The sequence below is a fragment of the Callorhinus ursinus genome, unplaced genomic scaffold (assembly GCF_003265705.2).
Source record: "Callorhinus ursinus isolate GAN/ISIS: 27379988/994484 unplaced genomic scaffold, GSC_fseal_2.0 scaffold52, whole genome shotgun sequence".
In the NCBI taxonomy this organism is placed as follows: Eukaryota; Metazoa; Chordata; class Mammalia; order Carnivora; family Otariidae; genus Callorhinus; species Callorhinus ursinus.
Window position 1 is genome coordinate 7,141,738 of NW_027397114.1, and position 66,920 is coordinate 7,208,657.

Below are 66,920 nucleotides of genomic sequence, written 5' to 3' on the forward strand. Positions count from 1 at the left end.
TTTCCCGGCAGACCTCAGAGACTCAGATCTCACCCCCTACCACTCCCCCAGGAGAGCCGGGGGCCACTGTTTCCTGGATTATCCTAAAAGCTTCCGAGAGGCCGTGAGGACTTGGCAACAGCCCTGCCCGCGACTCTCACCTCCCCCCTCTGGCTCTGGCTGTCGCCTCCTTTATAAAGCCTAGCTCTCCCATCACCCGCACTTGCCCCTCACTGCCGCTGCCAGCTCTGGGCTCCATGGACTGGTAAGAGGGGCCATTCCCTGTCCAGTTCAGGGGGCAAGAGGATCAAGTCTCCACTCTAGAGGGAACATTGAAAAGGGTTTGGAAGGCTTGATTCTCTCTGTATCTGGGAGGAAGAGATAAGAGGGAGATCCTGGGGGGCTCTATATGGAGAACCAAGGAGGATTCCTTTGGAGGTCTTTGGACTGGGCCAGGCTGAGATCTGGGGGAGAAGGGGAGTGGTCATTAATTGACGGCCAGGGGCTTCACTCTGAGAGAAAAGATGGGCAGATATTAATAGACGCACAGGGCACACACTGGCCACATGGAAGTTCATGCATGATAGAACACCTGCAGAAGTGGTAAAGGAGAAACCTCTGTGCATATCTCATGGGGAACTCCCTTTATGATGGAGGAGAGGGGACAGACACCCACCTCCAAGCCTCTGGTACACACAGGCATGATGGGTACACATATGAAAGTGTGAAACACACACACACACACACACACGCACACACACCCCAGCATACAGATGCACTATCCTCAGCTGGCTTCATCTTTTAGACTGAAAACAGATGTGGACACTAGTGATATTTGGATAATATTGAATTTGGATAATAGAATTAGTGTCCAGTGTAGTGCCCGGCCCTAGGTAAACCCTCAGTAAGTGTTGGCTGAATGAATACAGATGCACGAAAGAAAACCATTTTGGCCCCAGCTCTGGATTCTGTCCAGTTTCCTAGAACATGGGAGGGCAGTGTGGGAAGAGGGAAGGAAAAGAGGAATGTGTTGGTGTCCACGATCATTAGTTTGCAGGTTTCCAAGTGCAGCCTGAAGGTGGGGGTGGGAAGTGGAGAAGAAGAGTGAACAACCAGGAATTAGGAGACTGGGGTTCTGGGCCCTGCTCTGCTTCTAACTTTCCGATGACTTTGAGCTACTTGCCTCCCTGTTCTGGGGTTTGGTTTTCCTACCAGTAAAGTGAGGACTTGCACTAGACCATTTTTATAGGCAGACCAGCTTTGATATTTTCCTAGTGCAGTCTCCATAGAAGGACAACTGAGGTTTAGAAAGGGCCACAGATAGAGCTGTGACTTGTCCCAGCAATCCAAGATGGGACCAGTTTGTCCTATTAAAGGCAGGATCATGGATGGCTTTGATCTGGACATCACCTGAAGAATGCTATCCTCTTTACCTTCAGCATTTAGGGGAGCCGGACTCCCGGGGCCCAGCACTGCTGCCCTAGTGAGGCCAGATGGAGTGGCAGACAGAACAGGGCTTTGGAGCCTGACAGATCTGGACTTAGTTTCCTTCTCTGTCTCATTTAATAGCTCTGTAATCTTGAGCAGGTCATTGATCTTCTTTGATCCTTGGCAGAATTCCTCATCTGTACAATGGGAATAATGATAACAACTTTGCTGCATGCCCATGAGAATTCGAGATATATTTTTTTAAGATTTGTTTTAAAGATTTTATTTATTTATTTGACAGAGAGAGAGAGAGAGAGAGATAGAGAGAGCAGGAACACAAGCAGGGGGAGTGGGAGAGGGAGAAGTAGGCTTCCTGCCGAGCTGGCAGCCCGATGTGGGACTCGATCCCAGGACCCTGGGATCACGACCTGAGCCGAAGGCAGACGCTTAATGACTGAGCCACCCAGGCACGTTTAAGATTTTATTTGACAGAGAGAGACAGTAAGAGAGAGAACACAAGCAGGGGGAGTGGGAGAGGGAGAAGCAGGCTTCCTGCTGAGCAGGGAGCCCGATGTGGGGCTCGATCCCGGCACCCTGGGATCATGACCCAAGCCGAAGGCAGATGTCCAAAGACTGAGCCAGCCAGGCGCCCCCAAAACAGGTATCATTTTTAGAGATTTTATTTATTTATTTCAGACAGAGAGAGAGAGAGAGAGAGAGAGAGAGCACAAGCAGGGGGAGAGGCATAGGGAAAGGGAGAAGCAGGCTCCTGGCTGAGCAGAGAGCCTGATGCAGACTCGATCCCAGGACCCTGGGATCATGACCTGAGCCAAAGGCAGATGCCTAATGACTGAGCCACTCAGGTGCCCCTCAAGATATTTGTGTAGAGTGCCTGGAACATAGTAGATGCTCAGTAAATAAATGGTGGTCATGAGTAGGAGACTAACCTGCTCCAGGTGCAGAATGATTGCTGAGTATAAATGAGGTGTGAGAAGAGGGGTGGCGGGATTGGACACTTGTGGCAAAATCTATTTACCCCTTTGGGGAAATGAGGGAGAAAGACCAGAAATGGTCCAAGTCCTGGGCAAAATCTCAGTTTGTGTGGGAGATGAGGTGGGCAGCATTGCTCAATTTTGAGAAGACATAAGAATACTGGGCAGTGGTGATATTGGCAGTCGAGTCAACATCAGACCAGGGGCACTGTTTAGTAGGAAACCATCTGGCAAGTGGGAAATTGGAAAGGACTGGAATCAGAAGAAGGCAAGTAGAGGGGGACCTGGAAGAAAGACAGTACCCTGAGTCAGAGGCAGAATGCTAGGCACGACAGGAAAGCAGGATGGCTGAGTTTTCTGAGACAACTGTATTAGGAACCACAGGCAGATGGAGGGTCTTTGCTCCTGGGAACCCTAGGTGGCTGCCAGTCAGGGCGGGGTGGGGTTAAAGGGGGCCTAGGATGAAAGCAGGGTGGGAAGTCTACCATCCGGGGGCTGGACCCCTTTCCCTGTTGCTTTCCAGGGAAAGACAGAAGGAGCCAGGAAGATAAGATAATCTGGTGCCTAGGGGAAAAAATGGGAGGGGGGACTCAGATCCCTGCTTAGATCCCTTAAAAGCAGTAGCTTCAGGAATAGCCAGAGGCCAGTGGGCTGCAGGGAGGAAGGAGGCAGAGAATGCCTACGGGTCAAATCAGACTTAACACAGGGGCCTGAGTCACAGGCTCTATTCTGGACGTGGCTGTGAACAGAGATAAAACCATGTTGATAGAGAGCTGTCAGTGTGGCAGTGGCCACAAAGATCCAGAGCAGTGCTTGAGAACCTACATCGCCGGGGTCTGAGTGTTCGGAAGAAGGAAATGCCACTGATCAGAAAGTACAGTCCTGGACATTGCCACAGCTCCTCCAGGCTTCCCAAGTGCCTTTTACCCTGCAGGGCAACTGCTCTAACTGGTTTCTAACCCAGGGGGAAACTGAGGCTCAGGGCAACCTGACCCACCAGATCAGCTTAGCAAGTCCAGGGTCGGGGCGAGAATTTAGGTCCACCAACTTCCAGTCCAAAGATCTTGCGAATATACCCTAATCCAATAAACATTTGCTGGGAACCCCACTTATTTAATAATTATAACAACATCTTCCCTTTACTGTGAGCTTACCGGGGGACCCGGGGGCTAAGTATTTTAGGTACAGCAATTACTTTAAGCCCCGGGAATGTCTCCTAACTTGAACTCTGGTGGACCAGATGAAGAAATTGAGTCTTAGAAAAGAGGGAGATGAACCGACGAATCAGACATTGACTCTGGATATAAGACCGTGTGTGTTTGGTGGTGGTGGGGGGCGGGGGAACCATGCAGGCAAAGGCTGCTTTTCAAGGGGCTTGTGGATTCAGTTTAGTCGTTTTGTAGTGGCACTTAGAGTACGTCCCCAACGGAAATTCGAGCCGTGTAAAGCAATGGTGGTGGAAATCGCGGTGTAGAGGTGAGATTGAATCATCCTAAATTCTGGTCCTGCTGTGCGTGATAGACTGTCAAGACAAAAAACGAAATTTAAAAAGCCGATGGCAGAGCGCGTAGGGAAAGCCAAACAGCGCAAAGAAAAAAAAATATGGAAATCGATCAGAATTCCCTTGCAAGAAAGGAGTCACTTCGGGAGGTCGGCGAGGCGGGGAGGAGGCACCGATCCGGAAGGGAGCATCGGACTCCCCAGGCGCACAGGCCAGGCGGGCGAGGAGGAGGAGGAGCTCCTCTCGCCACGCGCGCTTGATATGTCCACCAACTGGGACCTGGAGAGAAGTTTTTCGGTGGGCGCCGTGAGCGCCCTGAAATTTTGCCAGAATGGTGCATTGTGTATGTGCATTTGTTTTCCTTAAAGGAATCCCAGATTCTTCCCCAAACTTAAGAACCTTGGGTTTAGACATTCAGGTGAGAATCGTGGCCAGTAGGTCGATCAATTCTTTCCAGAAGTGTCCCTTCCCAGGGCCATTCAGGCGCCTGCCCCGACTTTCAGAGCCGGGTGCGCAGGAGGGGGCAAAGGTGGAGGGCGTACGGAGGCTGAGCAGCTCCCGGACCCAGGGGGTAGCGTATTTGAGAGATGGACTTAGGACGCGCTGGGGTTGCTGCCCAAGGGCAGATGGGGACTGAGACCTGAGGGGGGCCTGGGAGACGAACAGGGGCAGGCAGGGGGAAACAGGGCAAGTGGAGGAGCAGGGGAGTGGGCAGAGGAGAAGAGGTCACCCGAAAAAGGCGAGTGACCGGAGAGGAAGAGGCAGAAAGCCGGGGCGAAAAGGCCGAGGGGAGGATGGTGGTGGCGGAGAGAAGCGGCGCGGGGGGAATGGTGAAAGAGGGCGGCAGCCCAAAGTTCTCACGGCCTAGGCCTGCGGTAGACCGGACACATCCTTGGTGCTCAGTCCTGTTTCCTTTTCCTCTCGGTACCGGGGGCAGCGCCGCGCGGCCGGGCGGGTGGGTCGAGCGCGGAGGAAGCAATCGGCGCCCAAGGGACGCTCCTAATCGCCCCGAGGACCCGCCCCCTTCTCCAGGGCCCCAGGGTCTGAGTCCCGCGTCCCCCGCCAGACCCAGCCGGCTCCCGGGCAGTTTTGCACCCGAGGGGCGGGTCTCGGAGCCTGGGAAACGCTCCGCCCCGGACCCCCGCCTGAGGAGCTGAGGGGCCGGGGGGGAGAGGGAGGGGAGGGAGGCGACCTAGTTAGCGAGCCCGCCCCCTCTCCGCCGGCCCGGCTGCGCGGGCCTCCCGTCCCGCCGAGCCCGCAAGGGTTAAAGGCGGCGGCAGGTGAGGTGGGCGGGGCCGCGGACTCGGGGGGAAAAAGGAGCGCAGGGCAGAGGATGAAGGCAGAGAGCGCGGGTGAGTCACGGGCGGAGCTGGCCTCGCTCGCTCACTCCCTCGCTCCCTCGCTCCCTCGCTCCCTCGCTCGCTCCTTGGCTCCCGCCCGCCCTCCGCCCTCCCGCCGGCCCTCCGCCCCTCCTCCGCCGCCCGCCGCCCGCTGCCGGGTCTGGTCGCGGCCCCCGCTCGTCTTCGGCTCCTGCCCCTCGCCCCTGGAGAGCCTGCCGGCGCGCAGGGCCCATGAGCGCCCGTCGGTAGCGTGCCAGCCTGCCGTGCCCGGAGCCCGAGCGCAGCCTCGAGGTAGGAGCCAGGGTCGGGGCGGCGAGGGGTGCGCGCTCCGGGGATCCTCTCGGAAAGACGCGCCCGGAACTCGCCGCAGCCTCCGGTGGCCTTGGGGGAGGTGGTCCTAAAGAATCCGAGGGGCTTAGAGTCCCGGCCGAGCGACAACTGGGCGGACGGGCGAGACGAGGGACCGAGGAGGCTGAAAACCGGGGAAACTGGAGCGACTGGGACAACCGGAGGACTGGAACCTTGAGGACTGGGAGTACGGAAGTCCTGACCACCTGAGCGCCGGTGATCGGGAGAGGGAGACGGCGGAAAGGGGTTAGAAGGGTGTCTCTACCCGGCTTCCTGCGTTGGGAGCGGGCAGCCGAGAGTGTGCGCCCGGCTGTCTCCCTTCCCGAAACCTTGCAGGCAGGCCATTGCATCCCCCTGGCTCTGCATCGGGAGAGGCCACTCTAGAGCCTGGGTCGTTGGCCTCCCCAACCCCTAGTCCCTGGGGCAGTTCCCAGACACTAAAAGCTATTAGGGTCCCAGGCCTCACTGCTCCCGCCCAGCCCCTTCTGGGCCGCCCCGCCTGGGCCTGAGGCTCCGTTCCTGCTGCTTCACCCTGTTCCTTTCTTGTGGTAAGGCAGCCGGAGCCTGAGTAGGCGCCCCAGTTCCCCTCTCCCCGCCCCCCCCAATCTACCAGGGCCAAAGGTGGTAGGGTCAGCCCTGCTGTGGGAAGTCCCTGACCTAAACCACTGCACCTCCTCCCCCACCATCAGAGAAGGCCAGGCACACAAACTCCGCACCCGAAGCACCAGGGCAGAGAAAGATAATGTGGTTAAGAACGGGGTGGATGTCTTTAGGTTGCTGACAGTTTAGGGAAAGGGTAACAGACAGGGAGTCCAGAGACCTGGTTCACAGAGGTACATACAGTACATATCGGTTGATTGAACAAGTAAATGAATGTTTGTTCAAGTCACTTCTCCAAATACTGCCTCAGTTTCCTCTTTTTTAACATAAGAGGGTTGGCCTGAAGCAGTGGTTCTCAACACTTGGCTGCATATGGGAACCATCCGCAGAACTCCTAAAAATGACCCGTGCCTAGAATGCACCCCCTTCTATAATCTCTTGGGGTAATTCGTAGTTTCTGTGATTCTGGTTTTTCTTGTTGCCCTTCGCTGTCCCCACTTTGACTCTGTATCCTTTAACGGAGTGACAATTTTACCTTCCTGAGCTGGTTAGTAAGCTCTTCTCTGGCTGGCCCCCTTCTCGGGGGAAGCTGACCCCCTCTCAGCTTCACATCTGAGTCTCCCCTAGATTGGAGGAGGGCATGGGTAGCAGCCAGACAGCCGGCTGGCGCCTGTGTGGGTCAGGACAGGAGAAGAGGCTTAACTTTCTCTGGGAACTGGCACTGTGGCTGCCCCCCAGGGAGGTGAAGTCCCTGCCTGAGGGGAAGGAGTGGGGGCCAGGCATGGGTTTGGTGGGGCCCTGGCAAGCCTGGCAGGCAGAGAGCTGAGGCGAATGGTACAGAACAGTGAAATGCTCTTCCTTACTGAACATGCCTCAGGGACGGAATGAGGTCTCTTTCTCCAATATCTCAGAACTTGCTTTGGGCTTTGGAAAGTCAAGTCACCTCAAGCTTTGAGTTCCAGAAACAGACCACCACCCTCTCCTCATGTGTGTCCTGGGTTAAACTAGGGAAGCAGAGATGGGTCTAGGCCCTCCATTGGGGTTGGTGGCCCAGTCTGCAGGGGGTAAATGCCACCGCTCTTTGCACTGGCCTGGGCACCCAGGGTGGGGATCGTTCTAGCACTGTACTGTAGGTGTATGTGACCCACCAGCCTGGGACCAGCCCAGCTCTCGGGATGAGCTGGGTCCCGTAGGAGGGATCAGCTAGGAGAAGGTCGACTTCCCCCCTTGGCTGAGACCCTCACACTCTCAACCCTTCCTAGCACTCCCAAATTCTGTTTATTGGTCTTTAGTCTCCACTCAGAGGTGTGTTCCTCTTTTGCACCAGCTGGCCAGCCGGAGAGGAGCACTTCGAGGGGATCTGGGTCAGGACTAAAAGTGAGTTGGTTACTTTACTCATTTCACCTCTTCTTTGCCTCCTTTAGGTCCCACCTGAGGTGCCCCTGACCATCCCTGATCCCCACCCCACCCCGGATCCCGGCAATGCTAACCGCTGTCTGCGGCTCTCTGGGCAGCCAGCACACGGACGCGCCTCACGCCTCCCCGCCGCGCCTCGACCTGCAGCCTCTCCAAACATACCAGGGCCACACGAGCCCGGAGGCCGGGGACTACCCCTCCCCGCTGCAGCCTGGAGAGCTGCAGAGCCTCCCGCTGGGCCCTGAGGTGGACTTCTCACAGGGCTATGAGCTGCCGGGGGCCTCCTCTCGGGTAACCTGCGAGGACCTGGAAAGCGACAGTCCCTTGGCCCCGGGACCCTTTTCCAAGCTCCTGCAGCCGGACATGTCACACCATTACGAATCGTGGTTCCGGCCAACTCACCCAGGCACTGAGGATGGCTCGTGGTGGGACCTTCATCCGGGCGCCAGCTGGATGGACCTCCCCCACACTCAGGGCGCGTTGACCTCACCCGGCCACCCCGGGGCGCTTCAGGCTGGCTTGGGGGGCTACGTCGGAGACCACCAGCTTTGTGCCCCGCCGCCCCACCCACACCCGCACCACCTCCTCCCGGCCGCGGGAGGGCAGCACCTCCTGGGGCCTCCCGACGGGGCTAAGGCCTTGGAAGCGGCCGCCCCGGAGTCCCAGGGGCTGGATTCCAGTCTGGACGGGGCAGCCCGGCCCAAAGGCTCCCGGCGGTCAGTGCCCCGCAGCTCTGGCCAGACCGTCTGCCGCTGCCCCAATTGCCTGGAGGCGGAGCGACTGGGGGCTCCGTGCGGGCCCGACGGGGGCAAGAAGAAGCATTTGCACAATTGCCACATCCCGGGCTGCGGGAAAGCCTACGCCAAGACGTCGCACCTGAAGGCGCACCTGCGCTGGCACAGCGGCGACCGCCCCTTCGTGTGCAACTGGCTCTTCTGCGGCAAGCGCTTCACGCGCTCCGACGAGCTGCAGCGCCACCTCCAGACCCACACGGGCACCAAGAAGTTCCCCTGTGCAGTCTGCAGCCGCGTCTTCATGCGCAGCGACCACCTGGCCAAACACATGAAAACCCACGAGGGCGCCAAAGAGGAGGCTGCCGGGGCGGCCCCAGGCGAGGGCAAGGCCGGCGGAGCGGTGGAGCCCCCCGGGGGCAAAGGCAAGAGGGAGGCCGAGGGCGGCGCGGCTCCCTCCAACTGAGCTGCTCGGGTACCGCCCCCCACGCTGGTCTCCCCTGGGGGCATCAGAAGAGATTTCCCCGCCCCCCCCCCCCCGGCCTGACGTCCTTGGGAGGCGACTTGAGTCAGAGGAGAAGGTGGTTATTTATTGAGGGGGAGGAAAAGTGGTGCGGGGTCAGGGGGACCGGGCGCTAGGGTTTTCTGTAATCTCTGAGGCTGAACAAGACGTGTTTGGCTGGGCTGGGAGGAGCTGCGCATGCCCCTCCGTCCTCCCCTTCCTCACTATTTCGCTCCTGTGTCCGGGCTGGGGGGGGTTGGGGTGGGGTACCCTTACCGCGGCTGGAGGGCGGAGGGGACCTGCTGGAAGAGACGGCGCGTCCCCGGAGCAGAGAGGAGTGGGGCCGCCGCGGGCGCTGGGGGTAGCTGTCCGGACACGTCCTTAGCGCCTGGGAACCGGGACATAAAAGCGCCTACGGACCCGCCCTGCGGCCCAGGTCCCTTTCATCCCCCTTATAGTGCTTCTATCCTTATGGTTTCCCGAGGGAGAGCTGAGGTGGGGTAGGGGAGACAGGGGTCCCCCTTAGGGAGGGGTATCTATCTGTTTGGGAGGGTTGTTGCTGTAGAAATAACTCCTTTGATGTGCCTCCTGATTAACCCTTCCAAACCCACTCTGATGGAGCCATGAAGGGAGAGGGGAAGAGACCAGGATCGCGAGCAGTGGGGTGGAGGAGGGAGCTAGACTGGGACGGGGAGGGCAGAAAGTCCCCTTCTAAAATGAGAGAAAGGGATTTGGTGGGGCAGTGGAAGGAACCAACCCCTTACCTGTCTAACTCGGATTCAGTCCTTAACCCATGGTTTTTATGGGAAAAAAAGTTCAGTATAGTTCACATTCCCCATCTGTTACCTGATCTAGGTTTTCAAGGCAACCGGAAGCCCCAGCCCCCACCCTAGAATTGATGTAGTTCCTCATCCTGGGTTCCCCCCCCCATCATTTGCCTTCCCCTTAGGGATGGAAGGAAAAGGGTTACCTGGGTTGCCTGGGGAGTAGGCGGGGTGTCCCAACAGAGGGACCTCCAGTGGTCCGCACTCAGAGTAGAGGACTCTGCCCCTGCCCAGCCATCTTCTACTCACTGAGCTTAGGTCCACTCTTTCTTTTCTCTCCCCTCCTCTTTCTCTGCTGCCTGCAAGCCTTGCCCCTCCTGTAGAGTGTGTGTTAGGAGGCTCCTTTCTCCTCATCTCAATTCTGGGCAGGGGGACTCCCCTGCCATATGAAGGAGGTGTTCTCCCATTGGAAGGGGTCTGCCCTCTGAGGTGATGTCCAGGAAGCTGTCCTTGTCCCCTTCTTTAGATGCTAGAGATACATCCTGACTTTGATCTTGGAGTGGGGACTGGGGAGGGGAGAGCCTCGCAGGGGTGGAGCCAGGCAAAGGGAAGGAAGCTGATAGGGGTAAGGATCTGGAACTAGTACCCCTTCCAAAGCTAGAGGCAGAGGCCCTAAGATTCCCTCTGATCTCCTTTGACCCCTTGCCCCTCTTTCTCCACCCAGAGCCCTATGCAAGGATTAGTTGTGTATTGATTTTTAAGTTATAAGCAAAAGGTATTTTATTTAATATTAGGGCATGTGTGTATATGCATGTTGTTTGTACCTGTGTGTGTATGTGTGTGTGTTTCTCTACTGAGCCTGGGGTCTCCAGCTAGAGAGACCCCACCTTATTCACCCCGTCCAAAGTCCTAGGGCTTAGGCCCACAGCATCTCTCCCTCCCTTGGGGATGCTGGAGCCCAGTCCCAGGACTGGGAGCTAAATGGGAAGTGGGTCTGGGGTCTGGTTAGGAATATGCATTTGCATAGAAGGGAGCCCTTCTTAGAAGGGACAGGGTGACTCTCCCTGAGAGACTCATGGGCCTGGGGTAGTTTAAGAAGTAATGTTCTTTCTTTTTGCTCCCTCTTTTCCCTGCCTCTTGCTACCCCAACCAGAGGTGCCTTTCCTTGTCGAGAGGGTTGGGGGCAGGAGAGAGTTGGCAGTACCTGCAGGTTGCCTGGCCAGGTGGAGACAGGGGGAGAGAGGGAGGGCCCTGTGGGTGTGGGATGCCTTTCTCCTCCACCCATCGAAACCAGCCACCCCCTCCCTGTGCCACCAGGACAGCCTTCCCCAGTGACCATTGTAAGGGGGAACTCCCGAATGGGTGTTGGGGTGGCAGGGGGGACACTGATGTTCCCCCTATGGAGGCCTTGAGCTCTAAGGGTGCGGGTGAGGGCTTTGGATGGGTTTTCTTCTGCTCCCCTCCTTTATAGATCTAGGTTGCTTGGCTGTCTACCCCCTTGTAGGCAGCCCCCTAGAGGAGAAATGTAGGATTTTTTTTCCTTTAACTGCTGTGAACCCACTTTGGGGGGGGGAGGAGGAGGAAGAAACAGCCTGTGTTTTTTATGCCATAATAAAGTCATCAACCACATCATTGCTTCATTTGTCTTCCAGCTCTGTTTTCATTTTGGACTCAGTGTCCCTCAGGAGTGAGGACCAGGCGGGCCGCAGGGCGGGGTGGACACTTCCTTTGATCCAGCACCCCTGCTGCAGCCTCTCCTCCCTTTGTTTGGGGCAGAGCCGAGCTGATGGAAGGGTCAGATCCTTCCCCAGGAGGTGGCTGGTGCCGGAGGAGGGAGGAGCTCCCTCGGGGTTGATAGCTGGCCTAACTGTCCCTCCCTGGGGATGAGAAGGTTCTAGATATTTCCTGCCTCCTCCACATATAAGCCCCCTCTTTCCCCTCCCCTTCCAAGAACGCCGGTTCCCTGCCTTGCCAGAGAGAACCAGCCTCCTGGCTCGGTCACCCCGCCCCCATGGGGGTGTGATCGGTCCCTCTGGCTGTGAGCGAGGCGGGGGTGACTGACAGCGATTTCTTCACCCAGGATGATCCCTATCAGGGACAAGGCGATGAAAGGCAGCCAAGATATCTGATGGGCTCCCGCCCAGCTGGAAAGTATGAGGGAAGGATCCTACTGCAACTCCCAGCTAGAGGGCCCGCCACAGTTACACAAACACAGTGCGCACGAGCGCACCCTCACTGGACCCACCGGGCGGCCTGGGATGTGCAGAAACAGCCCATCTGTAGGTACTCTCCCGGGCTGCCCAATGCCTGCTATGCAGGTGCCTAATTCAGGTGAAATGAGTAAAAAAATCTCATGAGTCCAGAGGCCAAAGCTAGGAAGGTTGACCGCAGAGCAGTTTCGGGCTCCAAAGGGGCAGGCTAGAGTATTGTGTTCTTTCACCTTCCCAGCCTACATTTTGGCCACAGTTGTCTTCCCTAGTGGGATTCCTGTTTCCCCCACTCCACCCCTACCCAATCTCCTGGAGCCAAATCTGGTACCCACACTGGCTCTTCGCATCACCTGTTTGGGAGAATCTGGGGTCACAAAGTTTAAGGCCACTTTGGGATGGGAGGGTATCAGCATGATTTAGGGGTTACAGATGGAAGCAGACTGGTTTTGGGGGAGTAGCTTTTTGCTTTCTCTTGCTCCTGGATTTAGAAGCCCCAGAGGAGGTGGGGCAGGCCTATGTTCCCGTGACCTCTTGCTGGCCCCACTCTGTGGGGCGCCTCTTTTGTCTTCTTGGTTCTGCGGAACTTAGACCCCAGGAACCTGGGGGAGCCCCTTCCTCCTGTAGCCCATCGCTGCCCCCAGGGACAGGAGGGCAGCTGTGGCGCTGGCTGGGCCTGTCTGGGCAGGGCTGGGGCCACCCCTCCTCCTCTTGCAGCTCCTCCTGCTGACCTGCATTCTTAGCGGGGGCCTTTGGTGGGGCTCTGATGTTTGCTCACTGGCCCGCATTGGCAGCAATGCTGCTCGGCTGGCCTGACCCCCCCCACCTCCAGGGAGCCCAAGGCCACCACTGACCCCTCAGATCTGGCGCCCCCAGGCTGAGACGACCCTGGAGGGGCCAGGGAGGAATTAGGGAAATCAGGCCACGTGGGCTCACCCTTTGGACAACCTCTCTGAGCGGCCACCTCCTCTCTCGGGAGGTGGGAGTACGGCCCTCGAGGGTTGGTGAGTGAAATCAGGAATGGGAAAGTGACGGAGGAGCAGGCTGCCTGGGAACTGCAGCCTGGGGCGGCGCTGTGGCCCGCAGACACACGCTGCTCCTCCGGCTGGTCCCGGCCCCATCTCGGGGGGCCGGTGATGTGCAGGAGGGGGGCCGGCCGGGCTGCCCGCTGCTCTGGGTGCTCACATTCATCAGCACACAGCCTTGACGTTTGCTTCTGGAATGACCTCCGATGGCAACCTCACGACACCTCCCCGTCGACAGCACATCTGAAGCAGCCTTCACTTTCCTTTAACTCTGGAGAGTTCGACAGCTCCACGTCCTAGCAGTGCGGGTTTGAAAAGCAGCTCAGGAACCAAACAGTCTGGCTGTCTTCACCCTGTAGAGGGCGTATTCGAGTCACCCATGGAGTTTCTCAAGACACTGATTAACTCTCCAGCACCCCAACAAGTAATGTCCATGGGGGCGTATTAGAGCAGCGCTTTTCAAACTTTACACGGGGGGGTGTTGTTAACATGCAGCTTCTGATTCACTAGGTCTGAGGTGGGGCCCAAGATTCTGCATCTTTTTAAAAAGATTTATTTATTTATTTGGGGGGGGCAGAGGGAGAGAGAGAGAGAAGCAGACTCCCCGCTGAGCTCGGAGCTCAACGAGGGGCTCAATCTTAGGACCTGCGCGGAAATCCAGAGTCAACCTCTTAACCAACTGAGCCACCCAGGCACCCCAGATTCTGCATTTTTAACAAGCTTCCAGGTGATGCTGATGCTGGCAGTCCACGGACAGAGTATGAAAGTATTCTGTTGTGCAGTGAGAGTTGTGTGGTTCAAAACTAATCTCTCTCCTCCACTCCCCACCTGTGCTTGAGAATCACAGAACTAGTTCAGTGTGGTCATTTTGCCACTGGGGAAACTGAGGCCCTCAAAGGAAAAGTGACCTGCCCAAAGACACACTCCAGATCCATTGCAGAAGTAAGATGAGATGCCAGTGTTCTGAGTTTCAGGTGATGCTCTTCCCTGCCTCCAGCCCAGCTTCTAGATAATTCTTCTCTGCAAGTGGCAGTGCCTCTTCTGAAAGTGAAGACCATCTCCTTGGGGGAGAGCTTCCTCTTCAGAATCAGCCTTGGATACCTATAGGCAATTAGGAAATATCTCAGATTTCAGATCCCCCAACAGCCTTATCTGGTGCACCTGCCCATAGCCTGCCTCGAAACCTTGGCCTCATTCCCATCCCAGGAGTGACCCCAGGCTGGGATGCTGTGGCCAGAGCTCTGAGAAGTAGCCCTGACTGGTTGGCAGCATGGATGTGGGAGAAGTGGATAATCTGCAATATCTCTCCTGTCCCCATTCCTGGAGGGCTCCACAGAGCAAAAGGAGTGAGATGCATTTGCTTAAATGCTGGTTACGGAGAGGGTTGATAGAGGAAAATGACCCGGAAAGCAGAACATTTGGGATCAGAGTCCACCCACACATCAATATGTGCCCCCTTGGCCAAGACTTCTTTGCTGTTTCAGTTTCACTATAGGTAAAGGCACCAAATCTTTGGACTAGAAATTTTCAAATTTCCTTTCAAAGCTATCTTCGTAGGAGTTTGAGCACTGTGGGGCAGAATCCATCTTTTGTGGGTTGGGTGGGTTTTGAGCATATGTGCATTTAAAAAAAATGCATTAACTTAAGTTGACCCTACACCTCCTGCCCTGTGACAATCTGACAGATCTTACGCCCTGGTGGGGGCTGGGGGTAGGTCGCACCTTTGGGTAATTCAAACCAGGACACAAGTAGCTGAGTTTTTTCCTCCAGATGCCCCAGCAATCCGCGCTCTCTAACAGATCTGTCCGGTTTTTCTTTCCTCTCTTTTCACTTGGGCTTCTTTCCACCCCCAGCTCCCGCTCCCCACATTGACCGCATTCGAAGTGCCCCCCGCTTCGTCTCAGCCTTTATCCGGACTGAAAGCGGCGCGGGCCAGAACAGGCAGCCTAGCACGGTTTCCGAGGCCGCTCCGCTCCAAGAAGCAGTGCTGGCGCGCGCCCTGGTGGAAAACGGAAGAACTGCAAGCGCTTCGTTCTGGCTCCGCCCCCCGGGCCAAAGCCTTCCAGGTCACCTGGGAGCCTCCGCCCAATGACCCGAAGCGGAGGCGGTGGCGCTCGGGACTAAGCCGGGGATCTCGGAGGGAGAGAGGGTGAGGGGCACACCGTATCGGGGGAAGGGGGGAAGAGAGGAAGGGAGGACAGAAGAGGGGTGTGAGACTCTTGGAGGGGTTGGGTGGCGAGGGAGGGGGGTCCCGCGACTGCACCCGAGGGCCGGGCTCCCGGTAGGGCCCTGGGAGCGTGCGCTCTGCGCCCTCCTGCTGAGCCCCGAGCCTGGAGCCCGGAGCCCGTGACCGAGAGCCGGTGCCTCTGCCGCGCATGGAGTGTGTGCGGTGCTGAGCATCCCGAATCCAACGGCAGTGTCCTCCGAGTGTCTGTTGACACGTGTTGGGAGAGGGGCTCCCAGGGGCTGAGGCCTGGTCAGGATGGAGGAGAGGTGGCTCGAGGGGGACGCACTCATCTCCACCTCTCCCCAGATGGCTTCGTGGAACCCCGACACCCCGTGTTCCTGCGATTGCTTTGTCTCGGTACCCCCGGCCTCGGCCATCCCCGCGGTGATCTTTGCCAAGAACTCTGACCGGCCCCGGGACGAAGTGCAAGAGGTGGTGTTTGTACCGGCAAGCACCCACGCCCCTGGGAGCCGGCTCCAGGTGGGTTAGGCCTTATGGACGTGTCAGGAGCTGTGGCAGATCTAGGCATCCGTCTAAGACCTTCCTCCTCTGTTCCTCAGGCCCGGAAAGTCGCCACAGGTGCTGGAAAGAGCATGACCTTCTTGTCTACCAACCTGGCCCTAGCCTCTTTTTAGCCTCCTCGTCTGCAAAATGGGAATACCAAAACCCTTTCTGAGCGGACTCTCCCTTTCTCCCCCCTTACCTGCAGTGCACCTACATTGAGGTGGAACAGGTGTCAAAGACTCACGCTGTGATCCTGAGCCGCCCTTCTTGGCTGTGGGGGGCTGAGATGGGTGCCAATGAGCATGGCGTCTGTATTGGCAATGAGGCAGTGTGGACCAAGGAGCCAGTTGACGAGGGGGAAGCTCTGCTGGGCATGGATCTGCTCAGGTAGAGACCCTGCCCTCCCTCATCGCTATGCACTGGAAGTCTGAGAGCTGAGTACTGACCCAGGCCATCCCCCACCCCCCCCCCCCCCCGCTGGGTCACAGGGCCCTCCATCTTTGTGTCCCCCTCGCCATCCCCAGAGAGGCTGTCCCTGCTCCTCCTCTCTCCCGGGGCCCCATCTCTCCAGTCTGGTAAGGAGCTCCCAAGTGTGGCCACTTCTGGGCCTCTCCTGGCCCAGAAACAGGGCAGTGGTTTCACATTTCTTTTTTCAACAGAAGTGCCTTTTTCTTTTTCTTTCCCAAATGGAATCTCATACGGAGCCCCAATGTATAAAGCCAGTAAAAGTAGAGCAGCTCTGGTTGAAGGGAGGCTGGGGGACTTAGTGCGCTTCTCTCTCTCAGACCATGTTTTGGGCCTCTTCATGGGACCCTCAGAGCAGAACAGGAAACCCCTGGCCTCACTGCACTTCATACAACCGCTGTCTGCAGACTGTGTGGCAGGGCCCTCTCTGGGCTGCGTCTGTCCGCTGGGGCTTCCGTCACCCGCCACCAGTACCTCACTGCCCTTCTGGTCCCTGCCCCTCTCTTCGTGGCCAGGCTGGCTTTAGAACGGAGCCGCTCTGCCCTGGAGGCCTTGCACGTGATCACGGGCTTGCTGGAGCGCTACGGGCAAGGGGGCAGCTGCCGGGAGGACCCCGCACCATTCTGCTACCACAACACTTTCCTGCTGGCCGACCGGACTGAGGCATGGGTACTGGAGACAGCGGGGAGGCTGTGGGCCGCACAGAGGATTCAGGGTGAGGGCCTGGCACCGGGGCTTGCCTCCCGGGGGTGTCCCGTTTTGCCAGCCTTGGGAGGGGGTGGGATGGGGGCAGGGCAGGGCAGGACCCTTGCTTCCCCCTTCACTTGCTTAGGTCCTCTTGTGCTCTAGCCTGCCACTTCCTCTGGGGAGCCTTCCTGGACTCCCAGGCAGTCAGGTTCCCCCCTTATATGCAAGCAGGTGCCTCTTCACTGCACTCACCACAGCTGCAAGTTCACATTTATTTCTGTGATCCTTTTGTCTGTCTCCCTCCCCACGAGGGCAGGACTGTTCTCTTCACCATCATGTTCTCGGCACCTGGCACAGAGCAGGTGCTTCATGATAAACGAGCCACCCCCTCCCCCCCACCCCCCGCCTCCTCCACAGAGGGGGCCCGCAACATCTCCAACCAGTTGAGCATTGGCACGGACATCTCGGCCGAACACTCGGAGCTGCGGACCCACGCCCTGGCCCAGGGCTGGTGGGGTGGGCAGGGCACTTTTGACTTCGCTCAGGTCTTCTCCCTGACCCAGCAGCCTGTGCGCATGGAGGCTGCCAAAGCCCGCTTCCAGGCTGGGCAGGAGCTGCTGCAGCAGCAAAGAGGTCAGTGAGCGGATGGTGGTGGGCTGAGGGCCGGAGAGCCTCGGCAGTGCCAGCCCTTCTCCTCTCCCACGGCTTTGACCCAAGGCCAGAGGTCCCTCTTCTGCCCTGGGGGCCCCCTCAGCCTGTCCTCCTTCGCAGGGGGCATCACGGCAGAGGTGATGATGGGCATCCTCAGGAATAAGGAGAGTGGCATCTGCATGGACTCAGGAGGCTTTCGCACCACGGCCAGCATGGTGTCCATCCTGCCCCAGGACCCCACACAGCCCTGTGTCCACTTCCTCACCGCCACGCCAGACCCATCCAGGTGAGGGGAATGAGGGTGGGGAAGGCAGGGGAGAGCAAGCCAGGTGGGGGCGGGGATGGGGGTTGTAATAACCTTTGCTCCTTCCATCTCTGTCCCATTAGGTCAGTGTTCAAACCTTTCATCTTCGGGGCAGGGGCGGCCCAGGCCCCCCAGGTGCTGTCCCCCACTTTTGGAGCACAGGACCCTGTTCGGACCCAGCCCCGATTCCAGACTCAGGTGGATCGGCGGCACACCCTCTACCGCGGACACCAGGTGGCTCTGGGGCTGATGGAGCGTGAGCAGGTACCCCCAGGGACTAGGGGCTACTCTGGTGGCATGACTCACTTCACCTCCCCCCCCCCAATCGGGATTCTGGAAATACGAGGGGGACTGGGAGTGGAGGAGAGACTCTAGAGTTGGGGAGAGGAGTCTCTGCCTTCAAAGCTAGCTGCCCAGGAAAATGTCGGGGACCCTGTCCTTTCTCCTGCTGTGTGGGACATGGCAGGGATCTCCCCTGGATCCAGAGGGAAGCCTGTCCTGGGGGCCTCTCATCTCCACCTTTCCTGGGCAGGATCGGGGGCAGCAGCTCCGGCAGAAGCAGCGGGATCTGGAGCAGGAAGGCCTGGAGGCTGCACGGGGACTGCTGGCCGGGGAGTGGGCCCCACCGCCGCAGGAGCTGGCCACCCTCTTCCAGGCCTTCGTGGAGAGGGAGGGCCAGGTGTACGCCTGAACGCCGCGGTGCCTCCTGGCCTGGGGTGGGCACAGGGCCCCTGGGGCAGCAGGATCGCGGCACAAGCCCTTCACTGCCCTCGGCCTTGTTCTGCACGGCCAGCTCGGCCTTTGGCTTAATAATGTTACTTCGCTGTTCAGTGAACGTGATCCCTGGTCTAGTGGGGATGCGAGAGCCAAGTGAGGGCAAAGCGCAGCCCTGAGCTGACTGCAGGGCCTCCGGTCGTCTTGCTGGGCAGCACAGTCTTCTCACTCGGGGGATGGGAACTAGATGGAGAACGTTGTGGCAGGGGCGTGTGAGGAGAGGTGGTCTCCCCAGGTGTGTGAGCAGGTGTGAACAAGAGAACACGCCTGGCACAATGTGGGGCTACCATTTAGGGGAGAATTAGAACCACGGGTTTTTGGTCCTTGGCTCGAACCTTGGGAGGGCACTCCCTAAGGGCGGCAGTGAAGATGTGCCCTGGAGGACGGCATCTTCCTCAGGGCGAGGCCCGCTCAGGGCCCAGGCAGCCAGGTGGAGGACCTGAGGTGGGCCAGTCCTTTGGGTAGTTCCCGAAAGGTCCAGAAACGTGTTCTTTAGAGTTGGGATCTGTATTTCTGTGACTCCTTCCCACTGTCTTGACTGCTTGCTTCCCCTCAGATGCCCCCCAACGACATGAAAGACATACTTAGGGGCGCCTGGGTGGCTCAATCGTTAAGTGTCTGCCTTCGGCCCAGGTCATGGTCCCAGGGTCCTGGGATCAAGCCCCGCGTCGGGCTCCCTGCTCAGCGGGAAGCCTGCTTCTCCCTCTCCCACTCCCCCTGCCTGTGTTTCCTCTTTCGCTATGTCTCTTTCTGTCAAATAAATAAATAAAAAATCTTAAAAAAAAAATGAAAGACATACTCAGGGCTGGGAGACATTTTACTGGGGTAGGCTCCTGCCACAGGGGAGGGGTCTGAGAAGGAGGGGAGGCCCCACCCCATGCCCTGTTCTTCCCCAATCCTTGTTCCTGGGGTATTGCTGGTAGGGACGGGCTGCACTTCACTTCTTGATTCTTTTGGTCACAGTTTTGGTTGTGCTAGAGGCCCCAGCCACAGAGGCCTTGGGGGCTGTGGTCCCCTTCTTTGCCGGGACAGTGATTTGCTGGCTGGAAACCAGAGGGCAGGGTTTCTTGCTGGCAGAGGTAGCTTGTGGCAAGGAGGCGGGCTTGGAGGATGTCTCCTTCCCTTGCCCGGGAGTGAGAGAGGGACTGCTGTCCCTAGCCATGGGCCCCCCAGGCAGCAGGGGGAGGCCAGTGAGGGCGGGCTTTGTCTCCATCCTCAGAATGTGCTCAGTCAGGGCTGCCTGTTGTCTGCACTCCTTGTGTCTGCCCATCTCCTGTTCCAGCTCCTGGAGGAAGCCTAGGAGGGACAAGATGGGAGGTGGTAGATGGAGCCCCAAGCTTGGCAGGAAGGCCCTTGGTGGGAGGTCTCTGGCTGACCCCCTGAGCAAACAAACCCACTGCCATCCCCAGTGGGGAGGGGCCTGGGGCTGGGGTCGGGAGGACGTGTCACCTGCATGCCAGGCTGACACCTGGCCCCAGTGGCACTGTCCGTCTCTGACCCAGACGCTGCTCTGGGCTTGGGGCTGCCTCCCTAGCCACCACTGCCATCTTAGCTTCCCCCATGCCCCACGGGGCAGAGGGGAGTTCTAGGAAGAAGGGTGCAAGCTTGGAAAGCAGGGCCACCTCGCTCTGTGCAGAACGGGCCACTCAGCTCCGGGAACTCCTCCTCCTCATCGCCCGAGGCTTTCTCCTCCTCATCCGAGGTCCAGCGCTCCAACACAGGCTGCTTGTCCAGGTCCAGGAGCAGCGGCAGGGCTTCTGTCACCAGCTCTCTGCAGGGTGGGAAGAGCAGAGGCCCCCCAGGAGAGCACCCATGAGTGGGGAGCCTGGGGGAGCCAGACACAAGCTGCAGCAACCACACTGGGAGGGGTGGGGGTTCGCAGGCAGGGAGATGGGCCTGTGGTCAGCCCCAAAGAGCTAAGGGCTGGCTCCGTGTGGACCTCAGGGTGGGAGAGAAAAGGCGTCCCACTTGAGCTGGGGTGGCAGAGAAGGTGCCATGGATGGTGACCCCGGGTCTGCAGGCTGAGAGGGAGCGCATGTGGAGGTAGGAGGAGGAGCTTGGCCATGCCCCATTTCTTCCCGCCCTCAGGTCCTCCTCACCTGTACCTGTCCTGGTTGGTGCAGCTATTTCCAGTCAGGTTGAGGATGAGAAGGCTCTGGGGGAACTCATCTGCACACACCAGGGAGAGGGGAAGGAGGGTGTCATAGCCATCTTCTGGCCCAAAGCCACTGCCTCTTTGTACAGCCTCCCCAGAACCCCCAGAGGCTGTGCTGCTAATGCAAGCGTAGGGAGATGGTGGCAGAGAGGAGGGAGGCCCCCCAACACGAGGTTTATCCCATGAGCTGGGGCCAGGCCCTTCCTACCCAGCTTCAGGGTTTCTATCAGGTTCTCAGAAAGGTCCAGAAACTGGAGATGTGGGAGGTCACGGAGGTTTTCCACCTGCTTGATTTGGTTTCCTGCCAGAGACAGGAAGCTGCGGGGGGAAGGGAGGGGTACAGAGACAGAGCTGAATCACAGAACCACTGGAGGAAGGGAGGAGGGCACCAGGCCCCCGGCGCCCCTGGCTAAGCAGCCCGATGATGAGTGGGGACCCATGGCCCCCTGGGGTGGGGGAAGCAGAGCAGGGCTTGCTGGGTCCTCAGCAGACAAGACATTAGGCTTGGAGAGGTCTGCACCAGTTCTCTGGGGCGTGACCAGGTCTCCCTCTCTCCCCCCTCCCCCGGGCCTGAGCCTTGACACCACGTACCGCAAGGAGGGGATGCAGGCCAGGTTCTCAATCCGCTGGATCTTATTCTGCAGAAAGCAAACGAGTTGGGGAAACTGGGTAGACCACGTCTCCTGGCCCAGCCAGAGAGCTGGCACTTTGGGAATGACAGCCCCGCCCCCCCCCCCCCCCCCCCCCCCCCCCCCCCCCCCCCGCCGGGCTCCCTGAACTGGTTCTCAGTACCTGGGGATGATTTGCTTTCTCTGGGTGGATGGTGAAGGGTGTCAACTTGGGGGCTGACTACGCTTCATTAAAGTATACCCTGCTCACCCCACAACCAAAGAGGGGCCTGGAAATAAGAAGGAAACCAAGGGGCCATGGGGAAATAGCAAAAGCCTTGGTGGTGGCTTAGGTACACACAGGGAGTAATGAATATACATTACTTTGATTTGTAAAGTTTCTATGGGGAAAGATTAAAGGAGCTGGGTATATTCAAACTGGAGGAGACTGAATCACCACCACCACCACCACCACCAAATAGCCTTCAAGGTTCTGAAGGATGCAGAGGAATCTTTTGGTTCCCTCTTCTACTTCTTCAAAACAGGAAATGGGCTCGAGGTATATATAACATGAGAGATTTAGGGTAGACACCAAAAAGAACTTTGAGACCAAGAGAAGTGTCTGACAAAAAAACAGTGATTCAAGAGCATGTTCCGGATCTCTTTTGGGAGGATTGGTCTTTCAATTGAACAGAATTCCTGATTCATCTAGGAATAGTTTCTTTCTTTCCTTCTTTCTTTCTTTTCTCTTTCTTTCTTTCTTTCTTTCCTTCCTTCCTTCCCTTCTTTCTCTCTTTCTCTTTTTCTTTTTCTTTCTTTCTTTCTTCCTTCCTTCCTTTCTTTTCCTTCCTTCCTTCCTTCCTTCCTTCCTTCCTTCCTTCCTTTCTTTCTTTCCTCTTTCCTTCCTTCGTTCCTTTCTGATTTTACTTTTAAGTAATCTCTACACCTAATGTGGGGCTTGAACTTAGAACCCTGAGATCTAGAGGTGCCTGCTCCACAGATAAGCCAGCCAGGCACCCCATCTGGGAACAGTTTCAGTGAAGGTCTGCCTACCTGAATGCCAGGGAATGGGCAAGATGACCTGATCGGTTGCTTTTGGATTAAACAGACTCGGTCCACAGAGGGTGAAGAAGGGTGAAGGAGGGGGAGGAAGGGCAGGAGGCATGAAGTTACCGCTTGCAGATAAAGGCTGTGAATGTTCTGGAGGCCCTCAAGGTTCCTGATAGTGGTAATCCCCTCCCGGTCCAGGCGGACAGTCTGCAGTTCAGCCAGAGTGTGAAACCTGGAAGAACGGTCAGCAGGTGTTGTAAGGGAGCGGTGTCTGCTGCGGTGTCTCAGCAGGGAAGATGGGAGTGGGGAGGAAAGGTGTTTCAAGCAAAGCGCCTTTGATGAGAGGTCGAACAACTTCTTGACTCATGAGCTGGTGTCCAGATCATGAAACCTGGTTGGCTGGGAGCCCTGGATCTTGGTCAGTAGCACTGGGAAGGATCAGAGGGTGAGAGGAGTAGAGGGCCCTTGGACTGGGAAATGGGTGATAGCAGCTTATGGTTCCTGGAGAGACTCTGAGCAAGAGAACACAAGGGAAGCCTTCCTTGGGCCAGCGTGGATGGTGGAAGCAGGGGCCAGGGCAGAGATGAGACAATCTCTGCAGGAGGATCCTTCCTCACTTCCCTTTTCAGTGGTCCATGGAAGGAAAAGCACTTGTTCCATTCACTCATTCATCCCACGGCATTTACTGCCCACTAGAGACAAATGAGAGTCCCTGCCCATCACTATTAGGGAAGCAGGCCAAACGTCTACGACAAGTGGATCACAGACACGAGTACAGGGGACTAAAGGAGTGCCTGAACTGTGCACTCAGTCCTGAATCGGGGGACAGGGAATGCTTCTTGGAGGAGGTGACATACAAGTAGAAGTTGGCTGGGAAGGTGAGAAGGTGATGAGGAGAAGGCATGTCAAAAAGAAGGAACAGTATGTGCTAATCCAGGCTTTCTCCAACTTTAATACGCCCAGAAGTCCCTTGGGGGTTCTTGTAAAAATGCAGATTTCAGTTAAGTAAGTCTGGGGTGGGCCTGAGTGTCTTCATTACTAACAACCTCCCAGGTGATGCTGCTCAGCACCAATCTAAGAGGTAAGGTGCTAAGGTGTGAAAACGTGGGGTCTTAGAGGAATTGTGAACAGCAAGAAATAAGGCTGAAAAGGCATCAGAGGTCAACTCACACTAAGGCATTTGGATTTTATTCTGGAAGTACGAGAGAGCCAAGGAAGGTTCTATCAGGGTGTGCCTGATCAGATTTATCATTTAAAAGGATCACTTTGGCAACGGCACGGGGGGATCCAGGACTGGGGGCGTGGAGACTAATTAGGAGTTTGTTGAGAGGTGATGGCTTAAGAGCCTTATTTAAGGCAGTTGACTGGGCATGGTAAAAAAGCAATAGAGTAATGTTTAAGGAGGCAAAATCAGTTGGACATGACCACTGACTGAATGCATGGAGTAAGTAAAAAGAGGGACAAAGATGAGTTGACAAACCAGTACAGCTCAGGGGACCGGTCATCCTGTGTGTTTCAATCGTGCAGCACCCCTTTTCTCCCCCCCTGGCACTCACATCTTCTCTGACAGATCTTCATCCTCAGGGAAGGCCAAGTTCCGCTTAGTGATAAGGGCTTCAGTAATGCACACTCCCCCTTCCTCTGGACTCTGGGCAAGCTTAGCTGTGAAAAGATGAGTCCGGTTGTTACATTTCTTATTCTTGGAAGCCTGACCCTACTGTTATCCAACTGTTCTACTCACCACCCCATCCCCTACTCACCTCCGGGCATGATTTAAAGGTTACTGGCCTGGCATGGGATTAGAACGAAGGGAAGCTGACCAACTTGGACAGTCCGGGTATGGCGGAACCCAGGATGGTATGAGGAGAGAGAAGCTCGGAGACTCGAAGGACAAGGGAAAGTGGTTGATTCAGGGCCAATTATTAATGAGGTAGGGTAGAAGACAAAAGTAAATCGAGGCAGGGGCTCCGGAGTTCGAGGGGTGCAAAGGGGCTGGTAAAACGGGAATTGTGGGTAGAGAGTGGCGGGTGGGGATCCAAAGAGCTGTGCCCGAGTCTAAGCGTCGTTGCTAGGAGACTGGACGCCAGGCCGGGCGTCGGGGAGGGCGGGCTCTCAGGCACCCGGCTCAGCGCATGCGGATTAGTGCTCCAGCCGACGTATCTGCCGGCTGCTTCCGGCCCCAGGATTTCCCACAATCCTTAGGTCCTTCTGTCTCTCCCGGCTCCCGTCTGTTCTTCCGGTGGCGATGGCTGCGGCCGTGGCTGGGATGCTGCGAGGGGGTCTCCTGCCCCAGGCGGGTAAGGAGCGGCCCAGGTCCTCACGGCGCGTTCCGGCCGGTGCTCTCTAGTTCTGTCTCCCCTCCTCCACTACTGATCCTCTCCCGCAGTCCCTTAACTGAGACAGCTCCCGATGACCCCTGGCCCCAGCTAGATCGCTGGCCGCCTTCCTCCGTCTAAAATTCCCTGTGACTGCAGACACTAGTAGTAGGCGCAGTGCAGCAACAGCGTCGGCGACAACCACAGTCTTTCTTCCCTCCGCCCGAGTCCCCCTTCCTTCTCTGGGTTTCTGTAATGCACCACCCAGCTCTTGGTCGCCTCCAGTTTCCTTTGCTTGAACCACTGCCCGCCCCGACCTTGGCGCCGTGCCACCTTTCCACGGTGTCAGCCTAAATGTCACCTGCTCAGGTCTGCCCTGGCCACCTTCTGCAAAGCAGGTTTCCCCTGTTAAATCTGTATTTTGCAGCTTGTTTATGGACTCCTTTCACTCTCGCAGTCTGTAATTTTGCATTGGTTTATGTGTTGTCTCCGGTGTTAGACTTCAAACTCCGTAAGAGCAGAACCGTGTTCATTCAGTATAGCCAGCAGGTGGCGTGGTGCCTGGCATTAGTAGGCATGCAATAGACATTTGTTTAATGAATGATTTGCGCACATAATATAGGCCAGGCACAGTGGTAAATGATTGACATGTATTAGCTCATTTAAATCTTAGAGCAGTCATGAAGTCATTATCATCTCCTATTTACAGGTGAAGAAATTCAAGTTTAGACCAGTTGAGTGACTGGTCAAGGTCACAGCTAGTAAGTGGCAGAAGAGATTAAAATCTGGTTCCATCTGTGGGGTGCCTGGGTGGCCTAGTCGATTTAAGCATCCGGCTCTTGGTTTTAGCTCTGGTCCTGATCTCAGGGTTGTGAGACTGAGCCCTGCGTCGGGCTCGGTGCTGCTGAGCGTGGAGCCTGCTTGTCATTCTCGCTTTCCCTCTGCCCAACCCCTGCCTTTTTCTCAGGAAAAAAAAAAAAAAATCCGGTTCCATCTGATCGAAACCTGTGTTCTTAACTTAGGTTTTGTGGCTGCTGGCAATAAAACCTCTCACCCCAGCAAACCTCCGTGCTCTTTTTTAGAGCCACCTTCTAGCTGAACTTTTCCCTGAGACCCCAGCCCAATCTTGGGAAGGGCTGAAACTGGGAAGCACAAGCTGGGTCCTTTTGTTGAAGGTGAAGGGGTTACTTAGGCTTACAGCTTTCAAGTGGCTCCCTTGTCTTCTGAGGGGTGCTCTCCACCGATGCTTGTAAACAAGAACGGAGGGAAGGGAGGCTTGTTTGGGGGAGCTGTGAGGGCCGTGGAACTTCTTTTCTCTCTTCAAATCATGGGCGAAGGCTTCAGAGCAGTGCTTAGAGTGGTGGTTTTCAGACTTCAGCATGTACCTGCAGCACCCAGAGGGCTTCTTAGAACTGCTCTTTGCTGGGCTCCCCTCCAGTGCTTCTGACTCAGTAGGTCCAGGACAGGCCCTGGGAACTTGGGTTTCTAACAAGTTCCCAGGTGATGCCGATGTTGCTGGCTGGGTGGGGGGAGCACACCCTGAGAACCACTGGCTTAGACCAGGGCTTGGCATACTGTGGCAGGACTGATCACTATGTTTTATAAATAAAGTTTTATTGGAATACAGCCATGTCTGCTTGTTTCATATTGTCTACGATTGCTTTCATGATACAATGGCATGGTTGAGTAGTGGAGACAGACTGTATGGTTCTCAAACTTAAAATATTTATTGTTTGGCCATTTAAGAAAAAAATTTGCGGGGTGCCTGGGTGGCTCAGTGGGTTAAGCATCTGCCTTCAGCTCAGGTCATGATCCTGGGGTCCTGGGATTGAGCCCCGTGTCAGGCTCCCTGCTCAGCGGGGAGTCTGCTTCTCTCCCTCTGCCCCTCCACCCCCACTCGCGTTCTCCATTACTCTCTCTCAAATAAATAAATAAAATCTTAAAAAAAAATTTGCTCAACCCTCTCCTCCTTTTTTAATGTGTTCAAATATACTTTCGTCCTTGTTCTCATCTTTTTCTCCCGTCTCTGTGCATCTAGAAGAGCTGGAGAAATGGGAGCCTCAAAGGACTTAAGGTCACCCATTAAAGGGAAGGGGAGTTTGGGGGATTTAGGATTCCTAACAGACAATTCCTTGTCCCACTCTTGTGCTGAGTCTAGCTCTCTGGGCCGTGGTTGTCTTGCCCAGAGGTGGGCTTTTTTGCCATCTGAGGCCAACTAAGGACTCCTAGAGGCTGCACAGCACAGAGTTGCCATTTCCTCTCCCAGGCCGGCTGCCCACCCTCCAGACTGTCCGTTGTGGCTCCAAGGCTGTTACCCGCCATCGTCGTGTGATGCACTTCCAGCGGCAGAAGCTGATGGCTCTGACTGAGTATATCCCCCCAAAACCCGTGGTCAACCCGAGATGCCTACCATGTCCTCCCAGTCCCCCACAGGAGGTAAGGAGGACACTGCCTGTCCTTGATGCTGGGTTGGTGGATTGAAGTGATCTTGTCTCTGAAGCCACAATGAAGTAGCCCTCCGGGACCCAGCCCTCCACATCATTACTTCCGCTCTTTGACCCTGTGGGCCAGGTGCTTTAAAATGAAATGTGCACTTGATTCTGCTTGGCATTTTGGGTTCTGGATCAGACGGGCCTCCTGGATATCCTGCTTTCTTTACTTGTCTCCCCAAAATTGTGTGAAGGTTATCCAAGCAGGTGGAGGTAGGGGAGAGTATCTCTCTTGTCTCGAAAGGACTTGAAGTTTCCCACGTTTGGGCATCACTGGGAGCCCCAGCACCCGTCCCCCAGGGAGAAAGGGGGGCAAGGAGAAGGGCAGCTGAAGTCCCCTTGGTCATCCCTTCCTGACTATAGGAGACAGGCCTTATCCGGCTCCTCCGTCGGGAGCTAGATGCAGTATTCCAAGAGAACCGAATGATAGCTGTCTGTCAGAATGTGGCTCTGAGTGCGGAGGACAAGCTTCTCATACGGCACCGGCTGCGGAAGCACAAGATCTTGGTGAAGATCTTCCCCATCCAGGTAGGGAGCAGCCCTCTAGTGCGTGCACCCTGTTCCCCCACCCCTGCCAACTCGGACCACAGGGGGCCCCTCCACAGATTGGGTGTGTTCGACCCTCCCACTGCAAGCAACCCTCCAGTCTAGTGCCTACGCTGTGGTTTGGGGCCGAGGAGACTGTCGGCTTGCAACCTCAGCCTGACTTGGCCTGTGATCAGGGTGGGCAGCCCTTCCTCGCACTTGTCCCCAGGAAGCCCTCTTTCCTGCTGTTCCAGGTTCTGAAGCCCTTCCTAGAGGATTCCAAGTACCAAAACCTGCTGCCCCTCTTTGTGGGGCACAACTTCCTGCTGGTCAGCGAGGAGCCCAAGGTCAAGGAGATGGTGCGAATCTTAAAGGGTGTGCCTTTCCTGCCACTGCTCGGTGAGCAAGCACCCTTGCGGGTTGAGGATGGGGGTGAAGGGGAGTGGGTGCTACCGCAGCCTGGTGCCATCTGCTAAGTACATGTGGGTAAAACTGTGGACCTCCTTGGGGGGACAGCCTCTCATGGATGGGGACTGAGTCAGTAGCACCATTTGTTTGTTTTTAAAGATTGTATTTATTTATTTGACAGAGAGAGACACAGCGAGAGAGAGAACACAAGCAGGGGGAGTGGGAGAGGGAGAAGCAGGCTCCCCGCTGAGCAGGGAGCTCGATGCGGGGCTTAATCCTAGGACCTGGGATCGTGACCTGAGCCGAGGGCAGATGCTCAACTGACTGAGCCACCCAGGCGGCCCTCTGGTTAAGAAGGTTTAGGAGACCATGACTTAGTTGGGGGTGGGCCTGGTGGATGTCTTATGTGAGTGTTTTCTAGGGAAGAGTTAGGAAGGAAGGGAGGGGATCAGTCCCAGACTGAGGGGGAGTTGGGTGGGACAGGTGTGGGAGCCAGATTTGGGGGAAGGCTTGGAGGTGGAGGAGGGTGACAGAGCGTGCGTTGGAACCTTGAGTTGGACCGTTGGTTTCAGCGGAGAGAGGCATTTGTGGGGGCCCCGCTGAGCCTGTGTTCTTCCAGGTGGCTGCATCGACGGCACCATCCTCAGCAGGCAGGGCTTCATCAACTACTCCCAGCTTCCCAGCCTGGCCATGGTGCAGGGGGAGCTGGTAGGAGGACTCACCTTCCGCATGGCCCAGACCCACCTGTTGCTTCAGCACCAGCCCTTCCAGCTGACAGCCCTGCTGGACCAGTACATGAGACAGCAACAGGAGGGGGACTCCGTCGCGCCAGCCAGTGGGCAGCCTGCTTCTCCTGACCCTGTTCCGAACTCCTAGCCAGCTTGTTGTACCCAGTCTGCCCATAAACACACTCTACCCCTGTTGCCTGCGCCCTCATCCATCAGTCAGAAATGTGGAAGCACTTGGGGTGGGGGGAGTGGCATTCGTGACCTGACTTCACTGACCCCGACTTCCTCAGATGCAGGGCCACCCAGGGATGCAGAGACACCCCATTTCCGAATGGAGGCTCTGAATCGCTGTCTTTGTCCCTAGTGTTCCCACCCTGGGACCTAACAGGAGCGGGCTTTTGGCTCTCCGGGTCCAGGGCAGAGAAGCTGATCAGATGATGAGGTTGCCCTCTGCCTCCATGTCTGCTGTCCCTTGCTGCACGTGTCTCCCGGCCTACCCCCTCGTGGGCCCGCCGTGCTGCAATAGTCCCCCTCGGTACTTGTGCCGAGAGTGGCATCTGTTGAGAGCCAGGCTCCGTGCTCACCACTTGACACACCTCCACTCTTCTCACCATGTCACCCTAACATCCCCCATTTCACAGAGAAGTTCAGGAGTCTGCCCAAGGTCACGCAGCTAATAAGAGACCGAACAGGTGCTTGAACCAGGCTGTCTCTGCTCTGAAGACCATGCCCTGGATTTCCTGCCCTCAAGCTTCCTCATTAGGGTCTGGGGTGTGCCTGAGTGTTAATTCTCCACCCTCAGGGTGTGTCACGTTATGGAAAGGTTGTGAGCACTGCTTGATGATAAAATGAAACGCATTTTACTTTCTCGGTTTTGCTGTTTGCAAGCTTATCCTCCGTGTAGACTTATTCTCAGGGCTGCTTCTGATTCTCACTTCCCCTCCTAGAAAATCCTTCCTCTTTTCCATGTCCAGGTCCCTTACCTCCCTGGACCAATCCCACAAATGGCATCTCTCACATGTTTGTCCTTTTGAAGGTAGCTGCCAACTTTGCCCGGTAGCCAACATGTCCCAGGTGATTCTGAGCAAGAGCTGGGCCAAACCAGAATTCTGTATTAATGAGGGGGTCTGGAGGCTCTCGAGTGGGAGGCCTCATCCCAGTCTTGGAGAACCAGAAGTTCCTAATGAAGGAGAGAGAATGTTTAACTGGAAGCCTGCCCTTGTCCTTGATTGGAGTAGGGAAGATGGCTGTCGAACTTTCCTCCCAGACCTGGGGCAGCGCCACAGCTTCCTTAGTCTTGGACAGGCACCACTCTAGTAATGACGATCTGCAGCTTTTCTGTGGCCTGGTCCAGGACCAATTTCCCACAGTGCCCAGCTCGGTGCTATATGCTCCAGGGATGCTCGATCAATAGGAAGTGAATTAAAAGGCCCCTGAGGCTCGTGGATGTCAGAGCCAGTCTCGCCAGTGCTGCTCAGTGCCCTCCCTGACTCCCAGAACCCTGTCGGGTGCCAACAGCACCCTCTTGGGGCAGCAGGAGCCGTGCTGAGGTTCTGAATGGCCAAGAGAACAGGCATCTCCCAAAGGATGTGTAAGATCCTGTGGGGTAAACCAAGGCCTGGGTGGGGGAGGTGGCCCACATCCTTTCTGGATCAAAGAATCCTGCACTGCATCCTTCACCTGCTGGCGATGCCTGATGCCCCACCATTAAAACTCACTTTCCAGAAAGCAGCGTCACTGTCCTTAAAGCTGTCTGTCCATTTTGCATTCATCTTAATGAGGTTTAGACTTTTTTTTTTTTTAAGATTTTATTTATTAAGGGAGCCCATGCGCCCAAACGGGGGAAGGAACAGAGGGAGAGAGAGAATCTCAAGCAGATTCTGCGCTGAGTGCAGAGCCCTACGCAGGGCTCGATCTCAAGACCCTGAGCCAAAAATCAAGAGTTGGATGCTTAACTGACTGGGCCACCCAGGTGTCCCATGTTTAGACCTTAAGAGTTGATTTTTAATTAGAATCAAGTACTGAGCTGAACACAGTACTCTGGCAGAAGAGGTGCTCAGAAAGGGAGGCCGGGGGTACCTAAGTTGGCTCCAGCTAGCCCTTTCTAACAGCCATCTGGTCACTGCTGCAGACCCGCTCCTGATCCAGAGACTCTGCAAGCTGGGGATTTTGTGTTACGCACGGGTGCCTCCAGCCCCTTGGGTCCCGCCCTGGTGGGGCATCACCCACAATGACAGTCTTGGTGGGGGCCGCTGCCTGGCCCTCTCCAGCAGTGGCTGCCCTGCTGACCGTGCTGTTGGCACTGTCTGTTGTGGTCCCCCAGGGGCATCCGTCCCTTCCCGTCAACCTGATTCCTTTGCTGGCTCCAAATTTTGCAATCTATTTTCAGATGTAAAACGAGAGGGGGGCGGTTAATAAGGACATGGCCTTGGGTACTCACTGGGGTCAAGGCCATGCTAGTCCGAGTAAGCCCTTTACCACCACTGGCTTGAGGCCAGCAGCTCCCCAGTCTTCCGTGTTCTGTCTGGAACTGCGCCCAGTGGGGACTCTGCCCCCACTCCCAAGCTACCTCGGTGCTGGGGAGTCCGCCCAGCCCTGAGTCCTCCCGGGAGCAGGGGGGCAGAGCTGAGCGGCCGCCCGGAGCTCAGCGGGAGGAGGGGCCGGGGAGGGGGGAAGGTGGGGAGATCCGGCTGGAGGGGAGGCTCCAACGTCTCCTTCCTTCCTGGTTCCTGCAGCAGCTGCTGCCACTGCTCAGCTCCGTGAGGAGGGAGCGGGCCACTCGGAGACGGTGACTCAGAGGCAGAGCAGTGCGCGGGCCAAGGAGCACGGGCGTCCATGGACCCTGGGGTAAGGGGACCACGCTGGCATCAGCTGACACCCCCCGGGCAGGCTTCCTCCCACCTGAGGCTGGCGGGTCTGCCTCTCCGGAGACGGGGGTGGGAATGGAAGTGGAGATGGGGCACCGACCTGGCTCACCTCAACCCCGCAGCCCCTCCTGGCAGAGCCTCCCCCTCCATGCGCCAGCAGCGAGGGGCCAGGAGCATCCGGGGCCAGGAAAAGGGCACAGAGGTACCCAAACACCGGAAGAGTTTGGCAACTTTCAATGGCCAGATGCAGGAGTTTTTACCCCCCACCCCCCACCCCAGGTCAGCCTCTTGCACTCCGGGCCCCTCCGTCCCTGGCCACCACGACCCCACCGCGTCGCTGTCCCTTCCTGGCCTCAGCTCCTCAGGTGCTTGCTGGCTCCATTGGAAGATCTGAGCTGTTTGCCCAGCCTCGGGCCAGCCTCGCCCCTCCAGTCCCTTCCCTGTCTCACACACACAGAGCCTCGTGCATTATTGATCTCCCCGTGGAGCCAGGACGGCCAGGGCTGGTGCCAAGGGCGCCTGTGGGCACTGCTGCGGGACCTGTGTGGACCTTGGCATGTTCTTGGCCACCTCTTCTCCTGCACACGGTGCCTCCATGGGCCCAGTCCCCTGCTCTGTCCGGGTGGGTGGTACTTGTCAGGAGCCCCAAGGACTGGGATGTTAGAAGGGAGGCTTTGGCGGGGGTCTGAGGGTCTCAGGTGGGCATCCTAGGGTAGAGGCACAGGGAACAATGGGGAGAGGGCTGTCTCCGGCCTCAGTTTCCCCATTGAGAAGACAGGGGATCTGGAGACCGATTGGTGGGGAGTTGGGATGAAGGGGTTAGGAGCGCTCTGCAGAGGCATCGTGGCAGAGGGGTCTCCAGCCCATGATGGCGGCAGGGTGGAGGGATGTCCAGGGGTCCTGAAGGAAGAGAAGCTGGTTTGAGATCTTGCTTGTCCATTCTCTGAATTCCTCTGTCCTTTTTTAGAGCCTCTTTTGTCACTCCCATGCCTCATCTCTGATCACCCCCAGGGAATCCTGCAGAGAAAGCACTGAGTGTTTCCTAGAGCCTGAGAGTGTGGGCCCAAGGTGGGGCTGGGCGGACTTTTGTGGTTTTCTCTTGGCACCGGTCTGCGGGCTGCGTGCTAGTTCAGCTGGTTCACCTCTCTGAGCAGTGGCCACAGCCGGAGGGTGTGGGCAGGGAAACCGGCCCAGGGTGGGGAAGGGACGGACTCGGAGAGTCCTGGCGGGTGAGCAGATGCGGGTGAGCTCTTATCTCAGATGATGCAGGAGGAGTGGGAGGTGGGGAAGGTGAGAGCAGGGTCTGTGCTCATCGGTTCTCTCTCTTGCTTCAAGGGTCCCCTCAGGACAAGGTGACATCCTTCTCCTTGCACGCCGTTCTACCTTCTGGGCAGGGAGTGGCCGCTCCCTTCTCCATGGACTTCCAAGAGAGGGTCCCTAACTCCTTGGCCGAGAGCACTCAGTCTGCAAAGCCAAGCAGTGCCCAGCAGGTCTGAGGGTGGGGAAGCAGGCAGTGGGGGGATGGAATTTGGCCCAAAAGTGGGGGCCAGATTTGGTCACCTTCCCAGCTGCTTTCCTACCTCTCTGTCCTGGACGGCAGGCCTCTGAGCTGTGGGAGGTGGTGGAGGAGCCACGGAGCAGGCTGGGAGCAGAGAGCATCATGCCGGAGAGGCAGGAAGGCCACCTGCTCAAGAAAAGGAAGTGGCCTCTGAAGGGCTGGCACAAGGTAGGGTGGGCAGGGCCAAGGGAGGGGCCAGATGCAGGGGTGGGATGGGCACGTGGGAGAGTGTGTGGGCAGTACAGGGGCTGTGTGTGTGAAGAAGAAAAGTCCACGTGTGTGGTTGCTCTCTCCCCCATACCTTTTCCTCTCGCCTCCTGGGTTCTCGTTCCTTCTGGGCCACGTCACAGAGATACTTTGTGCTCGAGGACGGGATCCTTCATTATGCAACCACTCGGCAAGACGTGAGTCAGGGCCTCTGCTGGGGGTCGTGGGAATGCGTGTGGCCCCAGAATGCTCCGAATAGGCAGGGGACTTCTGGAATCCACCCGAGCAGCGTCTGATCCCAGCTACACCATTTCTGGGTGTGGGGTCTTGGGCAAGTTCCTTCCCTGGGCCTCAACTCCCTCATCTCTAAGATGGAGAGAGTACGACCCCCCGTTTGTAGGGTTGTCTTCTTGGCAAGGGCCCTCGGGACAGTGCCTGGCACAAAAATCAGTGTCCAGGAAGCGGGAGCTTTCTCATCCGTGCTCTCGTCCCGTTCCTGTGCTGGGAACAGGAACCGAAGGCCTACGCGCTCAGGCTCGCTATCCGAGAGGGTGTTTGCCTTCTCGGTCTTGCGGGTTCCTGAGAGCAGTTTTCCTGGCTCCGTGACTCCACTGAGTTCAGAATGTGACTTGACATAGTGGGGTGTTCTGTGCACAGGAGGACAGCTGACAAGTCCCTGCTAATGCTGTGACTCGGGGATGAGGGTGAACCCCACTGCCTGGCCCTTGAGCTTAGAGTCATCTCAGGAAGATGGTGGCTCTATGGTCCTTGGGGGCCTAAAAACAGTCCCATTTTCCCCCTGCTAACCCTCCACTCCAGATCACCAAGGGGAAGCTTCATGGCTCCATTGACGTCCGACTGTCTGTCATGTCCATCAACAAAAAGGCCCAGCGCATTGACCTTGACACCGAAGATAACATCTACCACCTCAAGGTGACATTCCTGGGAGCCAAGTGGTGGCTTGGGTCCCAGCCTGGCGGAGACACAAGGGCACACCAGAGAGAGGGGCGGCGGCTGAGGGTCTGTCCCTGAGGTCGCCAGCAAGGGCTTTCCCATTGTATACAATGGCCAATGGCAAACTGCCTTCTTGGTTGTTCTGTAAACGGGCACAGAGCTAAGGGCTCAGACTCCTGGGCTCTGTCTCCCTGCAAGGAGGCTTAGCACAAGCTGGGGACCACAGGGGGAGACCACTTGCCTGGGGATCAGAGCCCCGACTTCCTGCCCCAGTGAAGCAGTCCTTCCTTTCACGCTTCCCTCCCCATCTCCGTCACCTCTGCAGATCAAATCCCAGGACCTGTTCCAGAGCTGGGTGGCCCAGCTTCGTGCCCACCGCCTGGCCCAGCGCCTGGACATGCCCCGAGGCTCGCTGCCCGGCACCACTCACCGGAAGGTAAGAAGGGCCCTGTGTGGGGGCAGGTGACACGGGCACCCAGGGGTGGTGGCTTCAGGGAATCATGAGACCCAGGGAGGTGGGCACTGTCCCGCCTCACCCTTGACGCACCCCGCAGGTTCCTGGTGCCCAGCTTCCAGCAGATACCAGCGCCTCGGCTCTACCTGGGGCTGGACCTCGGGAGAAGGTGTCTTCCTGGCCAAGGGACAGTGATGGGCTAGACCGCTGCTCTCACGGTGAGGGGCCCGTGGCACTGCGCCTCTGTGGGCAGGGCCCGTGCTGTTGGGTCTAGGTGGCATCAGCAGTCACAAGGAGGAGGACTGTCCCCTCCACCCTGCCTCCGGGAGCCTGGGCTGCTGGAGGAGACAGCCTTGGCCTCCAAGCCGACAGGGTCTCCTCGGGCCCGCCCTGGGGAGCACCAGTCTTAGAGGGGAGGGCAGGGCTTGTGGGGACAGAAAGAGTCAGTCCGGGCGGAGGCAGCAGAGTTGGGGTGTGTTGTGGAGACAGTGGGGGTTGGGGTGCCAGCCCTCTCAGGAGACTGGTGCGGGGCCAGGCCCCGGCTGAGACGTGCGAACTGCTTTGGGCGCCTGAGCCGAAGAGGGGGATCCAGGGTCAGGGTTTCTGTGGCTGCCGGGTGAAGTGTTTGGAGGAGGAAGGGAAGCTGAGGGGCAGACTTTGGGGTACCTGGTCAGTGTTGGGAGAGGGACTTCCCCGTTCATTCTCCCCGCAGAGCTGTCTGAGTGTCAGGGGAAGCTCCAGGAGCTGCACAGACTCCTCCAGAGCCTGGAGTCTCTGCACCGAATCCCCTCAGCCCCAGTTATCCCCACGCACCAGGTGAGGGCCGGGGGGAGGAGGCAGGGGCCTGCCCAGGGGCCTGGGCTTGACGCCTGTGGGCCCACCGCTTCCCTGGGGCACATCCCCAGGCCCCCTTAATACACTGCAGCTCCCTGGAGAGCCGCGCATTGGCCTAGCTGACTCACCGCCCATGTCCAGACTGTCTCAGGGTCGCGTCTCTGCCCCTTGGGGCCGACCCCTGCCTGCTGTGCCCACGCATCTCCTAGGGCGTCCGTCTTCTTCCTCCGTGATGTCAGATGTCTCTGTGCCCCCCTCCGGGGCCATCTGCCTCTCTCCTGGCTTTCGTGGTTGCTGCCCTTCTCCCTGAGTGAACCTCCCCACCCCGCCCCATGTGCCAGGCCTCCGTGACAACCGAGAGACCCAGAAAGGGGAAACGGACCAGCCGCATGTGGTGCACACAGAGCTTTGCCAAGGACGACACCATTGGACGGGTGAGCTGGGGCGTGGACCCCAAGTCGCCGGGCGGGGCACCCTGAAGGAGGCTGTCACCTTTGACCCCTGCCCTTCACCTACAGGTTGGTCGTCTCCACGGCTCTGTTCCCAACCTGTCTCGCTACCTGGAGTCCCGGGACCCCTCAGGCCCCCGCGGGCTGCCGCCTCCAGACTATGCCCACCTGCAGCGTACTTTCTGGGCCCTGGCCCAGAAGGGTGAGCGCGTGCGGGAGGGGCGGCAGGGAGCAGGCAGGGGAGGGCGAGGAAGAGGAGTCTGACTCCTGCCCCTGCCCCTACAGTGCACAACTCCCTCAGCAGCGTCCTGGCTGCCCTGACCGCCGAGTGGGACCAACTGAGGGACCTGCACCAGGGTTCGGAGCTGTCACGGATGGGGGTGAGGCTCAGGGACCGGGGAGCCGTGGGAGGAGAGGGCTTGAGGCCGAGGCCCACAGGCCTGGGGGTGAGAGCAGAGCTGGGTCCGGGGCGAGAGTGGTTGGCAGAGGCAGTCTGTGCAGAGATCAGCGTGGTGGGGTAGGGAGGGCTTGGTCCTCCTGGCCCCTGGCCCCTCACCCTCTCCCCGCAGGTCTCCGAGGCCTCCGCTGGCCCGAGGCGCCTCCATTCGCTCTCCGTCTCCTCGGACACCACTGCAGACTCCTTCAGCTCCCTCAACCCTGAGGAGGTAGGAGCCAGGCTGGGCTGTGGGGACCCTTTCTCCTGCACCTTCTTCCTCGGGGAAGTGAAGTGAAGGCACCGTTGGTCTTCAGATCCAAAACAGGGCCCAGAAGTCCCAGCTCCAACCCTTTCATGTAACACTGTCAGCAACCTCATCGTGGTCATTCCTGCCCGGCCAGTGTGTGCAGAGTGCTTTTACCTTTAGTTTGGGGTCCTATGAGGCCATGATCCTTACCCTCAAGTTCATGGTGGAGGAAACAGAGACTCAAAGAATCTGACCGATGGGGGCCCAGGCTCCCACAATTGCGGACTGTGGGTTGGCTGAGCTGGGACTTAGGTGTTCTGAGCACAGACTCTGGGGCCGGGCTCCATGGGTTTTCAGTTTAGCTCCATTCCACGCCCGCTTTGTGACCCTGAGCCTCAGTGTCCTGATCTGCAAAGTGGGGGGTCATAATTGCACCTGCCGCATAGGGTGAGCATCAGGATGGATTGTGTTAATACACACGGGGAAGCCTTGGAGCCCGGCTCAGAGTCAGCGCCCAGGCGGGGTGAGCGGCTGTGGGGAACCTGTGTCTCCTTGCTCCCAGTTCCTTCTGTCACACCTTCCTATTCCACCGTGTTCTCTCCCCTGCCTGACACCCGTCCTTCCCCCAGCAAGAAGCTCTGTACATGAAGGGGCGGGAGCTGACCCCCCAGCTGTCCCAGAGCAGCGTCCTGTCTCTCGCTGATTCCCACACAGAGTTCTTTGATGCCTGTGAGGTTCTCCTCTCTGCCAGCTCTTCTGAAAATGAGGTGAGGTGGTGGGGAGGACCCTGGGAAAATTGGGATGGGGTCCAGAGAGACTAGAATTTGTAGATGCCCAAATCCTTTCTAACGCCTCGGCTGCTATCTCTGGCAACACATCCGGACCTGCTGGGTTTGTGTCCCTGCTCAGAAATCTCCGCTGGGGACCATTCTTCCGGTTCGATGTGCTTTATCCCCGTTGGTTCTCCAGCAAGATGGCTGCCTCAGCCCCACCCGCCATCTTCCTGAGAGCCCGGCAGCCCCAGCATTCCCTCGACCCCTGCCCCGGACCCGGGGTCTCAGCAACGCCCTGCTGCCCTGTCCTTCTGTACCACCAAGTCCCTGAGCTTTCTCCCCAAAGTGAGAGGGCCAGGCGTGCCCCTCCCAAAGTGGCAGGGCACACTCCCTGATGCCGGTCTTAGGGCTCAGACGCCCCGCCTCTGCCCAAATACATGTCTTCCCCCTTCCCATCAAAGGCCTGGCTGGGCAGAGTCTTGCCAGGCCCTGGGCACTGCCCAGCTGCCCGGGGAGGCCCAGTCTGCCCAGCCTCTCATCTGTCCCGGCCCAGGGCTCAGAGGAGGAAGAGTCGTGCACCAGTGAAATCACCACCAGCCTGTCCGAGGAGGTGCTGGACCTCAGGGGAGCTGAGCACTATCAGAAAGGTGCCCGCTGGGTGTGCAGCCATGGGGGCGCTGGGGAACGGGTAGAAATGGTGTTTGACAACAGCCAAGGCCCCTTGGGAGGCAGTCTCTTGGGGTGACTGGTGGGCTGACAGCTTTGGGTGCTGACTCCGGAAGTGACCCCAGGAGATGAGGAAGGCTAAGCTGTGAGCTACAGAATGTTCCAGAAGTGGCTCCGGGGGTGGGTCAGGCTCAGGCCTGAGAAGGTTCGCACAGGGCCTGATTCAAAGGCAGAAGCTCCCACCTTGCCACTCTACCAGTGTGGCTTTGGACATGTCATTTTACTTCTTGGAGCCCGCTTCCTCGTCTATAAAATGGGCCGAATAATCTATATCCTGACATCGGTTTCTGTGTTTATGGTGGGGAGTTGAAGATAAAGGTGGGGGGCTCAGGAAGGGCTTCTGGGGTGCAGGGTTTCCAGCAATGGGGACCACCCTCTCAGAGTGGTTCTCGGCCCCACTGCCCCCCTAAATCCCCCAGGAGCTTGTCTGCTGTTGGTTCCCCAGCTGCCCCACCCTGCCCCGAGTCCAGAGGGGCCTTGGGAGTGAGTCTATCTAGGATGCCCTCTGTGTGTGTGGGGGGGGGGTCGCCACCTCGGGGCTGGCCTGTGCACCTGCTAGGTCTGGGTGCCGCACCCAGAAGGGGAGTGACGTGGCCGGGTGGGCCCCAGGGGCATGTGTTCCAGGGAGAGCTGCGGGGCCCCCGCGTCGCCGCTGCCTGCCAGCAGCCAGTGGGCCAGGAGCCGACGTGAGCCTGTGGAACATACTGCGGAACAACATCGGCAAGGACCTGTCCAAGGTGTCCATGCCCGTGCAGCTCAACGAGCCGCTCAACACCCTGCAGCGGCTGTGCGAGGAGCTGGAGTACAGCCGCCTCCTGGACCAGGCCAGCCGCACGGCCGACCCCTGCGAACGCATGGTACCCCGCCAACTCCCGGCCGGCCCCCTCCTCGCTGCCGGACTTCCACCTCGGGCCCCCCAGTCCTTGGCTGCCGTGGGGTGGCACCCCCGTTCTCTGACGCCCTGCCCCCCCAGCGGCATCTCCCTGCCCTCCCCCCTGCAGGTGTACATCGCGGCCTTTGCCGTGTCTGCCTACTCGTCCACGTACCACCGAGCAGGCTGTAAGCCCTTCAACCCCGTCCTGGGGGAGACCTATGAGTGTGAGCGGCCTGACCGGGGCTTCCGCTTCATCAGTGAGCAGGTGTGGGCCTCACGGGGGCCTGGGGCCGGGAAGCGCCCGGGCTTTGGAGGGGTCGGGGCCTGGGGGAGAGCGCGGCGCCAGGCACCGGGCCGCATGGTGGTGGCGCACAGGGCTCTCTGCTCCAGGGAGCCCCCTGCCGAGTGTGCGGGGCTGACTTGACCCAAGGAGTTACGGGGGCCATGTTCTAGAGCCGGGAGCCTGGAAGCTCACAGGCCGCTCTTCAGCCCCACCCAGGAAGGCAGGCTCTGGGGGCTGATCTTGGGCTGTCTTGAGGGAGGAATTGACGGGCACCAGGAGTACGGGCTGGGAGGGCGTGGAGAACAGGATGCTCCAGACAGTGTAAAGGAACAGATGGAGCATGTTTAGGAAGAGTAAGAGACGCAGCTGGAAGAACAGACAGGGCCAAACCCTGAGGAGCCCTGTAAGTGAAGCGGTTGTTCTCAAATCCCGAAGGCAATGGGGAGTCGTCAGAGGGTTTTAGGCCGTAGAGGGACAGGCTCCGAACGGCACTCTATCAAGAGCACTAAGGCGGTCTCGTGCGGTTGGGTCAGAGAAGGTCACCCCTGTAAGAGCTGCCGAGGGCCTGCACTTGGCCGCTAGCAGCCGGATTGCGTGGACAGTGGATTTGGCAGCTGTGTGTGTCACTCTTGACAGGACTCGGTGGTCAACAGAATGTTGTTACGCGAAAGGGATAGGGGAGGTGGTCGACGGGAGGGAGAAGTTGGAGGTGGCCTTGAATTTCTGGTTTGGGGGATTCGAAGGCTGTGTGGCCATGCCAGTGAGCAAGATGGAAAGGACGAGCGGAGAGTGACTGAATTAGGGCGACTCCTTATCCATGTGGGCTTGCCTTCCAGGGGGGGGTGTCCGGTAGGCCCTGGACCACATTGGGCATGGAGCTCCTTGGGGGGCACAGAGTGGGGCTGACAGACCTGGGCATGGAGCTCCTTGGGGGGCACAGAGTGGGGCTGACAGACCTGGGAGTCACCAGCTTAGAGGACGGGTGATGTCACAGGCTGCTCGGGGGGAGGGTCTGGACAGGAGAGAGGGCAGGGAAGGCGGAGGAGCTCTGAGGTGAGGGGGTGGGCAGATGGTCCACAGGACTTCAGAAAGTGTCGTTGGTTTACTGAGTGAGGGACGTTTCAGAGGAAGGCTGGGGGCCGAGCCTGGACTACAGCGGGTGTGTGGTAAAAAGAAGTAAAATAGCGAAAAGTGCTACTTAAATGGGGCGCCTGGCTGGCTCAGTCAGTAGAGCATGTGACTCTTGATCTCAGTCCCACGTTGGGCGTGGCGATTACTTAAAAAAAAAAATAAAATTAGGGGCACCTGGGTGGCTCAGTCAGTTAAGCAACTGATTCTTGGTTTCAGCTCAGGTCATAATCTCAGGGTCATGAGATCAAGCCTATGTGGGGCTCCTCTGCCCTCCCTTGTATGTGAGCTTTCTCTCTCAAAAAAACAATTAAAAAAACAAATTAAGAAAAATTAGATTAAATTAAAATAGAGACAAATGCAAGTTGTTTCCAAAACATTTTACCTGGAGGGAAAGAAGAGGGAGAGAGGGTTTCAGCCAGAGGTGGGGATAAAGAGTTGAAGCAGGTTTTTGATTTGTTTAGATTTTAAGTGTTTTTGGTTTTTTAAAAGATTTTATTTATTCATTTGAGAGAGAGAGAGAGAAGATGAGCAGGCGGAGGGGCAGAGGGTGAGGGGAAGCAGACTCCCTGCTGACTGAGCCACCCAGGCACCTTAGATTTTAAGTGCTTTTGAAAACATAGTGAAAAGTTAACATAGTCCAATAGTACAGTAGAAAATGACCCCCAGGGGGTCTGGGTGGCTCAGTCATTAAGCGTCTGCCTTCGGCTCAGGTCATGATCCCAGGGTCCTGGATCAGGCCCCGCATCGGGCTCCCTGCTCTGCGGAAGCCTGCTTCTCCCTCTCCCACTCCCCCTGCTTGTGTTCCCTCTCTCTGTCTCTCTGTCAAATAAATAAAAATCTTAAAAAAAAAAAAAAACATGACGGATTCCTCCCTTGGAAAGGTGGAATCTTTTTTTTTTTTTTTTAAAGATTTTATTTATTTATTTTAGAGACAGAGAGAAGGACAGAAGGGCAGGGGGGAGGAGCAGAGGGAGAAGCAGACTCTGCACTGAGTACGCAGGTCTCAATTTCAGGACCCTGAGGTCATGACCTGAGCCGAAACTAAGAGTCAGACACTCTTAGTCGACTGAGCCACCCAGGTGCTGCAAGGTTTACTCTTGTTTAAGATGGAAGAAACAGGAGATATTTCTATTCAGAGAGAAAGAGAAATGGAGAGGGAAAGGCTACAGGGCAGGGGGGATGGGGAGGGAGGAGCCCGCAGGAAGGGGTGCGAGGGGGCAGGAGGAGGAGGGGGGCTGGGCCTGGCAGTGGGTTTCGGGGGACTGGAGTCAGGGTGGGAGCCATAAGCTGGTGGAAGGAGTCGCCATCTCTGCTCTCCCTCTGATTGTGGGGGGTTAATGTGGTGTGAAACGGATGGTTTGGATGTTGGTCCCCGGGGGAGGACTGGGCCCGGGGCTGGACACAGCGTAGAAGGAGAAGTTCCCAGTGTGTGCTGTGTGTGTTCTGCGGCCCAGTGGCTGTGTCTAAAGAGCAGGGAGCCAGGGGTGGGCACAGAGGAGGCCGGTCGACGCCGAGTGTTGTGGAGGGTGGTGGCGCGGGTTGTCAAGGGCGCCGGGTGAGAGGGTGCAGGTAACAGAGCAGTCTCAACCAGGGGGGACGGAGGTGAAGCTGGGGCTGACGGGCCACCACAAAGCAGAGCAGCCGGACGTCTTGGGAGGCGCCATGGGCCACAGGGAATGGGGAGAGAGGCCAGGCTGTGGGCCGTGGGATACCCGAGTTCCAGATATGGAGCCGTTCCAAGGAGGACAAGGCCAGGTTTTTCCTGTGTGGTGTGGAGGCTGTGACAATGGTGAGGGACAAGACGGTGAGGGGAGAGGGGGTCCTCGGCAGGGCTGGCTTCCAGGCAGGGCGCGGGAGGAGGCCCCAGCCGTCACTGCTAGCGGACTTCGTAGGCTGGAACCGGGGTTCTGGGGCTCTCGGGGGCGTGAATGAGAAGGAGGAATGTGACAAGAGACAAGAGACCTGGAACTAACTGGTCTTCTGGGTTGAAGGGGAACTGGGAATGGGGGTCAGGGGCTTCGGGAAGCCGTGCGGTCAGGAGCAGACCCCACGGTCCTCAGGGGCAGCGTCAAGAACCCTTCTTTGCTCACAAGGTCTCCCACCACCCCCCCATCTCGGCGTGCCATGCGGAGTCTGAGAACTTCATCTTCTGGCAAGGTGAGGAGTGGGGGGCATGGTGGGGTGGACGTGGCGGTGAAGGGCATGTGGGGGCGGTGCTAGAACACTCTCTGGTCTCATTTCTCCCTCTCCCTCTCCAGACATGAAGTGGAAGAACAAGTTCTGGGGCAAATCCTTAGAGATTGTGCCTGTGGGGACAGTCAATGTCAGCCTGCCCAGGTGAGTAGTCCTAAGTGCTCAGCAGCCAGGCCGGGCCCACAGGCTGTCCTCCAGGCTGGCGTGGCGAGGGAGTAGGGACAGTTCTAGAAAGGTCTGGCCTGAGGCTGCTTGAGCCGGGGCAGTGTCTGTACATTTTACACCTGTATTTACAGTGTTATGTATAAAGAAAGGTGAAAAATCTTAGAATAGTAGAGCGGGAAGGGCTCATCAGGGCCATCTGATGCAGTGGCTCTCACGCTTTTTTGACCATGACTCACAGTAAGAAATGCATTTGAGACTTCAGGCCAAAGCACGGATACACCCAGACACGCACACACCCACAGAACCCTAAACTGACCTCAGCACCGGTCACAAACCACATTTGAAACACCCTCATTAGCTCATGTCATTTTAGAAGTGGGCACTGCAGCCAGAGAGGGAAGGGCCTTAACCGGCATGGGCCAGGCGTCAGCTAGAGGCCAGTGCACAAGCGGGAAGCTCCTGGACTTCAGAGTCAGAAGTCCTGGCTGGGAGTCTTGATTCTGCCACTTAATAATTACGCAAGCAGCGAGGAGACTTGATGCCCCCGGGCCTTGAGTCTGCTCTTCTATAAAATAAGAGTAGTGAGTAGTACCAGGAGAAGTGGGAAGTGAACCGGGTAATATATGTGAATAGAGCTACCCTGGTCCCTGGCACCTAAGGGCAGGGACCCTGTCTATGTATTTATTCCCATGACTTAGGCCCTCAGGAGATTTATCAAATGAGTGGAGACGTGTTGGCTCAAAATTTTCTGCGAAGGCTGCTCTGCTTGATAAATACATCCTCCTTCACGGCAGAGGCAGGACCAGGACCCCTGTGCTCCTTCCACAGACCCCCACGACCCGCTCCCTGGCTCGGGGTGGCCCTTGCACCCCGGGGCCGGCCAGCTGCCCTCCCCCGCTCTGTCTCCCTCAGGTTCGGGGACCACTTTGAGTGGAACAAGGTGACGTCATGCATTCACAACATCCTGAGTGGCCAGCGCTGGATCGAGCACTATGGGGAGGTGCTCATCCGGAACACGCAAGACAGCTCCTGCCACTGCAAGATCACCTTCTGCAAGGTGGGCGCGCCACCCGACCCTGCCTGGTCACCCCCAGCGGCTCACCCGGCGGAAGGGGAGGGGCACGCCCCTAAGTGCCCTGCCCCCACCCCCACCCCAGGCCAAGTACTGGAGCTCCAACGTCCACGAGGTGCAGGGTGCTGTGTTCAGCCGGAGTGGCCGTGTCCTCCACCGACTCTCTGGGAAGTGGCACGAGGGGCTCTACCGGGGGACCCTGCCCGGCGGTCAGTGCATCTGGAAACCCAGTAAGTGAGGCGGTCGGGGAGGGCTGGGCAGGGGTGAGGGTGGCTCTGGCACGGTCCACCTGCCCCAGCCCCTTGCCTTCCCCCCAGACTCAATGCCCCCAGACCATGAGCGAAACTTCGGCTTCACTCAGTTTGCCTTGGAGCTGAATGAGCTGACGGCAGAGCTGAAACGGTCACTGCCTTCCACGGACACGCGGCTCCGGCCAGACCAGAGGTCAGTGTCCGGCAGACCCCACCCTGGAACTGTGGGCTCCTCCCTCCCCGACATGGGTTTCCACACAGAGCTGGGCCTGCCCTTCCTTCTTGGAGTTGCCTCAGGGAGATGGGTCCTGTGTGGGGGCAGAGCTGGGCAGGGGATAGAGGCCTTGGGTCTGGAGGGGGCAGTTCCGCTGACTGCTGTCTGGAAGCTCAGGTACTTGGAGGAGGGGAACATACAGGCCGCTGAGGCCCAGAAGAGAAGGATCGAGCAGCTTCAGCGGGACAGGCGCAGAGTGATGGAGGAGAACAACATCGTCCACCAGGCTCGCTTCTTTAGGTACCTCTCCCCTCTCCCAGGGTCTCTGCCATCCAGGCTCCCCTCCAGCTCCCCTAGCGCCTTCTTGCTCCGAGCGGGGGCGTGGGGGGGTGGGTGCGGCAGTGGGAGGCAGCATCCAGGAACCCTGGCCTTAATTCTGCCTGTTCACCCCTCTCCTTCCCCCAGGCGGCAGACAGACAGCAGTGGGAAGGAGTGGTGGGTGACTAACAACACGTACTGGAGGCTTCGGGCAGAGCCAGGCTACGGCAACCTGGACGGGGCCGTGCTCTGGTAGCCCCGGCCCTCGGGGGCAGGAGGCTCGGATTCCTCCCTCCTGCCTCTGCCCCACCACGGACACACGGGTGGGGCCAGGCTCCCCCGCTCACTGCCCTGGAGACCAAAGGGGCAGCTCTGGCTCCGTCCCCTCTGCCGGCCAGAGGGGCTGCCTCTCAGCCCATTGCCCACCCCGTGTTTGGGGTGGGAAGCAGGACCTGTGCTTCCCCAGTCTTGTTTCCCTGGACAACCAGCATGTAAGCCCCTTCTTGCTCCGTCACTTCCCCTTCTGTCCCCCTTGGGGTACTTGGGGGAGACTCCAGGCTCTCCAGGATCTGTTCCCCATTTAGTGCCTTCCTAGGACACAGGGGACCCCTTGATGCTCCCCAGGCTTCCTATGCCCAGGGCTCTGGCCCCAGCAGTGCAGTTGGAGTGAGTGAAGAAGAAGAGATGGCATTTTCTTCCACCCCCTGTCCCTCCCATGCCCCTCTCCAGCATCTTCTGCCCCATGCCCTGGCCCGGTGGGGCTCCCTTTGCTTGGTCCTTGGCAATCTCTCCCATCTTCCTGGATCCCCTTCTCCCAAACTGCTAAATGCCTGCGGCTTCCAGCTCCTTCGGCCTTGTCCTCGAGCGGTTTCCTTCCGTCGCAGCTCAGCAGGTCCCCCCAGAGTGGAAGAGGCCTGTCCCAGAGGCAGGGAGCCAACGGAGCAGGCAGGGCGCCTGGCCTCAGACCCCCTGGGAGTGAGTGAGCACGTGTGAGTGTGAGTTTGTGTAGGAGTATGTGCATGTGTGTGTGCGCCCGTGTAACTGCTTGCAGGCGAGCAGGGTCCCCCATGTAGCCCAGACGGCCCTGCCGGGTGTCCGCCACCGTTGCGGCTCATTTCCGCACGGTCTGCCTCTGGGGAAGGTGAATCGCAGTGACATTCCAAGCTCCAATAAAGACTGTCCCAAATTTTGGCCTGAGACCATTCATTTAAAAACACATAACCTCGGGCACCTGGGTGGCTCAGTGGGTTAAGCGACTGCCTTCGGCTCAGGTCATGATCCCAGGGTCCTGGGATCGAGTCCCACATTGGGCTCCCCCTGCTCTGCGGGGAGCCTGCTTCTCCCTCTGCCTCTGCCTGCCATTCCCCCTGCTTGTGCTCGCTCTCTCTGTCAAATAAATAAATAAAATCTTTAAAACAAAACAAAACACATAACCTCGGGGTGCCTGGGTGGCTTAGTGGGTTAAGCGTCCGAGTCTTGATTTCGGCTCAGGTCATGATCTCGGGGTCGTGAGCTTGAGCCCCACTCAAGGGATTCTCTCTCCCTCTGCCTCTGCCCCTCCCCATCCCATATTATAAAGAAATAAATAAAAATTAAAACACATATGCTCGAGTTCAGTGAAGGCCCACAGCTACCCATTCACCCGGACTAAACATCCCATGGCCTCCCTCTGCCTTAATCCTCACGCCCTGTCCATTCCGTCTCAGATGCCTCAGCTCTGGCTCCTTCTCTGGATTGGCCCCGGTTTAGGCTGAGCCTTTAGCAACCCTTACCCGGATTATCGCCTTGAAGCCCCCTGGGGCACTTCCGTTCTAATGCTGACTTTTAGGGTGATATTTTAAAAGAGGAGATAGGCTGCCTCATGCCTGTTTCAAATACATCCATTGCTTCCCAGTGCCAAAAGGAAAAACCTATACTCTTCAACCAGGCTGAAAACTGTGTGGTCCCCGTCCCCCTCTGGCGTAGAGTGTTGACCTTCGCACCCAGCATCCGCGGTCAGGTCTCCACCCACCCCAGACTGATGAGTGTCCAAGAAGAGGTGGAAGTGGGGGACCAGGGTTAGAAGGGACCAGAGAACAAGTTCTGCTCCCCCACCCGAACCAAAACTGAGTCCAAATCCCAGCTCTGCTACCACAGCTGTGTGGTCTCAGTCAAGTGCCTTCCCTTTCAGTTTGGAGACTTCGTTCCTTCATTCGGCTTCTCTTCCGTCAAAGGAGAATGTACGGGAAGTGGCCCAGGCTCCGGATCTCATTAGCTGTCCCTTAGCCCCTCACCCTGTCTCACTGCAACAATAGGCCCCCAAGCCCGGGGGCTCTGGTTTGATGGATGTGCCCAGAGCAAGTCACACGTTCTCTGAGAGGGGGGTGTGTGTGTATGGCAAGAACAGAGGGGACCCCTGAACTATAGCAGCCCTTCCAACCTTGCTCCTTTTCTTCTCCCCTCCCCCTCCACATTTCCACAGTTAATTTCGAGGGTGTGAAAGTTAAAACAAATACACTCATCCTGACACCATGTACCAGAGAGAACCTCAACCCATTCCAAATAAAGCCAAAGCAGGCACACACTGAGGATTTTTAAATACAAGGTCCACTGCCCTCCCCCCTCCCCCTTTCCACTCGGAGCAACACAGCACCTGACTGGCCAGCACATACATGTTCTACTCGCACATATTTTGAGAAACAGAGTTTCGAACAGACCAAATTCCAAAGTTATCTTTTAACTTCTTTGCCCATAGGAACCAGGCCCTCGGTGGCCTGACCAGCATCCTCCCCCAGCCCTGGGTGCCAACTCCCTGGCAGGAAGATGGTTCAGATTGGTTTTGCTCCTGTTGGGGCATTCTCTGCTGGAAGACTGTTGTCTTCTTAGAAACCCCCTCCTGCGGCCCGGGCTTGGTGGGTCCTCACTGCCAGGGCGCTCAGGCCAGGCTTAGGGGAGTCCGGAGTTCTGGCCCTGGGCTGTGCTCTGGGGACAGTATGTGCAGGGCCCAAAGCAGCTGTGGGTACAGAAGACTGTGGCTGCCTTTCAGAAGCTGGGAAGATGGGTGTGCGGGTGCTCAAGTCTGGCCTGACGAAGGAATAGTGGGCCCCATTCTCAAGCCTATCTCAGTCTAGTCCGGTGACACACAGGACCATTGCTCAGCACTGGGCTTGCGGCAGCCCCCCACAGACCTGGACTCCCAGTCTGGGCTGGAGGATACGGCGGGCATAGGGCAAAGGGGAGGAGTATGGGCCCAGTGGCCACACGTCTCATCTTGGGAAAGGGGCGAGGCAGCATGTACCTGGTTTGTAAATCCAGGGACCTACTTCCCTGGATGAGTAAAGGTCAGAGCTTGAGAAGCAGGGAAACCCTGGGGCCCTACAATGGTGGCAGAGGGAGAGGGAGGTGGACAGGAGGTGTCAGTCCTCACCTCACCCACTTTGGGCCCTCGGACCCCAACTTCTCCATCCAAAGAGTGGTAAAAATGGTCTTTTTTAATTTAGCCATTGAATAGCTGTTGGGGACACCTGAGTTGCCAGGGGCAAAAAGGTCAAGAATACTTATAACCTCCAAATTTCCCAAATCTTCTGAATAAAGGGTGGTTTAGGGTGTGTATGCATATGTGTTTATAATAAACCAGAGAAGGGAAAGACTGTTGAGCCAGCCAGGGAGCTAGGTGTCAAAGATAAACACAGCCAGACATTAAAGGGGTGAAAACAGATTTTATTCAGTAACCACTGACAGTCGGGGCAAGAGCTGAGCTTGGTTCGATTTGCACAGAGGTGACGGGGCATCTCAAGGAAGGAGGGAGGGGTGAGCAGGGGCTCCAGTAGTCAGAGAAGTGAAAAATGACAAAGGATTGGCCAGTGTAAATGCAATTAGGCCAGGGGTGCCTTCTAGCTGGCGATGATCAAAGTCTGGATTCTATCCTCCCGCAGAGACCGGGAGACAGGTCCTATCCTTCCTGATGATCACATTTCAAAGGAATGGCTTTCAGGTCCTTGAGACAGACACTCCTGAGTTGTAGGAAATACATGTATACCTCAAAGGGACAGAGGAAAGAGTCATCATCATAAGCCCTTTTAGGGAAATGTTCTCAGAAAGGTAAATCAGGGGCCTATCAGCAGGTGTTTGACAGAACAAACACTAAATTCTCTCTGACAAGCCCTATGCTTCTGGAAGCTGTGCTAGAGGTTGGTGCAGGGGGTTGAATGGATTTGTTATATGCTGGGTTCTGCAGTTCTCACGGGCACTTCACATCCCCTCCTTGAGATCAGGGTGAGAGCCTGATCCCTCTGAAGCTGGAGTGGGTCTTCACGGCGGAAGGAGGCCAATCTGCCTCCCTGCTTCACCCGATGGCGTGTGTCTGAGACGGATGGTGCGGGCCCCCCCACCCCACTCTGCAGCAGAAGAAAGACAAGTCGTGGGAGCAATGGTGGGTGCCCACAGCTCCTGACCGACGCCATGGTACAAAATCCTCAGTTCGCAGAAAGGACTCCCTCCGTATACACTAGGGTTATGGAAGCATCTTCAGCAACCTCAGGTAAGCCCAAACCGCCGTCACTTAGCCCCATGATGCCAGGACCCTGGGGATGCTGGGTCCTCCTGGTTCCTAATATGAGGGGTCTCTAGAAATTATGGGGGGGGGTGGGTTATGGGAAAGGTGAGGGTGGAAGAGGAAATCGGAGGGTGGGGCAGGAGCAGGAAAGAGGGAATGGGGACGAGAGTTGTCTTCAGAGCCTGTGCGACCAGAACCAAGGTGGTGAAATTCTTCAAGCATCCTCCAGAGGGCGCCTGGGTCTCTCGAAAGGACTAATTCAGGCACATCCTGAGCCCACCGGGCAGATGGCTGCACCCAAGGGCCACTCCGAGTAGAGGCCCCCAAGAATCTGGCAGTGGCGGGGGCACGGCTCAGCAGTGATAAGTGACAGTGTAGACACTGTCCTGCCCACATTCCAGCAGACTGCCAGTGCACTCAACCGCTGCCCCCTACACTTTCCAGAGAACACTAGGTGGGGAAACCCCTTCTTCTCGGGGAGACCCAGGTGTCCCCCACCACTCCTAGCAGCTGCCCAGGTGGGCTGGGGGAGAGTGGTCAGGCCCCCTCTGCCTCCTCCTTGCCAGATAACTGCCTGCCAAGGACAACTGGTCCAGGAGCCCCCCCCTCCTCCCCCGGCCACAGCAGAGCCATCAAAAGAGAACCTTCCTCTGGGTCTCCACTAACACCCCTCCCGCTTCCTCCTGCTTCTGCAGCACCTAGAACTATCACACACTGGAGCGGGGCCCACGACAGTGCCTCATGGGGCCAGGATCCGAGGGGCTGAAGGAATGTGCTACAGACCCCTCACGGATAACATTCTGGATACCTGGACCCTGGAATTCCTGATCAACTTCTAGATCTTTCCCAGTACACCCTGTCAAGGATTGACTGTGCCCACCACTGCGTTTCCCCCCTCCCAATGCATGACAGATGTGGGGGTCAGCCATTAGCCTAGGGCCAGGTCTCCCTACACTGGTGAGGAGCTCAGGGGAGTGTGAGAATCCTAAATTCCAACCAGCCTTCTCCGGTCATAATGAAGTTATATTTTGTGAAGGCTGGAAGACAGAGCATAGTTTAAGCTGTTTAGCTTAGCTAAAGTATAGCTTAGTATTTAGCATAGGATATATGGGCCCGTGTTTTACTCCTGTCCTGGGCCCTCCCGATGTTAAGGGCAGGCCTCAGAAGATCCCTTGGGTAGTGCTCCTGAAGGGTATGGCGGGGAGGGTCCCCTGTGGCCTCCTGGGAGGGATGAGATTGGGGACGAGAAGGAAGCTGGGCCAGGGCCAGCTTGGCTGGTGCAGGAAGCCAACTCACCGAGGACCCCCGGAGAGAGCCAGCGAAGGCGGGAGGCAGGGAAGGAAGGTCCCGTTGTCCCTCTCTTGCTTCTCTGTCATTTAGCAAGGCATTCAGGCACAGGGTAGCCTCCGCCCTCCTAGCTGGGCCACCAGAGGCCACCGCACTTCCCTTCTGCCTCCTGCCAGGCAGGGTGGGCAGGGGAGAGCACCGGACTAAGAGCCAGGGGGTCTGAGTTCAGGGCCTGGCTCTGCAGTTTCTCCCCGTTTTCCCTTTGCAGAGTGGCCATAATCCTAAGAGTCCAGCTCCTCCTTGGGTTTTCCTCTCCTTTGTCGAAGGAGAACGTGGGTCGCAGCGTTGTGCCAGCAGAGGAGCACCAGGCAACGGTGGCTAGTGTCGCCCCTGGCTCCGCTGCCCCCACACCGGAGCTCCCCACCCCACCCCCTTGCAGCGGCAGGTCCTCCCTGAGACCAGGGAAGCAGAGTTCCGAGTGTGGGTGTGCGGACGCCAGGTGCTGCCCTAAACTTCCCAATACTTTTGCCAAGAAAAGATACAAAGCATCTCCCCCAAATGGTGAGGGGGTTCACACATAGGTCAAGGAAGAGGGGGCAGTACCCCTCATCTCTGTGGCGCCCTCACCACCCGTCTCTGAGACGGAACGGATCCCCTCCCTAGTTAGGGAGCCCCGGGCCGCGGAGCTCCTGCCGCCCCCACCTCACACGCCCCGGGAAACCTGGCTAAAACCCGCCAGACAGTCCTCAAGGCCAGCAAGTCCGGGCGGACCAAGGTGAAGGTCGACCGGGCAGAAATGGGCAGGTGCTCCCGGGCATCACCTTCAGCGCGCGCGCTGGCACCCCCACCGGGTGGCCGGGGCCGGCGCGGGACCGGGGCGCGTGCGGCCCGCCGGCGTCGCGGGAGCCCGGGGCCCAGAGCCGCGCCGCCCAGCCCGGCGATCGGCTGCAGCCGGCCCGGTGGCCGCGGGGCGGAGCCCGAGGACCGGAGACGCCCGAGCGCCGAGGGAGCGGGCGCGCCGCGTCCTCGGTCGCCTCTGCCCGTTGCCCCGGTTGCCCCGGTTGCCCCGGAGCCGGGCTGCAGGGCTGCGGGGCTGTCGCGCTCGGGACGCGCGGGGTGGTGGGGTGGCGGGGCGGCCGTCCTCGGAGCCGGTGGCCCGCGGCGGGGAAGCCCGGCTGCGACGCGGGACGGAGGGCGCGGGGACCCCCGGCTCCGGGGCGGGACGGAGGGGGCGGAGTCTCCGCGCACACGGAGGCGGGTCCCCTCCCCAACACCGGCACACGGGGACCGCGCGCCCTGCAGAGAGAGCAGGCCCACGGCACCGCAATCCTCTAACGGCCTCCCCCAACACAACACCCTCTACCCCTCGCCCCCTCCTCCATCTCAAGGGCTTTTGGGTGTGTCCGGGGATGACTATCTGAAAAAGAGTGTCCTGGCGGAGGGGAGGATGGAAAAGGGGAAGCATGGGGCCGAAGAGCCACAGGGGGTGAGAACAAGAGGCGCGGGTGCAGGGATGTCTGAAGGCAGAATAATTTAGGGCCCCATGCCTGGAGAGGAGGTGGTGACCAAGTTCTCTTTCTAGGTTGTCAGTTTCTCCTTGTATTCCTTTCCTTTCCTTTCCTTTCCTTTCCTTTCTTTCTTTTTCTTTTCTTCTTCTTCTTCTTTTTTTTTTTTTTACTATTACAAATGTTTATTTGACAAAAAAGTTCAATAGAAAATGATTTTTATATTGTAGTAAAACAGGTGTTATGGAGAGGGGACATGTGGAAGCAGTTGATTTTTCTGCTGAACACACTCATTGTTCACATTCGGTCCAAGGCTTCTAACATGATGAGACTATTTCCCCCTATTACCACCATTCCATTATTCTGTTGCCCACTAGCTGCCATCTCCACACATTCATTTAGCACGAGATTCATAAAGGTATCGAATTCCTGCCACCATTTAATTTCAATGATAATTTCTTGTCCATAAATTTTTTCCACTCGGGAGGGGGAGCTTTGCTCATGGTGTCTACTTTGCTCATGGTGTCAAAGATGCCCCCAAACAGAATTCATGGCGTCCTTCACGCTCTCCTTGTATTTCTTTAAAAGGACTACATAGGGGTTGAGTATCTGACTCTTGATTTTGGCTCAGGGCATGATCTCAGGTTTGTGGGATCAAGCCCCAATGGGAGCCGGGGTTGGGCTCCATGTGGGGCTCCACCCTGAGCAGGGAGTCTGCTTGAGATTCTCTCTCTCCCTCTGCCCCTCCCCCTGCACCTGCTCCCACACTCTAAATAAATACATACATACATACATACGTACATACATACATAAAAAAAAATCTTTTAAAAAAGACAACATAGCACAAGGTTTTTTGTTTTACCCCTCCTCACCCCTGTTAAAAATAATGCATGTTCATTGTTGGACAATTAGAAAATAACAAAAAGAGAAAAGCAAAAATACAAATAGCTCACAATCTCATATCCCAGGCAGGGTCTTTCTCTTTCTTTCTTTCTTTCAAAGATTTTATTTATTTATTTGACAGAGAGAGAGAGTACAGCCAGGGGGAGGGGCAGAGGGAGAAGCGGATTTCCCCACTGAGCAGGGAGCCCTACATGGGGCTCCATCCCAGGAGCCGGAATCATGACCCCAGCCAAAGGCAGACGCTTAACCTACTGAGCCACCCAGGCGCCCCATCTTTTTTTTCTTTTAAAAGATTTTATTTTTAAGTAATCTCTGTACCAAATGGGGGCTCGAACTCACAACCCCGACATCAAGAGTCATAGGCTCCACAGACCGAGCCAGCCAGGCATCCCCAGGGACTTTCAATCATTAACACTTTCTTCTATAAATGTTACATGATCACACCATACATGGTTTTGCCTCCTAGTCTTCAAAAACATGATTTTTAAAGTATATGGAATAGTCCATTGGAGAATAAGAGACTTAGATTTATAACCTTTAAAATATATCATAATAATATAGTAATGAAAATCCTTGAATCTTTATCCTTATCTGACTTCTTAGGCTAAATTACTAAAAATGGAATTATTAGATCTAATGCGGTGGTTTCAAGCCTGACTGCACATTCCATTGCTCTGAGAAGTTTTACAAAAGGCCATGGGTGGGGTCTGGCCCTGGGTTTTGTTTGTTTGTTTGTTGTTTTTTTTTTATGTGAGCTCACCACAGAAGGTGGGGCTTGAACTCACCACCCAGAGATCAAGAGTCACATGGTCTACTGACAGCCAGCCAGGCACCCCTGGGTCTTGTTCTTTTGAAAATGTTCCTCAGGTGATTCTCATGCACAGTCCTGGTTTGCAGCCCCTGGTTTAAAGGTAGGAACATTTTATCTCCATTTATTTTTATTCTGAAAGTAACATATCCTCTTAGAAAAATATTCAAACATAAAGGAAGGTATAAAAGACCTCAGACATGATAAACATCCTGCCCCCACATTCTCTCCTACTCCTGGGAGGTCCCCATTAGTTGTTTGGTGCTGGTGGCCCTGCCTTTTTATGTGTGTGTATGTGTATAAATACATGTATGTGTTCAAAACCAAACAACAGGCAAACAACAGTGCCCCCCATACAAATAAACAAATAAAATAATACATATTATAAAAACAAATCAAATAATATCATAGTACAATAGTGTACCCCAAAAGAACTAGATTCAGGCAGATGGCAACCTGAGCCTAATACCATTGAAACTAAACCACAATTCCAACCACTATCATTTTGGTTTTTGTGAGAAGACAGAACGAAGGGGCACCACAAATGTTTTGGGGAGAGCAGGAAAGAGCAAACGGCACTACTTCTGGCAAAAGTTAGCGCTCGCTCAGCTAGTGCTGTAAACTGAATGTTTGTGTCCCCTCTCACCAAAATTCGTATGTTGAAACCCAATCCCCAATGTGATGGGATTAGGAAGTGGGGGGATGCCTGGCTGGCTCAGCTGATAGAGCATGCAACTCTTGAGTTTGAGCCCCACATTGGGTGGAGAGATTACTTAAAAAAAGAGAAAAAAAAGGAAGTGAAGCCTTTGAGAGGTAATTAGGTGATGAGGGTGGGGTCCTCATAAATGGGATTAGTGCCCTTATAAAAGCAACCCCAGAGAGTTGGCTTGCCCCTTCTCCCAATGTGAGAACACAGCAAGATGGCCGTCTATGAACCAGGAAGTGGGCTCTCACCAGACACTGAGTCTGCTGCTGCATTGATCCTGCACTTCCCAGTCTCCAGAATTTCTGTGGTTGATAAACCATCCAGTCTATGGTACTCTGTTATGGCACCTGAAGGACTGAGCTGGGGTGGTGGCACTGATGTCCCTATTCACCAACCCCATCCACACCTTGCTTCCCTCTCAGCCCCTAGACTCCGCATTCACTGATTGGACCAGCCTCCCTCTGGAACCCTCTGCTTGCTAGTCCCTCTCTTTCCTGCTGGCCTCCAACCTTGGATCTTCCCACAGTCTCCTCCTCCACAAGGAGCACTACTGTATGATAATTATACTTCAATTAATATTGTTGAAATAAATTCATTTGAGAGAGAAAAATACGTGCATATATTCTATCTGTGGTCTTTACCTGAAAACCACTCCATACACATTTTTAAAGTAACTTTATAATTTCTATTGTTATTTATTCATTCATTTGTTCCTGGGTGGGACACTAAGTTGTTGCTATTAAAATCAATACTGCAGTAAATATCCGTTCCTCTTTTGTGCTTTTATATGGGATAGTTTCAAGACTGGGGTGCCGGAGTCAAAGGGCATTTCTCTCCATGAGTGAGTGAAAGCAGGCGGTGAAGCTTCAAAGCTTGAGGGACCTGGCAGGAGTGAGTGCTGCTCAGGACAAGAGCAAAACTCTCCATTGTCATCCCTCACCCCCCAACCCTCCAACCCCCAGCCTTGGAGAAATCAAGCCTCTTCCCTATTGCCTGCCAGCCTTACCCTACTCAGGCTCAGAGGTTTTAGTAACGCCAACAATTAGTACATTGTTGCAATTAAAGTAACATTCATAAAGTTTTAGTAATGCCTGAAAGTGTTCCTGCGGAATATAAAATTTTACAGCAGTATGACCACAGCAAGGAAAAATGAATGCACTAAATGGAAAGAAATTATCTAAAAGGCAGCATTTATCATGGTCTTCGGTGGCAGGAACATGAATGATTATTTTCTCCTTTTTGCATTTCCACATTTTTCTATGCATTAAGAGGATCGGGTTATTTTTTTAAATCATGGCATCAATGAAAAGTTGATGGGCAACTTTATTGTTCGGAGGCTTCGAGTGATTACCAACCAAAGCCACAGATCAACATTGGCATCACTAAGAATAGGACAACCTGACATTATGTGCCTTCTGGGGACATGAAATGTGAAGTACTTAGCACTACCACTTAGCACCACTGAAACGTCCTTATCCAGTAGAAAAGTCAAAGCTGAATCTAATCAAGCCTTTAAACCTAACTTAGTGTTCACAGGAAATACAGAGGATAAAGGAACAAGTTCAATACCATCACAAAGGCACAAAACAGACAAATCCGGAATATGGGACATTGTACAGGATAACTGGCCTGGTTTCTTCAACAAGATAATAGCATGAAGCAGGGTGAGAGCAAGTAATACTCTAGATTAAAAGTGTGTGGACTTGAATAAAATGTAAAAAAAAAAAGAACTTAAAAAGATTTTGAAAAAATAAAGGAAGCTTAGAGGCTGAGGCGGAAAAAAAAGTGTGTGGACTTGGGGTGCCTGGCTGACTCCCTAGAGCAACACGAGACTCTTGATCTCAGGGTTGTGAATTTGAGCCCCATGTTGGGTGTAGATGTTACTTAAATAAATAAACACATACATAAATAAACAAATTTTTAAAAAAAGGATATCCCTCACTTCCAAATAAATTCTTTTTTTTTAAGATTTTATTTATTCATTTGAGACACAGAGATACAGAGAGAGAAAGCATGAGCAGGGAGAGAGGCAGAGGGAGAAGCAGGTTCCTCGCTGAGCCAGGAGCCCGATGTGGGGCTCGATCCCATGACCTTGGGTTCATGACCTGAGCTGAAGGCAGACGCTTAACCATCTGAGCCACCCAGGTGCCCCCAAATAAATTCTTTTTTTAAAAAAGATTTTATTTATTTATTTGAGAGAGAGAGAGCACATGAGAGGGGGGAGGGTCAGAGAGAGGAGCAGACTCCCTGCTGAGCAGGGAGCCCGATGCGGGACTCCATCCAGGGACTCCAGGATCATGACCTGAGCCGAAGGCAGTCGCTTAACCAACTGAGCCACCCAGTGGTCCCAACCCCCAAATAAATTCTTAAATAAAATAAAAGTGTGTGGACTTGGGGCCTCTGGGCAGCTCAGTCGGTAAAGTGTCTGCCTTCGGCTCAGGTCATGATCCCAGGGTCCTGGGACCGAGCCCTGAGTCAGCCTCCCTGCTCAGCGGGGAGTCTTCTCCCTCTCCCTCTGCTCCCCCCGCCTCAACTGCACTCTCTCTCTCACTCACTGGTCAAGTGTGTGGACTTGACCAGATCCAGATTCAAATGAGCCAACTGTAAAAAGAGATTCTTGGAACACTTGGAAAATCTGGAAAGAAATGGACTAGGTGTTAGATGACACCAGATAATTACTATTATTTTTTTTTAGCCATCATAATGGCACTGTGGTTTTGAAAAAAAAAAAATCCGTATGTTAGAAATGTAGAGTTAGGGGCGCCTGGGTGGCTCAATTGGTTGGGCGACTGCCTTCGGCTCAGGTCATGATCCTGGAGTCCCTAGATCGAGTCCCGCATCGGGCTCCCTGCTCAGTGGGGAGTTTGCTTCTCCCTCTGACCCTCCCCCCTCTCATGTGCTCTCTCTCTCTCATTCTCTCTCTCAAATAAATAAATAAAATCTTAAAAAAAAAAGAAATGTAGAGTTGAAGAGATGTGAATTCTGGACTTTCAAACAATAATAACAGAAAGAATAGATTAGGCAATGTGCCAAAAGCTTGATAATTGCTAATTTTGGGGGATGAGAATATGGGGTTTCACTATATGCCCTCTCTACATTGTTCGTTTTATATTTTCATAGTAAAAATTAATAATTTACACAACAGGTGAAGATCACAAATAGTTGGTGGGTATCTTGGGATAAAATTTCCAGGAACAGCATCCTGCATGATGCAAAAATGGCTTATTTTCAAGTAGCTCAGATGAAGTGCTCAAACAGTCCCAGTAGTGAAAACAAGAATAATGATACCAAAGGAGCAATTTGGATCAAACAGTTTCATAAAATGGGAGAGTGACAAAGCAGTATTTCTAAATGTCTACGATATATTGTATTATTCCATATAATGCCTTTCAATATAAAAGTGTAGTAAAACTAACAATAGAAATTATGAAGCTACATTTAAAATGCATATGGAATGGTTTCAGGTAAAGACTACGGATTGAGCACGGGTACATAATTTTTCTCCCTGCCAAAGCACCTCTAAATGAAATGAAATGCATTTAATTGGAGTATAATTATCATACAGTAAAAATTTACTCTCTTTAGAGTGCAGTTCTATTATTTTTGACAAATGCATACAACTGTGAAACCGCCACCACGATCACCTCCCAGAATTCTCTGTGTCTTTGTGTTGTCAACTCGTCCCCCCACCCCCAGCCCCCAACAATCACTGATAGTTTTGCCCGGTCCCGAATGGCATATACGTGGAATAATACAATACATAGCCCTTTGAGCCTGGCTTCTTTCACTTAACCATAATGCATTTGAAATCCACGTGGTTGTATGTATCCACAATTCATTTCTTTGTGTTACTGGGGTGTTTTCCCTTGTGTGGATGTATCATAATTTATCTATTCACTAGTTGAAGGGCATTTGGGTTATTTCCAGTTCTTGGCAATTATGAATGAAGCCACAATAGACATCCTTGTATAGATTTTTGCGTGAACTTGAGTTTTCCCTTCACTTGGATTAATATTGAAGAGTGGCGGGGCGCCTGGGTGGCTCAGTTGGTTAAGCATCTGACTCTTGATTTCGGCTAGGGTCATAATCTTGGGGTCATAAGATTGAGCCTTGTGTCGGGCGCCTGGGTGGCTCAGTTGGTTAAGCAACTGCCTTCGGCTCAGGTCATGATCCTGGAGTCCCGGGATCGAGTCCCACATCGGGCTCCCTGCTCAGCAGGGAGTCTGCTTCTCCCTCTGACCCTCTGCCCTCTCATGCTCGCTCGCTCGCTCTCTCTCATTCTCTCTCTCAAATAAATAAATAAAATCTCTAAAAAAAAAACAACCTTTAAAAAAAAAAAAAAAAGATTGAGTCTTGTGTCTGCTCCGCGCTGGGCATGAAGTCTGCTTGAGATTTCCTCTCTTCTTCTCCATCTGCCCCTCCCCACACCTCTCTCTCTCTCTCTAAAAAAAAAATTTATATATATATATATATGAGAGGGGGGGAGTGAAATTGCTGAACCTTATGCTAGGTATACGCTTAACTTTACAAAAAATTGTTGAGTGTATGTTTAACTTTATTAGAAACTGCCAAACCATTTCCCAGAGTGGCTGTACCATTTTGCATTCCCACTAAGAATGTGTGAAATCTCTAATTGTTCCACATCTTCATCAACAGTTGTTATTGTCAAGAATTTGGTTTTTATGTTTTTAGCTTTTTTATTAAAATACTATTTATTTATTTGTCAGAGAGAGAGAGGACAAGCAGGGAAAGCGGCAGGCAGAGGGAGAAACAGTCCCTCTGCCCCTTCCCCCCTGCTTGTGTACTTGCTCTCTCTCTCTCTCTCTCACAAAAATAAATAAAATATTTTTTAATTTATTTTTTATTTTTTTAAAAAATAAATAAAATATTTTTTAATTTATTTTTTATTTTTTTAAAAAAGATTTTATTTATTTATGTGAGAGAGAGAGAGAGCATGAGAGGGGGGAGGGTGGGAGGGAGAAGCAGATTCCCCGCTGAGCAGGGAGCCTGACGCGGGACTCGATTCCGGAACTCCAGGATCACGAGCTGAGCCGAAGGCAGTCGCCCAACTGAGTCACCCAGGCGCCCCCAAAATAAATAAAATCTTTAAACAAAGAGAAAGAGGGGTGCCTGGGTGGCTCAGTCGGTTAAGCGGCTGCCTTCGGCTCGGGTCATGATCCCAGGGTCCTGGGATCGAGCCCCGCATCGGACTCCCTGCTCGGCGGGAATCCTGCTTCTCCCTCTCCCTCTGTCTGCCGCTCTGCCTACTTACGCTCTCTCTCTCTAGCTCTGTTAAATAAATAAATAAATAAATAAATAAATAAATAAATAAATATCTTAAAAAAGAGAGAAAGAGAGAAACAGGTACATCCTCAGATTCTCTTCACACGCTACACAGCTGAAGAAACTTCCCCTTTCAATTCCCCCTCAAAAAACTGGGGGCTTACTGTGCAGAGAGATTAGAATAAATGGTCTCTGAGCTGCAAGATGCCAGATGTAGCTGAGGGCAGGACCACCCTTCAAAAACCAAGAGAATAAGTGACGTCTACATGTTAAATTTTGAAACTGCCTTCCCAAACCTCTTCTTCCATTTAGTGCCCGGGCTCTGGCCATGAGGCTTAAGCCCCATGGGCGAGGGGTCAAAGGGTCCTTCTTAGAGAGTCCGACTAGCTCATGAGGAAAGACCCAAAAGGGTTCTCCACAAAAGGTCCAGCCTGACTTCTACACGAGTCCGCTGTGATAAGCCCACACATGAGCTCAGCTCTTCCAATACATTTTTAGTGCCCCGTTCTCAAACAGAAGCAGACAAAAGGGTCACTCAGTCTGCAAACCTGCAAATCTCTTTCCCAAGCTTTAGCCCATCCCCAAATGTGAATTTTTGACCCTCTCATGTTGGAGCAGGCCAAAAGCTTTCAGAAGAGATTTCTTCAGCAAAGATAAAATAGATTCGTATCAAAGCACATCATCACAAAACACACAGGGTAGTGATCCGGAAAAGACCCTACAAGCTTCCTGAGAGAGAGGGAAAAAGAGTTCACAGATGAAAGATCAAAAATCAGAAAGGCTTTGGACCCCTCAAGAGTAACACTAGAAGTTAGAAGGCAATGAACCATCACTTCTCTGAGGGAAAGTTATTTCTTAGAATTTTGTACCCAGGAAAAGTCGTAGTTTCCTGTGAACTGAATGAAAAAAATTTGAAATGTGCAAATTCTGAAAATACTTACCTGCCACATAAGCCTTCTCAGGAAGCTACCGGAGCATATACTCTACCGAAATGAGGGCAAGAAGCCAAGAAAGAAAAGACACAGGACACAGGAATCAGGATTCCAACTCAAGAGAAAAGCTACAGGACTTGCTAGGGTGACAATGGGCTGCAGTGTGGACAGCAGTAGGCCCAGATCAGAGCAGGAGGGAAGATTTGGTTCAGGAAAGATACTTCCATCAGATGAAATGGACAAAAATATCTTATGTGTCCAAAAGTATTAAGAAGCAATTTAGATAATTGGCAAAGAGTTTGGGATTGGAGTAGTGATATATACATATATATATCATATATATATATATATTCATAGAAGAGGCAAACAAAAACAATTACTAACTTCAAAGGAAAAAAAATGGGACACCTGGGTGGCTCAGTTGTTGAGCGTCTGCCTTCGGCTCAGGTCATGATCCCAGGGTCCTGGGATCGAGTCCCGCATCAGGCTCCCTGCTCGGCGGGAAGCCTGCTTCTCCCTCTCCCACTCCCCCTGCTTGTGTTCCGCTCTCGCTGTGTCTGTCTCTGTCAAATAAATAAATAAAATTTAAAAAAAAAGGAAAAAATTGTTTTGGGGCACCTGGCTGGCTCGGTTGGTTAAGCATCTGCCTTTGGCTCAGGTCATGGTCTCAGGGTCCTGGGATCGAGCCCCACATCAGGCTCCCTGCTCAGCGGGGAGTCTGTTTCTCCCTTTCCCTCTGCCTCTCCCCACTGTTGTTGCTCTTTCTCACTCTCTCTCAAATGATTAAATAAAATCTTTATAAATAAATAAATAAATAAATAAATAAATAGATAGGTAGATACTGTCTCCAAATTGGAAAAGGAATAGATAGCTATATAAACTTGTTATTTTGAGCTAAAGAAATTGAGGGAGGCTGCCTCAAGAACAACAAAGCTTTTCACAAGCTTTCCAGAATAGTTGAGCTCTTTAAACTACTGTATGATGAGTTAGAAAGGAAAGCTAAATTTTAAAAAATAAATGATGAAGAAGATTTATATTTATTGACCAGGAAGCATTTTTATGATTTACTCTTGAATAAGAAAGGCAAATTTCATAGTAATGTCAACTATATGATCCAATATTCATTATTTTAAAGTGAAAAGAAAAGAAAAAAATCATGACCACATGTATATATTTTCATGTTTCTAGAAGCATGGTATACAAGGATACACACTAAACTCTAAACAGTGGTTGTGTCGGGGGGGATGGAATAGGGTGGGAAGAGAGAGAAATCATTATAATCATCTTTATGCCTTTTGCATTGTTTGGCTTGTTATTATGAACATATACATATATTACCTTTGTAATAAAAAATGTTAATGGCATCGTCTTTGCAACTTGGCAATGTGATTCTAAATGTTATTGGTATTCTAGAAGAATAAACACACGAGACAAGAAAAAAAAATGGAAACATAGTTTCTCTCCCCCCCACCTCCAACAATCAAATGTTTAATTTCCAGGACTTCTGTGTGTGTGTGTGTGTGTGTGTGTGTGATGTTATCTTGTACCCTGTTTCAGACACTCGCCGCTGTTTAACAAACTACCCGAAACTAAATGGCTTCAAACAACTATTTGCTCCTGGTTCTGTACTCTTGGCAGGCTCAGTGGTGGTTCTCTTGGTCTTGCTGGTGGCCCATATAGCTGCATTCAGCTGGCAGGTCAGTCGAGGGGGGCGGTCAGCAGGGACAGCCAGACTTCTCTCTGTCCATGCAGCCTAGGGGCCTTTCTGTTCCCTCCATACTTCATCTCGCCAGCAGGGGTATCTGGACTTCTTAAATGGTGACTCAGGCCTGCCAAGAGCACAAACGCAGAACACAAGATTGAAACCCAGAGCTGGCACAGAGTGAACCGATTCAAGCAGGTCATAGGCTAGCCCAGCGCCAATGCGAGAGGGAGACTACCAAGGACGTGGACATCAGGAGGTATGGTTCACTGGGGACTGCCCACGTGTCTCACTGCCAGTCAGCCTTCTGGAGGCACTAACTGTACTTCTTGATGCATCTCTTGTTTGCTCAGTTAACTCTTAGGATGTGAGACCTTCCACTGGCAGCAAATGTGCTGCCCGGAGGGATGAGCTGAGAGTTGGTCTTCTGCACGCGAGGACACCTAGATCCTGCCTTTCCCATCATGGGGTCCACATTCTGCTTCCACAGTTCTGCAAGTGTCACTCCCGCCCGCTGCTCAGCTGCAGTGACTAAGGGGGAGCACGGTGCTGCTCACTGCTCCAGATGCAGCACCTACCAGCTACCCTGACTCATGTTGCAGAGCAGTCTTCTCCATAAATGTGTGTTGTAAGTTTCTTCCTCAGGGAGGCTGATCTTGACTGATTTCCATATTATAGAAATTCTTCAGCATTTCTAGTTTGCACACACTATCCCTGCACCTCTGCATCTTTCCTGTCCTTCCCTGGGATTTGGTGTGACAGGGGGTGCAGAGGTGTGCTTAATCTACTATGCCAGTGCGGCTCCAACGCACAGATTTGCCCTAACCTATGCGATCAGTTTCCTGCACAAAGCCCTGGCAATGGGTACTCCCAGGACAGTCAGTTTCTCAGCCCTGTCTGGCCCAGCCTTAAATCCTGATCCCTCCTCCCACCCCACCCCCCCAAAAGCTGATAGACATGTCTAAGAGGGTGGTGACACTGAGCAGAATATAAACAATCGGGGGTCAAACAAGCAGTAAGTGCACTTCAGAAGACACTAGACTAGAGATCTTATCAGCCTGGACAGTCCTCCCTTCTGCTGCCCACAGTGCCTCCCCACCAGGTTCCCATTCCCTCTGGTGGTCAGGCAGGGATACCAAACCCCGACTTCAACACAGGGCACTCGACGGAGAAAACACCTCTTTACATCTAATACCCTAATATCCCTAGTTAGGGAGCCCCGGGCCGCGGAGCTCCTGCCGCCCCCACCTCACACGCCCCGGGAAACCTGGCTAAAACCCGCCAGACAGTCCTCAAGGCCAGCAAGTCCGGGCGGACCAAGGTGAAGGTCGACCGGGCAGAAATGGGCAGGTGCTCCCGGGCATCACCTTCAGCGCGCGCGCTGGCACCCCCACCGGGTGGCCGGGGCCGGCGCGGGACCGGGGCGCGTGCCGCCCGCCGGCGTCGCGGGAGCCCGGGGCCCAGAGCCGCGCCGCCCAGCCCGGCGATCGGCTGCAGCCGGCCCGGTGGCCGCGGGGCGGAGCCCGAGGACCGGAGACGCCCGAGCGCCGAGGGAGCGGGCGCGCCGCGTCCTCGGTCGCCTCTGCCCGTTGCCCCGGTTGCCCCGGTTGCCCCGGAGCCGGGCTGCAGGGCTGCGGGGCTGTCGCGCTCGGGACGCGCGGGGTGGTGGGGTGGCGGGGCGGCCGTCCTCGGAGCCGGTGGCCCGCGGCGGGGAAGCCCGGCTGCGACGCCGGACGGAGGGCGCGGGGACCCCCGGCTCCGGGGCGGGACGGAGGGGGCGGAGTCTCCGCGCACACGAAGGCGGGTCCCCTCCCCAATACCGGCACACGGGGACCGCGCCCCGTGCAGAGAGAGCAGGCCCACGGCACCCGTCCCCACTGAGACTTACTGACGGGAGTGGCGAGGCTATGGGACCAGACGGAAAGGCACCTCAGGTCGCACAAATTAAAGGACTGAGGGTCAAGAGGTGGTTGGAATAGGGGCGGGGGCACTTTGCAAAAAAAGGGGTGTGTGTGGGCGGGGGGGGGGGGGGGGAGGTGTGGGAGACACGAGCCACTGCGAACGTCATTTTATACAGGCTGAAATTCTCTTTGCACGTATTCAATTAAGTCGCTGCTGGTTTTTTTCTTGCAGATAAAAGCGATGCAAATCGATTGCAAAAAATCTGAAAATTTGCGACCAAATTCAGAAAATTATAAGCTGCTCCTGATCTTACCGCCCAGAGACAGTCCCTTGTCACCAAACCGTATTTAAATCCGTATCCTGCTTTCAAGCTGGAACGGGATATCAAGATCACTTTCCCATATCGTCAAATAATTTGTGAAAGCGTGATTTTTGAAGTTGTATCATATTTAAGTGGAAGAGTACATGACCACTTGGTTAGCCAAGTCTTTATTTGCTGGAAGGTGAGGCTGTCAATCTCTAAATAGTCTCCCGCTGCTGCAGCCAACATCCTCCCACGTGAAGCTGTGCCAATGTGTAAGCTTAGTCTTTCAACGTAAGAGCTAAGAAGAGTAGGATCATTGAGTGAATATACAAATCCCCTTTCTCAAACTTATTTGAATTCTAAAAGAAGTACCAGCTCCTTGCGAAATATAAAAGCAATCCTAAGGGTACAAAAGAGAGCAGAAAGTCCCACCCCCCCTTGTCTAACTGCCCCCCCCCAGGGGTGACACTCACTGTTCAAGCTTTTGTAGTGAAGGTTCAAGATTTTCCCATAGGCACTGTGAGGGAGACATGCCCTAAGGTGTACATGTGTATATGATAGGGTGACAGCAGATCACACAACCAAAAGTCAGATTTATTTGAAATTCAATCATTGTAAGAAAAATACAAATTCCCTGTAGACAGAAACAACTAATCAAATACATTAGGAAACAAAGCGGAGTCAGGACTGAGGGCCTGTTCCTGACTCGTACTGTCCCCATGTCTGCTTTGCTGGTCATGGTGATAAATCCTGGCCCACTCTCTGTGAAGGTCTAGCGGAAAGGGCTTCAGACCCTTGAAGCTGGGGTGCTGGGGGTACCCCAGAGTGAGTTAGTGCAGGTTGGATGGAAGCCATGATGACAGAGCCATTATGGTTCATGATTCTAGAGGATGGGGGCCTGAAGGGCCTGGGGAAGGACTGGCCTCTTTGTGGGACCCGGAGCAAAGACTTGCAAGTTCTTGGCCCTCCTGGGAGCCTGGCCTTCCAAGCCAAGAGGCATCTTCCCTGTCCAGATATGGCTGCCCCTGACCCACCCAGCCCTGCTGGACCGAACTTCTCTCCTCCATGTGTCTGGGAAGTAACTGCCATAGTAGTATGAGAGCCCACTTTCCTTAGGCAGAAAGACAAATGTATGTCAACCCAGCAACTGGACTAGCAAGCTGAGAGGACCCACAGGGTTTGGTGTATTTGGGCAAAGAAAGGTTAAGGGTCATTTAAGATGACCCAGTAGTTTGAGAGATCATGCAGCAGGGTCCTGGAGAAGGCTGCAGCAGTGAGTCACCAATGAAGGGGACCCCCATGCTCTTGAACCCTAAACTACCCTCAGCATCTGCATTAAGGACCCGGGATGGAAGCAGATGCCCAGGAGGTCAGCCAGGGCCACCAGAACTCTGTGCTTTGAGTTGTCAGTGTGGGGGCTCCCCTTTCAACAGGCAAGTCTGGGCTTCTAACGTGCTTGGGGGTGTCTGTGTCTGTTTGTGCAAGGGACGCCCATCCTGTCCCAACCCTCACTGCATATAGGACAGCACCTTCCCGCAGGCCTTTCCCAGGGCCTGGTTCTGGACCGGTTCAGAGCTGAGCCTAGGACATCGCCCTGGGCCCCACTCACTGTGCCAGGACTGAGGCCAGTGTCCTCTGAAGCCCTCTCACCCCGGCTCTGAGCACACCTGAACCTGTCCTTCAGGCCAGAAATGCTCTTAGAAGTCTACATTGTATCCCCTTATCCACCCCGTGCCAGGTGCCCCTGCCTGCATCTGGCTGTGCCCTGCCACTCAGGGCTTGTATTCTAGTGAGGTGCCAAGACTGATGAAGAGGTCCTGGGTGTGGGGAGAACTTGGCCTTGATTTCGTACTTTTTCTTTGTAAAATGGGGCAATAGTGCTCACCAAGTAGACTGGTACAAGGATTGGAAACAAAAAGGCATATGAGGTACTTCAGCTCCTCTCCAGTGTGTTCCTTCCCTTTCTGGAATGTCTTTCCACCTCCTACTTAAGGGACTTTTAGATGATGCCTATGACAGTGCTTGCAGAGATGTGTTTTTCACACTGCCTATTGACAGTGGTGGGCCTGATGAGGTGGGCTAGCTCTGTAGGCAGAGTGGACATCCCCCCAGTGAACCCCTAGGTGGGGGTCACCCCCCCCAACAAGGCAGGTGAAAGGGGAAGTGACTACAAGCCTCAACTCAGCTTGTTCCTAATTAAGTTCTCAAGTGTTCATCATTATCATAACAATTATGTTCTTTCTTTCCTAATGTTATTTGATTAGTTGTTTCTGTCTACAGGGAATTTGTATTTTTCTTACAATGATTGAATTTCAAATAAATCTG

General features: G+C 55.1%; 5 protein-coding genes across 13 annotated transcripts; 4 read left to right on the top strand and 1 right to left on the bottom strand.

Annotated features, from left to right (window-relative positions):
• The first annotated feature begins 5,256 nt into the window (after positions 1–5,256).
• On the top strand, positions 5,257–11,230 carry SP6 (Sp6 transcription factor). The gene is made up of 2 exons (XM_025859408.2): positions 5,257–5,531; positions 7,613–11,230. Exon 2 carries the CDS (start codon positions 7,671–7,673, stop codon positions 8,799–8,801), a length of 1,131 nt encoding a protein of 376 aa, XP_025715193.1. The 5' UTR covers positions 5,257–5,531; positions 7,613–7,670; the 3' UTR covers positions 8,802–11,230.
• A 3,669-nt stretch (positions 11,231–14,899) lies between these two features.
• Positions 14,900–19,742, top strand: SCRN2 (secernin 2). Of its 2 annotated transcripts, none has more exons than XM_025859159.2 (8): positions 14,900–14,982; positions 15,367–15,540; positions 15,770–15,951; positions 16,545–16,744; positions 17,134–17,349; positions 17,488–17,653; positions 17,755–17,935; positions 18,204–19,742. In XM_025859159.2, exons 2-8 carry the CDS (start codon positions 15,367–15,369, stop codon positions 18,360–18,362), a joined length of 1,278 nt encoding a protein of 425 aa, XP_025714944.1. In that variant the 5' UTR covers positions 14,900–14,982; the 3' UTR covers positions 18,363–19,742. The 2 variants fall into 2 exon arrangements, with proteins under 2 accessions (XP_025714944.1, XP_025714945.1); XM_025859160.2 differs by having other exon boundaries at positions 16,545–16,698; positions 17,160–17,349.
• On the bottom strand, positions 19,245–24,491 carry LRRC46 (leucine rich repeat containing 46). 3 transcript variants are annotated; one of them, XM_025859163.2, is made up of 8 exons: positions 24,019–24,491; positions 23,815–23,920; positions 22,382–22,490; positions 21,192–21,238; positions 20,809–20,918; positions 20,545–20,614; positions 20,068–20,216; positions 19,245–19,741 (listed from the first exon to the last, which is right to left on the bottom strand). In XM_025859163.2, exons 1-8 carry the CDS (start codon positions 24,026–24,028, stop codon positions 19,383–19,385), a joined length of 960 nt encoding a protein of 319 aa, XP_025714948.1. In that variant the 5' UTR covers positions 24,029–24,491; the 3' UTR covers positions 19,245–19,382. The 3 variants fall into 3 exon arrangements, with proteins under 3 accessions (XP_025714948.1, XP_073739909.1, XP_073739908.1); XM_073883808.1 differs by having other exon boundaries at positions 20,551–20,614; positions 22,262–22,490; XM_073883807.1 differs by having other exon boundaries at positions 22,262–22,490.
• MRPL10 (mitochondrial ribosomal protein L10) lies at positions 24,446–29,591 on the top strand. Its single transcript, XM_025859165.2, has 5 exons — positions 24,446–24,555; positions 26,840–27,009; positions 27,426–27,590; positions 27,842–27,986; positions 28,615–29,591. The coding sequence occupies exons 1-5, from the start codon at positions 24,504–24,506 to the stop codon at positions 28,869–28,871; spliced, it is 789 nt and encodes a 262-aa protein (XP_025714950.1). The 5' UTR covers positions 24,446–24,503; the 3' UTR covers positions 28,872–29,591.
• A 1,826-nt stretch (positions 29,592–31,417) lies between these two features.
• OSBPL7 (oxysterol binding protein like 7) lies at positions 31,418–45,915 on the top strand. Of its 6 annotated transcripts, XM_073883804.1 has the most exons (25): positions 31,418–31,570; positions 32,048–32,177; positions 32,558–32,658; positions 32,926–33,080; positions 33,191–33,316; positions 33,499–33,552; positions 34,175–34,288; positions 34,635–34,745; positions 34,864–34,981; positions 35,476–35,579; positions 35,939–36,031; positions 36,116–36,248; positions 36,332–36,426; positions 36,616–36,711; positions 37,359–37,496; positions 38,056–38,149; positions 38,838–39,085; positions 39,230–39,367; positions 42,610–42,673; positions 42,775–42,853; positions 43,787–43,931; positions 44,032–44,176; positions 44,264–44,390; positions 44,589–44,711; positions 44,877–45,915. In XM_073883804.1, the coding sequence occupies exons 4-25, from the start codon at positions 33,006–33,008 to the stop codon at positions 44,983–44,985; spliced, it is 2,529 nt and encodes an 842-aa protein (XP_073739905.1). In that variant the 5' UTR covers positions 31,418–31,570; positions 32,048–32,177; positions 32,558–32,658; positions 32,926–33,005; the 3' UTR covers positions 44,986–45,915. The 6 variants fall into 6 exon arrangements, with proteins under 6 accessions (XP_073739905.1, XP_025714942.1, XP_073739907.1 ...); XM_025859157.2 differs by lacking the exon at positions 32,048–32,177; XM_073883805.1 differs by lacking the exons at positions 31,418–31,570; positions 32,048–32,177 and adding an exon at positions 31,852–31,869.
• The last annotated feature ends 21,005 nt before the right edge of the window (positions 45,916–66,920 follow it).

Bases quoted from the DNA above. Each gene is read 5' to 3' on its own strand.
- SP6 (XM_025859408.2), top strand. From the start codon at position 7,671: ATGCTAACCGCTGTCTGCGGCTCTCTGGGCAGCCAGCACACGGACGCG.
- SCRN2 (XM_025859159.2), top strand. From the start codon at position 15,367: ATGGCTTCGTGGAACCCCGACACCCCGTGTTCCTGCGATTGCTTTGTC. The intron at 15,541-15,769 runs GTGGGTTAGGCC...CCTTACCTGCAG, and splicing joins CCCCTGGGAGCCGGCTCCAG to TGCACCTACATTGAGGTGGA. The intron at 15,952-16,544 runs GTAGAGACCCTG...CTTCGTGGCCAG, and splicing joins CTGGGCATGGATCTGCTCAG to GCTGGCTTTAGAACGGAGCC.
- LRRC46 (XM_073883807.1), bottom strand. The intron at 20,919-21,191 runs GTACGTGGTGTC...TTCCCCCCGCAG, and splicing joins GCCTGCATCCCCTCCTTGCG to CTTCCTGTCTCTGGCAGGAA. The intron at 19,742-20,067 runs GTGGCCCTGCTT...TGTCCCTCCTAG, and splicing joins CCCGTTCTGCACAGAGCGAG to GCTTCCTCCAGGAGCTGGAA.
- MRPL10 (XM_025859165.2), top strand. From the start codon at position 24,504: ATGGCTGCGGCCGTGGCTGGGATGCTGCGAGGGGGTCTCCTGCCCCAG. The intron at 27,010-27,425 runs GTAAGGAGGACA...TCCTGACTATAG, and splicing joins CTCCCAGTCCCCCACAGGAG to GAGACAGGCCTTATCCGGCT. The intron at 27,987-28,614 runs GTGAGCAAGCAC...GTGTTCTTCCAG, and splicing joins GCCTTTCCTGCCACTGCTCG to GTGGCTGCATCGACGGCACC.
- OSBPL7 (XM_073883806.1), top strand. From the start codon at position 33,006: ATGGACTTCCAAGAGAGGGTCCCTAACTCCTTGGCCGAGAGCACTCAG. The intron at 34,982-35,475 runs GTGAGGGGCCCG...TTCTCCCCGCAG, and splicing joins GCTAGACCGCTGCTCTCACG to AGCTGTCTGAGTGTCAGGGG. The intron at 44,712-44,876 runs GTACCTCTCCCC...TCCTTCCCCCAG, and splicing joins CACCAGGCTCGCTTCTTTAG to GCGGCAGACAGACAGCAGTG.